General features: G+C 32.6%; 1 long non-coding RNA gene and 1 pseudogene across 1 annotated transcript; one reads left to right on the plus strand and one right to left on the minus strand.

Moving 5' to 3' along the window:
• Positions 1-3,221: 3,221 nt before the first annotated feature.
• LOC120143907 lies at positions 3,222-29,237 on the plus strand (annotated as a pseudogene).
• Positions 29,238-29,280: 43 nt separating this feature from the next.
• On the minus strand, positions 29,281-30,663 carry LOC120143832. The gene is made up of 2 exons (XR_005517979.1): positions 30,561-30,663; positions 29,281-29,603 (listed from the first exon to the last, which is right to left on the minus strand). It is a non-coding gene; the product is annotated as an uncharacterized LOC120143832 (long non-coding RNA).
• Positions 30,664-52,176: the final 21,513 nt, after the last annotated feature.

The following is a 52,176-nucleotide window of genomic DNA, read 5'->3' on the forward strand; positions in this document are numbered from 1 at the left end:
CAAAGAGGAAGGAATTGGCAAGGTTGGTTTTTAGAGAAACTAGAAAGGTATTTAGATAGTTAAGAGTTGAGTTAACACGACTTAACACAATATAACTCTTCCTTACTACTTGTAGTGCATAACATTTAGCTTATTTTACTTGTATGGGAATGTTGAAGCAGGTGGGAGTTGAGGCACTTGATTTGATATTATAGAGGTTTTTTTATGTTGAATGAGTGTAAAAATAATGTATAATGGCCCGTAGTAACCTTCATAAGCTTTAATAACAAACTTATACCTTAAGGCAAGTGTTTAGGGTGAGTTTGAGGGTGTTTCCTGAGTAAAATAGTGTGTTTCTGGGCAATAATATCGATACTGGATGAACTTGTATTGATATTGTTCATATTCTGGGAGAAAATGAGGTTTTTTGGGTTTCAATATTGATATTGGATAGACTAGTATCGATATTTGTTCCTTGGTATCGATATTGAGGGTTGTAGTATCGATACTGGAAGCTCAATATGGATACTGAATGCTTGGTATAGATACTGGTAGGCTGATATCCATACCAGATAAATTGGTATCCATATCGGATGAACTGGTATCCATATTGAAGGCTTGGTATCAATACCCAAAGTGGTCGAGTGACCTTTAAGATGTCAAATAGACTCGAGAGTAATAATTTTAATATTGATTCGAGATCGGGCATTTAGATTTAAGGTTATATTACTAAAATACCCTTAGGGAATGCAATTATCAAATTACCTTTATGGGCCTAAGTGAATGAAATAACCTATGATAGAGAGAGTTAAATTACTAAGTAACTAGGTAATGAATTAAGACTCAATGGAGGAGTCTGTATATATTGTAAAAAATAATGATGAGGTAGCGTCGTGATAATAATTATATGCGACGTTCAATTGTATAACGAGAGCTTATTTATGAAGACCCAATAAGAATAATATAAATAACTAATATTAAGGTTTTTGGATGGGTAGTATCGATACTCTATTCATAGAGTATAAATACTATTGTCAAGTATCGATAACATCGTTAAGTCATAAATTTTAGTAGCTAGATTTGGTACCAGTACCATGGGTGGGTACCGATACACAAAGATCGATACTGATACTAAAATGCTTAGTATCGATACCATCAGACTAAAATAGGCTAGAAGCCTCGATTTAGTTTAAGGACTTTGGAAGAGGACTAGGATTTTCGAAACTTCTCAATAAAGCTTACAAGTGAAAACATTGAATAAATTGCGTGATAATCATAAGAACCTTATGAGGTAAGATTTCATAAGACTTATTCCTTTGTTTGACACTTGAAAAATGATGAGGACGCTCAAGTTATTTGTGTGTGTGAGTGACGATCATCCAAGTGTTAGGGAAATATCCAAATATATCCACGTCAATGCAAAAGCAGTTTAAGCGCTAATTGGATGTCATTCTAATGCTATGTGACCTGGACTTAGCTCAAGGTATGTAAGAGGTGCCGAGATGTGTGACTTGAACCTCATCGATGATACATTAAGATGCTGATGCTATGTGACCCAGGTCTTACCCATGGTATCTCTCATAAGAAAATAGGGGTTGAGTTTTTTCACGCTATGTGATCCCGAGCTATACCACGATGCTTACTTATTATTGTATGATTGTACTTGGTATCTCTATGATATCGGGTACTATCATTGTGTGTTGTATGGTGATACATTGTACTATGATACTGAGGTTAGAGACACAATATAAAATACTCATAGTGTGGCCCTTTATAATAGACTAAGGGAAGCATGGGACTCAGACCCTCGTGATAGTGGATGTACCTTGAATAGACGATTTAGTAGCAATGATGGCATAGTGGTATTGCTTATCTAATTGCACTTGTTAGCGTGCTTATTTTATGAATCCATGTAGTATAATAGAGGTATTGTATGGCTCAGGCCTTGTGAGCTCAGCGTCTGGATTGTGTTTCCGTTCGCAGGTTACATGTTTCGTGAAGTGCAATAGAAAAATGATATCATCAGAGGAGTCTCAATGAAGAACTAGAGTACATTGATGACGACTTAGTGGGCATGTAGAGGTCATGATTTAAAAATGAGTTGACTTGTAATATTTTAATTATTTATTTTATTTATCGATCTTTTAAATTTGGGACCACTTTTGTAAATTGTTATGGTTTCATACATTGTGTAAATATTTAAAAAGTGATCATGGTTTAAAAAAAATGGTTAGTCACTTTTGTGATTCCGTGTGACACTCAAATCTATAGGATATGGGTGTTACATTTAGTAATATCAGAGCTAGAACTTATCCGATTCTAGGATAACCTGGTCAAGTACTACATGCCTCCAAAAGTTACAAAGTGTACTTGTAGACTGAGACTCCGACATCGTTCGTCCAACGTTGATGGGTAAGTTAAGGTGTTAGAACTGATTAATAAAGGTGTAACAAGGAATAATCCATAAGAAATTTTTTGAAATGACTAACTGAGAATGCAAAATCTAGTGAGTTTGACATGTCAGATGCTAAAATATGTTTGGAAAGGTTCAAGAAAGGAACCTAGTCTCTCCATGTGGATAATTCTAAAAAATTGTTTTCTAAATCTTTGAACAAAAATACTAAGATAAAATGTAGAAGACATTACTATAAGACTGAGAAGAGAAGATTTGTACCAAAGTGATAGATATATACATTAGGGTAGTAGAAATTTAGGATCAGACATTTCTAGCGGACTTAATAGAGTTACCTTTCTAAGAGTTCGATATGGTCTTATGTATGGATTGGTTAACCGAACATGACACTAGTTTAAAGTGTAAATCCAGACAGCTTAAGATCAAGACAAACGATGAAACTAAGTTGGTGATGACTAACGAGAAGTCAGGCTAGTCGAGGATAGTGTCAACTATAGAAGCTCAGTAGATGATTAACTAGGGTTGTGAAGCCTTCTTTGCACATGTGGTCGACACTTGAAACTTAGTTCCAACACTCAAGGATATCCAAACGGTGGGATATTTCTCTGATGTGTTTCCAGAGGAGTTTTCGGGTTTACCGCCCAAATATGAACTAGAGTTTGGGATCGAGGAAATGTCGGATTCAGCTCCGATGCCTATTGTTCTCTACTGTATGACATTGAAAGAGTTAAAGGCTTAGATTCAGGAGTTGTTGGAGAAGGGATTTATCCGATCAAGCATCTATTTGTAAGGATTGTCGGTCTTATTTGTCAAGAAGAATGATAGGTCGATGAGGCTATGCATCGACTACAGGCAGTTGAAAAAGTTAACCATCGAGAACCGTTACCCACTTCCTAGGATGGATGATCTTTTCGACCAGCTTAGGGGAACATGTGTGTTCTCCAAGATTGACTTAAGGCCAGGCTATTACCAACTGAAGGTAAATGATGTTGATTTGGCGAAGATACCTTTCAAGATGAGGTATTATCATTATGAGTTCTTAGTGATGTTATTTTGACTGACCAATGCCCTGTCGATATTTATAAACTTGATGAACCAAGTCTTTAACCCTTACCTAAATCAGTTCAAAGTGGTGTCCATAGGCGATATCTTGGTGTACTCTTGATCAGAGGAAGAGCATGATCAATACCTCCACATCGTCTTTTAAATTCTCCGAGACCATCAGTTGTGTACCAAGTTTGGGAAGTACGAGTTTTGGTTGCCAAAGGTTTTATTTAAATGTAACACCCCTAACCCGTACCCGACCCGGATACGAGTCCGAGGTGTCACATTGACTTTCAAACTTTGACTCTTCAAACTTTGACTCTTGACAAAATTCAAAGAAAATTTAAAACTTTAATTAAAGTAAAAGTAGTTTAGTTACATAATTTGACCACTATAACCAAAATCGATCAGAGCATATTTAACTCAATCAATTAGTACATGCCAACTATATTCAAAATAACAAAAATAATTTAACTAATCAATTTTCTGATCTGAAATCTTGTAAGGGAGATGATGACCTGTATTGCTCCTCACAGCTTCTATATTCACTTTCGGTAACCTACGGGTGAAACACTCACACGCTAAGTCGATGACTTAGTGAGGCATAAAGAAAACACATCTAATGGAATTCATACCCACTAATCATTCATGACTGTTTTATGCTATCAAATTATAAAACTCATTTACATTTACATCAACATATATTCATGTATATTATGTAACAGATACCAAAACCCCTATCACACATATATCATATCATGCAATTCATATCAAACATCATATACATATATCACATACATTGTTCTCATATCACCAACCTGTTTATCCTTACTAATTCCCTTGTCATTACTTCAATTCCGTCATATGAGCATATAATGAATATAAACATATTATATATATTTTAATATGCCATAATACATTACTAATTTCTATAATCATATAAAACATAAACGCATAGCATCTCATATCACCATGACATATATGCACTTCTACCATGTTACGAGAAATACACATATCATTATATCAAATTATGTTCTCTTTTCAAAGCCCATGTACACATGTGAGAACTATAGATATGCGAGTCTATAAAGGTTGTGCACTATGCTGTCACCACAGCTCGTATAATTGCACCGAAGTGCCACGTAGAATTGTACCGGAGTGCCGCATAGAATTACACCGTAGTGCCATATAATAATGTCCATAAGGACCACATATCATTCTTTAAGAATCATATACATATATTAGGGATCAAGTATGTGTCTCACCAGACTTCACAAATGTTTCAAAGAATACATATATGTCCCGAAGGACCACATATCATTCCTTACGAATCATATACATATACCAAGGATCAAGTATGTGTCTCACCAGACTTCACACATGTTCCAAAGAATACATATATGTTCCGAAGGACCATATAGACCCTCGACTCTTGGCATGCCAACTATACCCCTAGCTCTCATGACACATAACATAGGCATTAATATTTATGTTAACATACATTCACATATACATATAGTCATGTAGTTCTTTCACATAGCTCATCGTCATATAAATCACATATCCCATATACATATAAACACATGGTTCACTTACGCGTAGAACATTTTCATATAATCGCATAGTCATATAATATTTCATATAACATATATTTTCTCTTTAATATATCTCATATCATGTATCATATCTTGTGATCATATAATCATGTTACTTATAATCACATAACTTCTACTCATAGGGTTCAACATCATTAAACTTGGTTCACTTTTTCATATTATCATACATTTATATACTCTTATATGTCATATCAATAACCTATAAACTTACTCATATTCTCATATATACTATTTTAATATAATTTGTATAGTAATATTCTATAATTGTATCATATAATGATTTTACCCAAGTACTCCTTTATAAATTTTATATTACAGGTTCAATTAGTATCATTCTATCCTATAAATAATTTCCACTTATTTTATATCATTTTCCCTTTTCACTCACATAAACCATCTATTTATTTAGTTTAATTTCTCATGACTTCCACAATACTCTTTAATAAAACTTTGTAGCTCTTCACTTTAGTACATAAACCATAGTTTCCTTTAATTTATCAATCTTCTCTATATAACTTATGTATCCTTATTTATGCCCTCGAATTCATACTATTCTCTTAGAGTCTCCTAACATTTCTTGTATAATCACTTATACCATATCATATGACTTATACTTGATTATCTTATTCTCTCATGTTCATTTCATTTCTTATGACTCTATCATATAACTTATTCCATGTTCTTCCATTATTACATAATAAAGTCTTACATAAATCATATAGCATATACAAAGCATATCATTATCTTTAGTCATGCATACATACAATCAATGTAATACATATAATCACATATAGTTATAACCAACAGATAATCATGTCTATGACTTCATGCATATTACGCTAGGAAATAGACTCATCGCAAGTCTTATTTCCATTAAACACTACATGTCACTAGTATGCACTCACCTTGGCCTCACTAGTCAATTCCAATCTCTTATCTTTCCCTTGATCGATCTTACTTGCCAAATGTTCCGGAATTGCTTTACGCGCAGAATCTACATAAATGTACATTTTGAGGCAATCATTAGATACCTACACCTTGTAATTGGATACTAACAACTTGAACGAACATATTAAACCCATATTCACAATTTTCCTTTAGGGGGAATCGGTTCCCTCCTGTGGGGGAATCGGTTCCCCTATGAGATTCTGGAATTTCTAGTTTGTTTGAGGGGGTATCGATTCCCCTAGCCCAGAAATCATATTTTCAACACAAAATTTACTTCATTTCATCTTAAACACTTCATATTTCAACCTCTTTCATATACTAAACTCAAACACACATACTTAAGCCCATTTGTACTTATTTAACCCATCTTAATTCTCACAATCCTCTCCTCTTAATGAAATTCAATAATTATACTCAAATTTCAACATGTTCTAAATTCCTTTCTATCACTCCAAATCTCTTAATTCAACTATTGACAAGTCAAATTCAACTTAAAATTCAACTTATCAACTTTATTTCACGATTTCATTCAAAAACTCAAAATCTTTAATCTCTGCTAATTCCACCATCCTTTGTTTTTAAGATGATTTAAGTTTTCCTTAAGCTTAATTATCATCCAATAATCATAACCAAATCCTAAATTCAGCAAAATATCAACTAACAAGAGATCTTACCTTTGCTTATGGCTTCACGGTGGAAAAGAAGAGAATGAAGAAGAGAAGTCTGGAACTCTCTCATATTTCCCACGTTTATATAATACTCAAAAAGGGAAGATAAAAATCTTTCCCATGAAAAGACCATTTTGCCCCTTTAGTTCATTTATCTTTGCTATTTAATCCAATATTAAAATTCTTTACTTAAATCCCGAGACTTTTAATTTCATTTCTAAATTGAACACAAAACTTTCAAAGTTTGCAATTTAGTCACTGACCCTGATTTGGGATGTTACAAATCTTCCCTCCTTTAAAGAAAATCCGTCCTCGAATTTTCACTTCATGCCTTTATAATATCACATCTTCTAATATTTTCATATTTCTTCCCTTAATATTTCTGCCACCGCTACAACCTACCATTTTCCCATACTCAATTCTTCATATACGTCCACATCTTTATAAGTCCATATAATATTATTCATTATATAGATAGCAACCCCAAATTCTTAATCCTCACTATTATGGATCAATTGATCTTTTTCATCATTCTCTATGTGCTTTGCACATAAATCAAGCTTTTGCTCATTTCTTAATCCTTGTAAGTATTATTATACACCCAATCTTTTCATATAACCCTTACGTATTTGTTTAAAGAATAATCACCCATTCTCGTTCTTCTAATAATTGAAAATTGTATTATTTCAATATCAACTTATAACTTATATCTCAATATACCTCTTGTCTTACTTGATCGTTTAACCTCCATCTTTGTCTTTTCCTATCCCTTTATTCTTTCATTCCTTCCAAAATCAAAATTTCCTTATAACATAGATCACATCTTTTCTTCAGGCTCTCATACTCTTTTCATATCATTTATACTTATCCCTGATTACTGATCTTCATCGCATCTTCATAACTTTGATAATCAACTTTACTTATACAGAACCTCATTCTTTACCATCTCTTGTACTTGTATTTTCTTCCTCAAAGCTCCTTTTTAAACATACCAATACTTATTTCCTTGCCCACATCATATTTATATGATCAAAACCATATCCAAATCCACATCATACTTGATTAACTTAACTTTATATTTTCTTCAAATCTTAGAACTTTATTATCCATACTATTACAATTAATCAGTCACAACTTTTCCAATTTAGGGCATAAGCCCTAATCAGACTAATCATATTCATCTTCTCAGTTGAAATCCAATCAGTGCAATTTACTCACTTATCTAGCCCACACTCTTATCCGTATACAATATTATTCTCTTGTTTTCTCTATTACCTTACATTTTCGTGATCAAAATACATAATCGTGTCTCAATTCACACCTTAATTAATTTACACTGACATCATCTTCTAATCCTTTACCTTTGATACACTTACCATCATATAATTCTGTTAGTCACCACCAATTATTCCAATCTAAAGCATAAACCTTCATCGAAACATTCATATACATTCATTCCAGTCGGAATTATCTCAGCAATAGTTTACTTAACTTATCAAATCCACATTTATTATGATCCAAATATACAATTGTATCCAGATCCACCTCATCTTTGGTTTTTCTGTTCTGACAATATCTCAAAATCTTATAATTCACATACATTTTCCATCACATAATCTGGTTAGTCAACGCTAACTCTTTTCATCTAGAATGCAAACCCTTATTATAGCCACACTCTTGCTTATACACAATATTATCCCTTTGTCTTAAATTCATAAACTCTATCTCTATATCTCTTATACACTTGTCACTGATGCATCTATTCTTGAATTCTTATACAAATACCCACCACATCCTTTGATCTTTTTAACAATCTTATAGTGACACTTGTTCACCATATTCTATCTTATCCACATAATAACAAAACTACTCAATATCGTGTTTCCGATTCAAAACAATGAAAACTTTCTATCATTATTCAGATATGATTTTAGCTTTTTGAAATCAACTTTTGATCTTACTAGGCATTTCCTGAGGTGTCCGCTCTTCATCCTGCCTGGCCAGGGCAGGTGAATAGCTATCACAGTCAGGAATATCACCTTTCACTTACTTCGAAATTATCACGATTGGATTTCTACTGTATTAAACTATTCTTATTCTATTAGCAAGACAACATACTCCTTACATTATCAGATCAGAAATTTTTCACTCTATGTTGGCATGTACACATTTTATGACACTTTGGACTTCGGTTTATGCCGAGAATCTGCTAAACTTTAGCTCTGATACAATTAAATGTAATACCCCCAACCCGTACCCGACCTGAATACGAGTCTGAGGTGTCACATTGACTTTTCAAACTTTGACTCTTGACAAAATTCAAAGAAAATTTAAAACTTTCATTAAAGTAAAAGCAGTTTAGTTACATAATTTGACCACAATAACCAAAATCGATCAGAGCATATTTAACTCAATCAATTAGTACATGCCAACTATATTCAAAATAACAAAAATCATTTAACTCATCTATTTTCTGATCTGAAATCTTGTAAGGGAGATGCTGACCTGTATTGCTCCTCACAGCTTCTATATTCACTTTCGTTAACCTACGGGTGAAACACTCACACGCTAAGTCGATGACTTAGTGAGGCATAAAGAAAACACATATAATGGAATTCATACCCACTAATCATGCATGATTGTTTTATGCTATCAAATTATACAACTCATTTACATATACATCAACATATATTCATGTATATTATGTAACAGATACCAAAACCCCTATCACACATATATCACATCATGCAATTCATATCACACATCATATACATATATCACATACATTGTTCTCATATCACCAACCTGTTTATCCTTACTAATTCCCTTGTAATTACTTCAATTCCGTCATATGAGCATATAATGAATATAAACATATTATATATATATTTTAATATGCCACAATACATTACTAATTTCTATAATCATATAATACATAAATGCATAGCATCTCATATCACCATGACATATATGCACTTCTACCATGTCACGAGAAATACACATATCATTATATCAAATTATGTTCTCTTTTCAAAGCCCATGTACACATGTGAGAACTATAGATATGTGAGTCTATATAGGTTGTGCACTATGCTGTCACAACAGCTCGTATAATTGCATCGAAGTGCCACGTAGAATTGCACCAGAGTGCCGCGTAGAATTGCACCGTAGGGCCATATAATAATGTCCATAAGGACCACATATCATTCCTTAAGAATCATATACATATACTAGGGATCAAGTATGTATCTTACCAGACTTTACACATGTTCCAAAGAATACATATATGTCCCGAAGGACCACATATCATTCCTTAAGAATCATATACATATGCCAAGGATCAAGTATGTGTCTCACCAGACTTCACACATGTTCCAAAGAATACATATATGTCCCGAAGGACCACATAGACCCTCGATTCTTCACATGCCAACTATACCCTTAGCTCTCATGACACATAACATGGGCATTAATATTTATGTTAACATACATTCACATATATACATAGTCATATAGTTCTTTCACATAGCTCATCGTCATATAAATCACATATCCCATATACATATAAACACATGGTTCACTTACGCGTAGAATATTTTCATATAATCGCATAGTCATATAATATTTCATATAACATATATTTTCTCTTTCATATATCTCATATCATGTATCATATCTTGTGATCATATAATCATGTTACTTATAATCACATAACTTCTACTCATAGGGTTCAACATCATTAAACTTAGTTCACTTTTTCATATTATCATATATTTATATACTCTTATATGTCCTATCAATAACCTATAAACTTACTCATATTCTCATATATACTATTTTAATATAATTTGTATAGTAATATTCTATAATTGTATCATTTAATGATTTTACCCAAGTACTCATTTATAAAGTTTATATTACAGGTTCAATTAGTATCATTCTATCCTATAAATAATTTCCACTTATTTTATATCATTTTCCCTTTTCACTCACATAAACCATCTATTTATTTAGTTCAATTTCTCATGACTTCTACAATACTCTTTAATAAAACTTTGTAGCTCTTTACTTTAATACATAAACCATAGTTTCCTTTAATTTATCAATCTTCTCTATATAACTTATGTATCCTTATTTATGCCCTCGAATTCATACTATTCTCTTAGAGTCTCCTAACATTTCTCGTATAATCACTTATACCATATCATATGACTTATACTTGATTATCTTATTCTCTCATGTTCATTTATTTCTTATGACTCTATCATATAACTTATTCCATGTTCTACCATTATTACTTAATAAAGTCTTACATAAATCATATAGCATATACAAAGCATATCATTATCTTTAGTCATGCATCATACAATCAATGTAATACATATAATCACATATAGTTATAACCAATACATAATCATGTCTATGACTTCATGCATATTACTCTAGGAAATAGACTCATCGCAAGTCTTATTTCCATTAAACACTACATGTCACTAGTATGCACTCACCTTGGCCTCACTAGTCAATTACAATCTCTTATCTTTCCCTTGATCGATCTTACTTGCCAAATGTTATGGAATTGCTTTACGCGCAGAATCTACATAAATGTACATTTTGAGGCAATCATTAGATACATACACCTTGTAATTGGATACTAGCAACTTAAACGAACTTATTAAACCTATATTCATAATTTTACTTTAGGGGGAATCTGTTCCCTCCTGTGGGGGAATCGGTTCCCCTTTGTGATTCTGGAATTTCTGGTTCGTTTGAAGGGGTATCGATTCCCCTTGAATGGGTACCGATTCCCCTAGCCCATAAGTCATATTTTCAACACGAAATTTACTTCATTTCATCTTAAACACTTCATATTTCAACCTCTTTCATATACTAAACTCAAACACACATACTTAAGCCCATTTGTACTCATTTAACCCATCTTAATTTCAAAATCCTCTCCTCTGAATGAAATTCAATAATTATACTCAAATTTCAACATGTTCTAAATTCCTTTCTATCACTCCAAATCTCTTAATTCAACTATTGACAAGTCAAATTCAACTTAAAATTCAACTTATCAACTTTATTTCAAGATTTCATTCAAAAACTCAAAATCTTTAATCTCTCATAATTCCACCATCCTTTGTTTTTAAGATGATTTAAGCTTTCCTTAAGCTTAATTATCATCCAATAATCATAACCAAATCCTAAATTCAGCAAAATATCAACTAACAAGAGATCTTACCTTTGCTTATGGCTTCACGGTGGAAAAGAAGAGAATGAAGAAGAGAAGTCTGGAACTCTCTCATATTCCCCACGTTTATATAATACTCAAAAAGGGAAGATAAAAATCTTTCCCATTAAAAGACCATTTTGCCCCTTTAGTTCATCTATCTTTGCTATTTAATCCAATATTAAAATTCTTTACTTAAATCCCGAGACTTTTAATTTCATTTCTAAATTGAACACAAAACTTTCAAAGTTTACAATTTAGTCACTGACCCTGATTTGGGATATTACATTCTAGGTCATGTCATAACAACATACAGTATCCGAGTCGACCCTAAAAAGATTCAGGCTATAGTCAAGTGGGAGCCACCTAAGAATGTGTCAGAGGTGTTCAGTTTCCTAAGTTTAGTCGGGTACTATGGTCGATTCGTTTAAGGCTTCTGGATGATGGCTGCCCCATTGACCAAGTTACTTTAGAAAGAGGTTTGATTCGTGTGGGATGAGAAACGATAGAAGAGCTTCGAACAATTAAAAACTCTCCTAACTCAAGCCCCAATATTGACCCAACTAGAGTCAGAAAAATACTTTATAATTTTCAGTGACGCTTCATTGAATGGTCTTGGATGCAAGAAGGTAAGGTTGTAGCTTATGATTCCTATTAGCTTAAACCTCATTAGTGCAACTACCTCACCCATGACATTGAGCTAACAACAGTTTTCTTTTCTGTGAATATTTGATAGTACAATCTCTTTAGTGAGAAATGTCACAGTTTCACCGATCACAAGAGTCTTAAGAACCTACTCATACAGAAGGGTTGAACTTGAGACAGTGTAGGTAGTTCGAGTTACTTAGGACAACAACTGCGTGATAGACTACCATTTGGGTAAGGCAAATGCTATAGCAGAAGCCTTGAGCAGAAAGTTGATGTTATAGTTGCAAGCTCTCCTAGCACGATTGAGCTTGTCTAGTGAAGGTGAATTGTTAGCCGAGTTAAGAATTGAGCCAAAATTGGTAAATGAAACCAAAAGACTACAAATTTCAGTTTATCATCTAAAGGCTTGGGTTGAGCAGGTTTGCTGAGATGAGGCATCATGCTTTAAGTTGCGTGATGAAGGAGTATTGTAATTCAAAGGCCGGTTGTGCGTACCCGTAGACGCTTATTTACGTAGTTAAATCCTCCTAAGGTATATTTTAACCCACTCTCAGTTCATCCATGTAGTAATAAGATGTATCAAGAGCTTCGATAGTTGTATTGGTGGTTAGGCATGAAAAGGGAAGTGTTAGAGTTTGTCACTTGATGTCTAGTGTGTCAGCAGGTTAAAGAGGAACACCATGTTCCTTCAGGTTTACTTCAGTCTATTCATATTCCTTAGTGAAAATGGGACAGAGTAACCATGAACTTCATGACCGGGTTACCTATGACCAGATAGACACGTGACATAGTTTGGGTAATAGTTGACGATTTAACCAAATCCACTCATTTTCTCCAGTCAGGATGGACTATACCTTTGAGAGATTAACTTAGTTGTATATCCTTGAGATAGTGAGGTTGTACGAAGTACCGATTTCCATCATATCTGATAGAGATCCTCGATTCACTTCCCATTTTTGGAAAGCCCTTCATGAGTTCTTAGGCACCAAACTAAACTTCAATACTGCTTTTTACCCTGAGACAGACGACTAGTCAGAACATGTTATCCAGATCTTAGAGGACATGTTTAAGTGCACCATCATTGAATTGAATTGAATTATGTTTTGATATAACAATTTAAGGCAAAATGGTTTTTGGACTTGAATTTACAAAATGTTTTTGGACTTAATTGAATTTATTCAAAGTTTTAAAAGGTTTCAAAAATAATTCAATGTCCATTAAATTCATATTTAAGCCAAAATGCTAAAGGGTGTCAAAGTGCATCCATGCACCCCTGCAGTGCATCCATGTATCCCTGCAGTGCATCCATACACCTGCACTAGTGCATCGATGCACTATGCAGTGCATCCATGCACTCAAACACCGAATGCAATTAGTGCATCGATGCATTATTCTGTGCATCGATGCATCATTCTGTGCATCGATGCATCAAGGCTGTGCATCGATGCATCCTGCTGTGCATCCATGCACGAAGGCTTCAACGGCTAGTAACAGCTAGTATATTTGAATTTAATGAAGGGGTATCGATGCACCATGATAGTGCACCGATGCACCATGTTATGGGCAGCCTTTTTGAGTATAAAAATCATCCCCAAACGGCTCCAAAACATCCCCAACGGCTATATACAACATCAAACACATTCCAAGCTATAAATACAAGCTAAGGACACTTGAAGAAGAAAGAGAACAACTATCTAAGCAATCAAACACAAGAGAAGAGTTTTTCATTCTTATTTCATCTTTCTCTTGTAAATATTTTGTTCTTGTGAGCTCAATCTTATAAACACCTACCTTGGAGAGGTTTTCTTGTTTACATCTTTTATCCTTTTGTAAAGGTAAAAGATTCTAGCTTAGCCCGTGTAAAAGCTAGGGAAATGTTCTAGTTTAGCCCAGAAAAACTAGGGAGTTGTAAGGTTATCTCTTTGTCCTCAAAAGAAAGAACAAATTAGTGAATTTATTGGAAAATCCTTGGTAAGGAGCTAAGGTAGTGGACGTAGACTTTGGTTGAGAAAGTCGAACCACTATAAATTGCTGTGCAATTCTCTATCTTTCAATCTCCTTACTCCCTAAGCACAAAACCATTATGGCCCCTCTTTGCAAACCGTTCCGGTTATCAATTCGAGCTTCCGAAAATCCCAATAATTGGCATCAGAGCCTAACTCGTTAAGAAGGTTTAACCACCTTGAGATGATCCTCGAAGAAGCTCTACCAATTTCTGACGCAACCGACAAAGAAATGACTTTTTCCTCCGGTGCTTATTACCTTGAAGAATATCCTATTATGGATTCACAACTGGTCAATAAGCCACCCTTCTTCAATGGAGTAAATTATGCACATTGGAAGAATAGGATGATGTACTTTATTCAATCCTACAATCTAGGAGCTTGGAACTCAATCATGGACGATTACTCCTCTCCACTCGGCAAGTACAACGATTGGAGTAGAGAAGAGCAGAAAAATTTATAGCTTAACTCTAAGGCTATACATATGCTATTATGTGCTTTAGGCCCAAATGAATATGGAAGAATCTCATTTTATTCCAGTGCCAAAGAGATTTGGGATAAGCTCCAAGTCACTCATGAAGGAACCAACGAAGTGAGGGAATCAAAGAAAAGTCTTCTCAACCATAGCTACGAGAACTTCAAGATGAAACCCGATAAAGACATCAAAGCTATGACAGATAAATTTTCTGTGATTGTTAACAGTCTCAAGGGATATGGAGAAGTAATCCCTAATGAGAAGCTTGTGAGAAAGATGATCTAAAGGAGTGACAATTGAAAAAGACGACTATTATCGAAGCAAGAAACTTAAAGTCTCTCACTCTCGACGAGCTAATTGGTTCTCTTTTCACTCATGAGATGATGGTGAAGGAAGATGAAGAAAGGGAAGAGAATAAAAACAATAAGAAGGAGGAGGTAGGCATTACCTTCAAATCCACCAATGAAAGCTATCAAGATTCAAGTGATGAGGTGGACGAAGACGATAATGAACAAGAAGAATAGATGGTCAAGCTCCTGAAGGAACTCAAGAGATTCATGATTTCCAAGGAAGTGAAATATGAATCAACCTAGAAGATGAGTCCCACGATATGTTTCAATTGTCAAAGAAAGGGGCATGTCAAGTATGAATGTCCTCTTCTAAAGAAAAAGGGGAAGAAGGCATTTGTTGCATCTTGGAGTGATGAAGATGATTCCAATGATGAAGATGGAGTAGTTAACCTATGCCTCATGACCACTCAAGAAGAATTTGAGGTATCTTCTAACTCAAATGAATTTAATTCATTTACTTTTGATGAGTTACAAGATGCTTTAATAGGTTGTATTTGGGAATTGAGACCATGAATTCCAAATATACGAAATTAATTTCAAAACTCAAAATTAAAGATAATTTGATTTTGAAAATCAAAATAAAATTTTGAAAAATAATTTAGAGCTTTCAAAAATCAAAATAAATGATTTAGAAAAAGAAAATTTTGAGTTAGGAGTTAAGCTTGAAGGCTTAACAAAAGAAAAAGAATTAATTTCTAAAAATAACCTATTATGTTTAAAAATGGCAAAATGCTCACATTGTCATTTTTATGGTCATTTGGAACATACTTGTCCTTTAAAGAAAGGAAAACATTTTAAAATTAGACAAGTATGGGTTCCTAAGGGAATAAGAGGCATTGAAACTAACGTTGAAGGATCCAAAGCAATTTGGATACCAAAATCGAAATAAATGTCTCTTGTAGGTGTGTGAGAGCAATGGTGATGAAAGTGATGATATTCAAGATGCTCTAGCCACACATGAAAAAGGAATGGGTAACCTCTAAGCTTAATGTTTTTAATTTTGGTTATGTGGTTGCTCATTTGATTTTAAGCATGCATGAGTTTTGGTTTTAAATGATTATGCATCATCGTTTTAATCTCATGTATGTTGAAAAGATGATTATGATGAACATTTTAAAGTTATATTAGTTTTTAAGAATTTTTAGTTTATCATAATAAAATTTTGGTCAAAATTGGTTTTAATGCAAATGATATCTCTTTAACAATTGATATCAAATTTTCAAATACTTTGATTTTACAAATTTTAAATTTTTGACCTAAATTTGAATGTTTATGCATGTGGTTTAAATGAAAATGATATCTCTCTAACAATTGATATCAAAATTTTCAAAATGCATAACATTTTTGGAAAACTTTATGCATATTCACTTAATTTTAACAAATGGTATTGATATCAAATTTCAACAATTGGTATTTCATAAAGTATTTTAGTCTTGGATATATTGAATTTCATGTGCTACTAACACTTTTGTTATTCTTTGTAGAAATTCAATTTCTTTTTAAGTGTCAAGTTCTTAAAGCTAAATTTTGATTGGAATGCATTTATTGAGGGGGAGCTTTGATTTTTCAAATGATTTTTAAATGTCAAATTTACCACTTACTCTCCAAAGTTATTTTGAACTTTAAAGATTGAATTTTTTTTATATAACAAAAAGGGGGAGAAGTTTGGTTTGAAAAATTCAATTTCTTAATGAAAAAGGGGAGCTTAACATTTTCATATATTTTCCAAAAATTGTTAACAATTGATATCTTTTTCATTAAACAATTTATTAAGGGGGAGTTTTGCCAAAAATAATTTTTCAAATGTTTTGTTATATCAAAAAGGGGGAGATTGTTGAACTATGTTTTGATATAACAATTTAAGGCAAAATGGTTTTTGGACTTGAATTGAATTTACAAAATGTTTTTAGACTTAATTAAATTTATTCAAAGTTTTAAAAGGTTTCAAAAATAATTCAAAGTCCATTAAATTCGGATTTGAGCCAAAATGCTAAAGGGTGTCAAAGTGCATCCATGCACCCCTGCAATGCATCCATGCATCCCTGTAGTGTATCCATGCACCTGCACTAGTGCATCGATGCACCATGCAGTGCATCCATGCACTCAAACACCGAATGCAATTAGTGTATCGATCCATCCTTTTGTGCATCGATGCATCAAGGCTGTGCGTCGATGCATCATGTTGTGCATCCATGTACGAAGGCTACAACGACTAGTTTATTTGAATTTAATGAAGGGGTATCGATGCACCATGATAGTGCACCGATGCACCATGTTATGGGCAGCCTTTTTGAGTAGAAAAATCATCCCCTAATGGCTCTGAAACATCCCCAACAGCTATATACAACATCAAACACATTCCAAGCTATAAATACAAGCTAAGGACACTTGAAAAAGAAACAGAACAACTATCCAAGCAATCAAACACAAGAGAAGAGTTTTTCATTCTTATTTCATCTTTCTCTTGTAAATATTTTGTTCTTGTGAGCTCAATCTTGTAAACACCTACCTTAGAGAGGTTTTCTTGTTTACATCTTTTATCCTTTTGTAAAGGGGAAAGGTTCTAGCTTAGCCCGTGTAAAAGCTAGGGAAAGGTTCTAGTTTAGCCCGAAAAAACTAGGGAGTTGTAAGGTTATCTCTTTGTCCTCAAAAGAAAGAACAAATTAGTGAATTTGTTGGAAAATCCTTGGTGAGGAGCTAAGGTAGTGGACCTAGACTTTGGTTGAGAAAGTCAAACCACTATAAATCGTTGTGCAATTCTCTATCTTTCAATCTCCTTAATCCTTAAACACAAAACCATTCCGACCCCCCTTTGCAAACCGTTCCGGTTGTCAATTTGAGCTTCCAAAAATCCAACAACTTAGTTGTATATCCTTGAGATAGTGAGGTTGTACGAAGTACTGATTTCCATCATATCTGATAGAGATCCTCGATTCCCTTCCCATTTTTGGAAATCCCTTCATGAGTCCTTAGGCACCAAACTAAACTTCAATATTGCTTTTTACCCCGAGACAGACGACCAGTCAGAACATGTTATCTAGATCTTAGAGGACATGTTTAAGCGCACCATCATTGATCTTGAGGGTAGTTGGGAAAACACTTGTTGTAGTGGAGTTTACATATAATAATGGTTTTCAATAAAGCATCTAGATGGCTCTGTATGATGCTTTGTATGGGTGCAAGTGTAGAACCCCACTATGTTGGATAGAGCTCAGTGAGGGTCAAATACTGGGTCCAGACTTGACTAGAGAAATCGAAGAGAAAGTTTAGTTAATTCAGAGTCAATTGAGAGAAGACTCAAATAGGAAGAGATCCTATAAAGATCTAAAGTGTAAGGATATAGAGTTCTCAGTACGGGACAAGGTGTTCCTCAAGGTTTCCCCATGGAAAAAAGTGCTTCGTTTTGGTCTCAAGGGAAAATTGAACCCGCGCTTCATAGGACCTTACGAGGTACTAGAGAGAGTTGGACCAGTAGCTTGCCGGTTAGCCTTACCACCAGAGTTAAAGCGCATTCACAGTGTATTTGTTGAGATTTATGATGCTCTAACGATCAACCGAAAAAAGTGCCAAGAAAGGGTGAATTTGCTAAATAAATTTTTTTGGGAGTATAGAGAGAAATGATAGAAAATTTGCACAAGTATTTAGAGTGGTTCAACTTCGTCAATGAAGTTTACATCCATTACCTTAGCTCCACACTAAGGATTTCTAACAAATTCGCTAGTTTGTTTTTTCTTTTTCTAGGCTCAAGATTAACCTTTCACAACTCCCTAGTTTTCAATAGCTAAATTAGAAACCAACCCCTTTTTCAAAAGGATAAAGAAAATGTAAGCAAGAAACCTCTCAAAGGAAGGTGTTTACAAATTAAGCTCACTAAAACACACTATTTACAAGAGAAAATGAAAATAAAGAATGAAAGATTTTATCTTGATGATCAATGCTTGAATAGGTGTTGTGTAACCTTTTTTATCGGCACCAAAAAATGTCTACTGGAATATGAACATATTTAAAACAAATAGGCAGTATTGATACTTCATTTTATATGTTGGAATGTATTTGTGATCGTTTCTAGCCATTAAAGATGTTTTGGAGCCGTTAGAGACTTAATTGCTGCAAAATAAAGCTACCCACACTAGGGTGTATCGGTACTCAGGCTTGGAGTATCGATATTGCACTAATAAAAAATAGTCGTTTTTGAACCGTTAGACTGAGAGTATCGGTACTGCGGTCATGGTGTCGATATTACTATACAAAGTAGTATCGATACTCCTTTGAGTATCGGTACCAAAAATGACTACTGGAATCTGAACACATTTAAAACAAATAGGTAGTAGCGATACTACCAATAGAATATCGATACTTCCTTTACCTTGGGTATCGATACTACAAGAACAATATCGATATTGTTCATATGGTATCAATACTATAAGAACAATATCGATGCTTCTTTTCTAGAAAATCATTTTTGTGTTCAAATTCAAGTTTTATAGACTTTGAATTTTTTTTTTAAAAAAATTGAATAAATTCAATTTAATCCAAAAGCATTTTTTCCCTTAAAATTGTTATATCAAAATAGGTTCAACAGTATTGCATGTATCTATGCTTAAGAGATACCAATCTGATCCATCTTACGTCACACCTCTAGAGTAGATCGAGGTGAACCTAGATATGACCTATGAGGAGGAACCGATTAGAATCCTAGCAAGAGATGTAAAAGAGTTAAGGAACAGAAGGATTCCTTTAGTGAAAGTGTTGTGGAGAAACCATGGCATTGAGGAAGGGACTTGGGAAACCTAGGAGAATATGCAGCTTCAGTACCCTTACATCCTCTATTCAGGTAAATTTCGAGGATGAAATTTTAATCAAGATAGGAGAGTTGTAACACCTCAAATATTGGGTTTGTAGTTTCATGTTAACCCGAGTCAATTCAAGTAAGCCCATTAACCTTGTAGGATGTCATGGACCAAGTGAGTTTTGATTTGGCCTTGATTTAAGCCCACCATGAGTTAAAAATGGGTGTTTTTGATTAATGAGTAAAACTTGGAGGACCAAGAGAGAAATTCACTCATTTTCTTTATAAAAAATATGGTAGAGGTCACCTGTTGATTCCTCTTTTCTATCTCCATTTGTCATTTTCTTCTCCCAAAGAGACTTCATCTTTCTCTTCATATTCTTCCTCAAGCTCAAGATAGAAAAGGTAGAAACTTTGAGGTCTTCTAGTTGTACCAAGAGCATTATAAGGTAAAAATCATAATCCTTTCCTTCCAAGTTTCATTTCAAGCCCTCATTTGCAAGTTTTGGTTAAGGTGACCAAATATGGGTTTGGTGGGGGTTTTAAAAACCTAAGTGATTTCATCTCTCTTTTTTAGAGATTCAAACCTCTAGAATTGTTCTAAACTCTTTTCCAAACTTTCCAGCAATGTTAGTAATCCATGTACTTGATTCTTTTATAGTGAGAGAAGTTAGAGAAAGCTCCAAAGCTAGGGGAAAAGAGAAACTCACTCTTGGTTGAAACTTGGGTGCTTCCAACAAATTTGGGAATTAAGGTAACTTACTTCTAACTCAACTCTACCACATGTAGGTCATTAAATGTATTTTGGTAGGTTACATGAGTTATGAAGTATGTTCATGGTAGAATTCAGAAATCCATGTTTTTTCCAGCATGTTTATGAAGTCTTTATGACCCCTATATTCATACATAACTCTTTAATAATCTTTGGAGACCCTAATAAGATGTTTGAGAATATTGAAGAGGCATTTTCGTGCATAAAATAGGGTATTTCTGGGCACGAGTATCAGTACTAGAAGAATAGTACCAATATTGTTCTTCAGGTGTTAAAAACAAAGTGATTTTGGGCATAGAAGTATCGATACTCATGCAATGGGTATCGATACTTGCTAGGTGGTATTGATACCGAGTTCACTTAGTAGGCATCAGTAGTCAAATTCGTATTGATACTCATGGGAGTATCGGTACTTAGGCATTTTGTTAAAAATATCGAAGCCAAATTTGGTATTGGTACTTAGGAAAATATTGATACCACAGACGAGAAGTATCGATACTCAAGAAGGAGTATCGATACCAACCCTTTGTTATCAAACTTTAATAGATAACAATATCAATACCAAGATACCTAAAGGCCAATATAGATACTAAGGGCTTAGTATCGGTACCTACGAACATTTTGGGTAAAAAAACTCAAGGTTTTTAAGGGATAGAATTGAGGGACCCAATAACACCAGAATACCATGAAATAAAACTACAAATGAGAACAGTTATAAACAACAAAGCTAGGATGACATAAAACTAGCCGTGTTTGGCGCTAGAGACACATTCATGACACCCAAGTTACTTTAGTAGTTACAATTGTACAATTGGATATCCCTGTCAGTGCCAAGCCGTTTCTGTCGCCAGTTGGGCACAGATGCCCCATGACTCGACGAATTAAGTTGATCGGGTATACGTTTCTGATTCAGCTTCATATCTTACCCAAATACCCAATAGTATTTTAAAAAGTCTAGAGGGATGTATGAGCTCTAAGATGCAAAACCCCCAGCCGCACCATGATTCCTATATCAACATATCAAATCAGCATTACTATGTCTTCATACCTATGCCTATTGCATGCAAATTTAGTGAATGCATGTAGTATAGTATAATTATTAGTAAGGCACTACGCTCGTAAGCTCAGCGTTCGTAATGTAGTTTCGTGCGTAGGTTCTTAGGAGACCATTCGAGGATCATTATCGTTGACAGCAGTTCTAGCTCAACAGAGACTTCAAGGTATTTTTTGATTTTTATTAGAGGGCATGTTTTGTTGTAGACCCTATTATTATTCAGTCGAAACTCTATTTTATATTAAACTCGACATTTTGTTATTTTAAATATTATGAGCTCCCTTTGTTTGTAAATTGAATTATTACGTTTTATTTATCTTGAATGGTTTTTTTACATTGTGTTTTACAGTTGATTTAAAAAGAAATATTTTGGGTTAGCTACTTCGGTGGTACCATATGACATCATTATCTAGTAATTTTTGGGCTAGACTGGATTAGGGTGTTACAAAAAGAAATAATTACATGTAGGTTTTGCTAGATAGGTTCATAAGAATTTGTGTTATTCATATTTTTTTACTAATATGGGCAAATATAAGGTATTATATGTTCGAAAATAACTTTCAACCATTTGACATTGAACGTGTTAGAAAATTGTACTGCTGCAAAATAAAGATGCTGACATTCTAACATAAATAATAAATAAATAAATATGATATAATTATTGTGTCATGTAATCACTACCTTAGAAGCAATTTCGTCCGGATTGGTGTAATCCCGAAAGTGGAAGTTGTCCCCAAGGTTAACACAGTTTTCCAAATTTCATACACCTGCAATACGGAAATAGAACTCACTTGGTATTTCTCTTTTCGAAGATAAAGAAGATGATAATTAGAGAGAAAACAAGGAATTGGGTATAAAATAAGGAAATATAGTTTGATATTTGTAATAAAAAGATTTGGGGTAAATCAGTAATATGTGGTTATCATAAAATCTCAACCACTCTTCAATATCTCCCAAATATAGAAAAAATTTCTAAAAGCTATTTATTTTTATTTAATTATTCACATTATTTAACAATCCCCCATTAATGCAAATAAATAAAAGATTATTGAAAACGAGAAAAAAGCAACAACAAAATTAATCGCTTAAGTACTAGTATCTGTTTGATTTAAACTAGTACATAGTGAAATAAACAATTCTTCTCTTAACAAGTGAACGAATCTTGAACTTGTTAAAATAGTAGTAAACTTATAACATACAACTAATCTTAGATCCAATTGAGTTTCGCGCTAGATGAATCAATTTAGCCAATATACATTGGGATGCTACTAAGTGCTCTAGAAAGATAACCCGATATCTTTCATAGAAGTTGGTTGGTTCTCCATACTTACCTAGGTGATTTCATCAAGTTTATCTCAATATAGACCACCCAAATCAAGGATATGAAATCATTAAGGGCATTTAGAAAGTTCAACCTCTATTTTTTAAGATTTTGTGAATTCATCAAGTCTGTCTCATAAGGACCACCCAAATAATTGGATATGAATTCATTAAAAGCATAAACTCAACATCTCAAGTTAGTGAATTCATTAAGTCCATCTCACTAGTACCGCCGGTGGATTTATCAAGTCCTTCTCACTAGGGCCACCCAAAACTTGAGCTATAAATTCATTAAGAGCAAAAGCTCATCATTATGCATGTACATTGTTTATCATATGGATAGATAAAAATGTACAAGTCTTTCCATGGCTTCATTTGACCGCATTGAACTTAGAAGACTAAGTTGGGCGTCCACCATGAATTCCTCAACCAAATGGGTTCAAGTCCTATCCCCTAGACAAATCATGAATCACTTTTCATTAGTTAGAGATAAATATAAATTCTTTTTAATCCTCATGTACCTCATAGTACTATCATTTTATTTTATGGACTTATGTCTTATCTTTTCATTGTAGACATGGTTTCAAACCATTCACATGTTATCTCACGAGGTATGTAAAAACACAAAGAATAAATAGTTTTCTCTTTTTGAGAATTTTCAACAAGATAGATTCCTAAGGTATTCAATCTCTTACCTAATTAAGTCAAGACTTGTCATTAAAGGCTTTATAGTAGAGCTATTAAAAAAATTTCACAAGCTTTCACAAAAGTTGCTCTACTTAGATAAACATAATGCCTACTATGATTTCACATGTATCATTCAAGATTTCTAGTTTCATGCAATTTTAAATATCTATTGTCATACATATAAATTATAAATTTATAAGCTTCATAACACAATACATGAAATGATTGATTTGTTTTCGATATCCCACATACTATAACATTTATAGCATAGAGAATTTCCAATTACATACATTCTCTAACCTCAATGTGTCTAAATTAATATCATGTAAGACATGTAAACAATGTTCTCCTTCAACTGCACTCAAGTAAACTAGAGTAAATTCAATATAGATTTTAAACATAAAATCACATGCATAGACAATCACTTCTCATTTCTCAATTAGAAGAGTATAACAACATAAATTTAATAGCTACAAAATTTGTAATAGCATTGTCTATCACATTAATCAAATATTAACTTCGAATAGACCATCAATAGTTCAACTACTATGACCAAAAGTCTTACCTTAATTAGGGTATTGATTTTCACTTTTTAACTTTCTCCAAGTTACGAAGTGTATATAATAGTCATAGCATTTTACAAGTTGAAATAATGAGCATAGAAACGAATAGTGCACCAGGTAGATACTCGGAAAAAGAAAGGTGGCGCACTAGATACACTTAAATACCAAGTTTTTTCTAGAATCAATCTTAGACATACACTTTTATTTTATCACACTACTTTTCAATTAAGATCTCATAACAATTTATGCTTAATATTTTCTTACCCATAAACATACAATAATTAGGCTTTAACTATTCATTTCATCTAGTCTAAGTCTTTAAACTTATCAAAAAGAGTTGTCACTATATTTTGAAGATAACTCGAAGACTTGTAAATAATTACATGTAATGATATAACATGAAAATAAATAATTTGACCTCAAAAGTTGACTAACTAGCAACCAAGAGCAGACTTGTCCATTCTTCGCATGCCTAATTTTTCAATCCTTTTTCTCATTATTGTCAATCAAAGTATCCACAGACCGAGTCGACCTTTCTCTCACAATTTGTTTATTCTCGTTTTCTCGATCCTGTGTTATATTTTCCTAAATAAATTTCCTTGGGATCCACGCTTTGCCAATCAAGTTTCCAAGTCCCTTGCATGATCATTTTCATTTGATTCGTTATTCTCTAAAAAACATAAATAAAAATTCAAGTCACTAAATGAATTTAGGAACCAATCTAAATATATCATAATTTTCGGAACAAACATGCAAGTGTAATAACAGAACAAGGGACTTGATTCAAGAAATTTAAAGCTAATATGTCCAATTTATTAATTTAATTGTAAAACAACGGATCAAATTGAATAATTATTAAACACAGAATGACACGAAGAAAATTACCCCTTTAAACACAAAACACGCAAATCCCGTTAGTGATACTGGTCGATTTTTGGGTCAACGTTAAAACAGCGTCGTTTTGGAGCATGTATACATGGCTATTTTCTCAGCCTTTTCTGCAATATTAATGCTTCCCGGCTGTGGCATTGTCGTAGTGAAGGAGATAACACGTTAACTTGCTGTCAGACTTCTTTGATGGCGACAACTGTGGCAATGTCATTTAGAGTTTCATATCAAACCCCTAAAGATACTTGATGAAGCTAGCCCAGACTCGTGGCCCCCATATAAAACAAAATAATAATAATAATTGTAATAAATATTTGTGATAGTAATAATCAAAGAAAATGTCTAATGAGTTTTCATGATCTGTAAGCCCACGTCTCGCTATTTTCATGTCTATAAACTAATACGTGGAAGCAGAAGTAATTATAATAAATAAATGATAATTGCTTTCTTTTTAGTGGAAGTAGTTTCCACGTAGTCTTTATATCTATCATTAACATATATTTTTCAGATTCATTCACTTTAATAAAATGTTAATAAATGAGGACAAATAGTTTCTGTTAAATAAATAAGTAAAATAAATAAATCGTACCAATACATTTTATTTTAAATGAAATTAATCATTCGTACTTACTAATCAAAGATCAACTTTTAATGTTTGAAATAACATAACCATTCAACACTTCCTTTTTTTAGGTATTGTGTGTGAGTCCTACTCTTAGCTCATATAACCGCTTTTCTACATATCATATACATATGAGAGTAAGGGTTGTTTGTTTGGCTCTGAATGGAATCATTCAGCGCCGAATATTAAACCGTTCAGCGTTCAACATTCAGCGTGTTTGTTTGTAACCTCTGAATTATTCAGATCCATTATCAAACAACATGTCACATTCAGAACTAATTCATACAGAGCCTCTGAATCATTCAGGCAATTGAATCATTCAACGCTTAATCATTCTAAAGTAAACAAACAACCCCTAACACACGATTTAATTTGCATAGTCGACTTTGCTAAAAGATATAGCTTTTTTTTATTTGCTTCAAAAGAAATCAACATAAGATCAAATAAGAAAAGATTGCAGTCTCCACAAATTAAACTTAGAGAAGTTTTCGGTTATTTTAACAGTAGCATGAAAATTGTTTCTAAATCGTTAGAAAAATGTATTGCTGCAAAATGGAGATGTTAGCATTGACTAACATAAATAAGATATAATTATTGTGTCGTGTGATCACTATTTTAGAAGCAATTTTGTCTGGATTGGTGTAATCCCAAAAGTGAACGTTGTCCCCCAAGGTTAACAAAGTTTTTCAGATTTTGTACGCACGAAATAAGGAAATAGAACTCGCTTGACATTGTTTTTTTTACGAAGATAAAGAAGAAGATAATTGTAGAGAAAACACGGAATTGGTGTGTAAAATAGAGAAAAATAGTTTGATGTTGTAAGGAAAAGATAAGGGATAAATCACTAATAAATAAAGGCGGTAATCATAAAATCTTAACCACTTTTCAATATCTCTCAAATATAAAAAAATTAAAAATTATTTTTTATTTAATTTTTTGCATTGCCCAACACAACGTTCACACCCTTGACAAATTATGGTGCTTGAACTCAAGACCTTAAGGAATAACGACAATTCTTTTATCGTTAAGGTAGCTTGGTTCGTATTGTGTTATTCATATATGAAGGTAAGTGTTAGTATAGATAATTGTGATTGACGAAGTAGAGTTGATTAAAGTTGCCATGGACTCCCAAAAAGAAATTGAAGAGAGCAAGAATCTAATTTTAAATTCTTATATATTTTAAATATTTTTGAATTTTTTATTAAAATTTTATTTTTTTTCTCTTTAAAATCATATAAATTATCCTATAAATTTATCTCTTAATAGAGTAGAGCTTTGTTGGGTTTTTTTCTTCTTTGGTTAGAGTTGCCATCCACTGCTCTTTCCCTCGTTATCCATCTGCAACTGGTTATATCCCACCTACACGCTCTTACTAGTCTGTTAACCATGCGTTGACTCCTCTATTACATATTAGAGAATAGAGAATATTTAAGGATCAGATTCTAGTTTACCAAACCATAAAATAAAATAAGAATCCAAATATGGCATTTTATTTTGGCGTTATTATTTTAAACCCCTAAAAAATTTCATTTATTGGAACAATACTTCTCAAATATGATTTTTTTTTTAAATTCCTCCAAATTGCCCATATAGGATGACCTCGCGTATTACAAAAAGTGAGCTCAGACTTCGCGTTTTATGAAAAACGAGTTTCATGCATTTATTCTTGTCTTATCCAAAAATTAAATGAGTTTATCTAAAAAATTGATGGGTCTCTCATCCAATAAAACGTGAGGTTCAATAAATGCATTTTTGTAGGACGCAAGGTCGTCATACGTGTGCAGTTTAAGGGTATTTTTCCAAAAAATTCCTGTTAGGAAGATACTATTCTAATAAATGAATTTTTTTGGGGTTTTTAAACTAATAACACCTTTTATTTTACCAACTCGCAAACCTTCCTTATTTCTCAAAGGGTTTTTCCAGGGTTCTAGCAAGTAGCAACCACCCAGATCACAAATTCTCCTAAACACTTTGTTTTCAGTTTACCCAAATGGAAGATAGTGAAGACGAACACTAAAAAGTAGGGGACTTAGGCTTAGCGATGCATAGTTCCACAAGTAGTATATGGTGGGGAAATGACATAAGACCCATGTACTTGAAGCAACTTAGCTGTTGTATGATGATTTATGCAACGTTAATAAGATGAAAAAGTAGTGACGGAGATGATGGTCGATACCGGTATAATTTGTGCAAGAGAGGAAATGTTGGGCATGCGATGCAATTAGTTGAGAAGATGGAGGCTCATCGTTATCCAACTAATACTGGCTACTTATAACTTTTTGGTTAGAGGGCTTTGTATGCATGGAAACTTTAAGCAAAGCTGATTTTGGATGGATTAATACAAAAAAGGACTAGTTCCCAATGAATTCACTTATTTTTTCTTGCTTGAAGTTGCTTATAAGTGAAAATGTGCTAATGAGGCAATGAAGCTTTTGGATGAGACCATTGCCAAATGTAGGAAGCCTAATTTGGTTACAATGTTTTGTTGAAGGATTCAATCCCAATGTTGTGAGCTACAACATTGTGCTATGGAATTTGTGCTACGTGGGACAGTGGAAAGAAGCCAACAAGCTTTCGGCGGAGATGGATTGCTTAGAGGATAAGGTGGATCTTGTGGTTGTCTAGAGCAGATGATCCGTATGCATTGTAAGCCTAATGAACGTACAATGCTATTGATGTGCTCTGTGAGCAGAGAATGGTGCGAGAGGCATTCCCCATATTTCAATGCCTAGCAACCAAACAAAGTTCATCTCAGAATGATTTCTACAAGTGTGATTTCCAGTTCATGCAGAGAAGGGAACACATATCTCCAGCATTTAAACTTTTATATGAAATGACGGAATCCAGCTCCTCAGACTCTTAAACCTATTCCTCGTTAATCAGAGGATTATGCTTGGAGGGACTGCTGCTAGCTGCAATGGAAATTTTCATAGTAATGGAAGAAAGTAACTTTAAGCCTGATGTTTACAATTCCAATGCACTGTATTTTGGATTCTGCAAATCCCAGAGAACCGATCTAGTTTTGAAGGTTTTCGAGATGATGATGAAAGGCTATGCCTAATGAGACAACATATACCATTACTTGTGGTGGAAGGGATTGCTCATGAAGGACAATTGGAGCTTGCAGCAGAAGTATTGAAAGAGTTCCATAAGAGAGATCATTGATCTATGATTTTGATTCTATGTTTAATAGACGAATACAACAATATATGGCAACAATCTATCTCGTATATTAGACCACATATGGGAGAATAAAAGTTTCAACTTCAAACGTTTAGCATACTAAATATAACTGTTTACATGGATCAAACCACAAAATACCAACATAATACTATATAACATCTCAATCTTAAAACTTAAACCTAGATTTAGAAGAAAAACAGATAAGCTTGCCTGATAATACCCTTAAATCTTCATTCAACATATGCTGGACAATAATGAAGACAAGGGGTTTCCAGGGCAAAACTACTTGGATCTCTGCCTCATCTTTCGGCGCTTCCGCTTCAGTCTCCTCATGCGCTTTTTCTTCCACTGAAAAGAATAAAAGATAGTTAAAACATTTTATTTCAAATGACTCACAAAGCAGATTATTCTAAGGTGCTGTCATCTCCATTTAGTTCAAATAACTAAAAATTAATTTAAACCAAAGCACTCCATTTTTATGGAAATTAAAGCAATTGTATATCCTTCTTCAATCAGATCAACTCCTTTTGTTCAAGTGAAATAAACAAGGTTTTATCCAAGTCACCAGAAAAGTAAAAGAAATAATGCTTAGGACAAGAATTTTTAGCTTGAGTGGCATGTAATATAACATTCATTTCCCCACACAGACCAGCACCAAAGCTCGACAATGTAAACACATATATCAGCTAACAACAAATTAATTTCCTCATTGCAATTCATCTCAGTCACTTCCCAAACTAATATCCAAAGAACGGGAAAGACACTAAATGCCAATCAAAATATAAGAAATTTCCAAATTGATAACCCATTTAAAAATTTTATGTTCAAATATAATTCACTAAGATGAAGGCTTCTCTCACCAGCTTTCCCCATTTTTCTGTTTAAACTCAATAATTTCTCAACTTCACTAAGTTATACTTTATTTTTTTCATTTCTTTTACCGCGTTGGTTATAATAACTTAACCAGAAAAAACATGAGTAAAACAAAGAAAGCAATTAAAACTAAAGAATTCGATATAAACGAATTATAATAATTAAACATATTCCAGGCTCTCATCCTTCAATCCACCCAAAAGTACAGATATTCTATTCAGACGTAACTTTCTTTTGCATATAGATGTCAGATCAGGGATCAAATTATAAAACCCTAAAGTTTCACGAAATCTAAAAACGCAGAAACTCAAACGAGAAAAAACAAACTATTTTTCAAACGCAAAAGGGAAATTAGTTATTTGAAGAAGAATAAAAGAAAGAAATAAAAAAATCAGGAGATGCGAGATTTATTGAAGATGTAGAGGGAATTACCTTGGCTCTCATCTTGGTTTAGGGCTCTGTTTCGATTTGTCGATGATCTCTCTAGAAAGGTGACGCCTCAACTAAGAAGTGAGAGAGTAGAGGAGGGCTTCGATTGATATTTAAAGGCTTACGTTTTCCAAAACCCTAATTCGTTCGTGTGGAATTTGTATTCACGTACGAGGGTCGTTTTGTAATTAGGGTAAATTACGCATTTAGTATTTAAAATATCAGTTTTGGTCTGTTTTAGTGCCTATACTTTTATTTTTTCTAAAACTATATCTAAAGTTTAGTTTTTATTTTATTTTAGTATTCTTGTTCAAATTTTAACATTATATTTTGACAAAAATTGAAAGTTTAGGTACTAAAATGGACTAAAATTTATAGTTTAGGTACTAAACACATTAAAATTTTAATGGTTGGGTACTAAAATAAAATAAAAATTAAATGTTAAGTATATTTTTAAAAAATAAAAATTTAGATACTATAATAGATTAAAATAATAAATTAAGTACTAAATGTATAATTTACCCTAATTATCTTCGTCAAGCAGATTTGCCTTCTCTCACTCTCAACTTAAAGTTGAGTTTTTGACATCGATTTTAAGTTTGGGATCTTATAATTATATTTACTTTCAGTTATTTTTATTTATAAATTTTTGGGTAAAGTATAAAAATAGTCCCCAAACTTTTAGGGTACTTGCATTTTGGTCAACTAACTTTTGAAACTTACAATAAAGTCATCAAACTTTTAGTTCATTTTCATTTTGGTCCCTATCATTACCTCCTGTTAATTTTTGCTGACGTGGTACTTAACCCTGTTAACTCCTCCTCCTCCTCCTCCTCCTCCCTCTTATTATTCTTCTTCTCTATCTTCATTATCAGCTCCAAATTCGCTTAGAGTAAAAATAAAAAAGAAAATCGAATTGCAAATGAATATCTTCAGATTTGCAGGTGACATGACCCATTTGATTAGCATCTTAGTTTGTTAGTTTGTAAATAATATCTTAGATTTGCAGGTGGCATGACCCATTTGATTAGCTCCAAATCTTGATCACTTGATCTTATGCTTTATTACTTTGAAAATATGAATTTCTATTGTCTTATCAAGAAGAACCTACTGTCCATAAGATGTAAATGGAGTGCGGACGTTTAGGAAATTTTCTTTATTCGATAAGTTTAGGCTTTAATGTGAATATCAAAACTTTAGATTTCTTCAAATCACTTTGTATCATTCTTATATGGTTACTACATATTGTTGTCTTCATGTGATCTACCTGGTGTTATTCCATCAATATTTTTTAACATAATCTAATTATCTAAATGAGAACTCATAATCAGTTGTGCCTTTGATATTTGCAGGATTGTACATTGAATTGAGACTGTAATTTTTCTTGTTGCCATCTTTAATACACCTATTACTCCTACTGAGAACGGTGAGCTGCTTAGTTCTTCTTCACAAGACAATAGAGATTCATATTTACAAACTAATAAACCATAAAGTGCCACATCAACAAACACTAATCGGAGGTAACGACAGGGACCAAAATGAAAATGAACTAAAAGTTTGATGATTGTATTGCAAGTTTATAAAGTTAGGCGACCAAAATGCAAGTACCCTAAAAGTTTGGGGACTATTTATATACTTTACCCTAGATTTTATTAGCTATTATTTTTCATTATTTTCATTTAAAAATAAGCTTTGATCTCATTGTCGAGGTTGTTATATCGTGAATTAGAAGGGATTATTAGCCGTTTTTGGTGGAGAAATGAAAAAAAAACTAAAAAATAATACATTGGTGCTCTTGGATTTGTTGTGTCGTTAGGAATAAAATGAATACATTGGTACAATTTTGTATGTTAACAAGCGTTGAATATCTTTATTTTAATAATATTGTCATCTCAATATTTCTGTCATAAGATGTCTCAACTCAAACTATAGAGTTTTGTACGCATGAAAATGTCTCTACTCCACCTACAAAGTCATCAGGGACTAGATTGATTCATCTAAACCGCTAGAGGGCGTCGAATGCCTATGCTCTTTTGGAATTGAAAGAACTCTTTTGAACATCAATAGAAAGAAATTGAGATGTCTTCAACCTAACAATAAAAACTTCTTGTTTGTCGATTTATAGAGCATCAAGATGTCTCCCCCTAAAAACTTTTAGATTCCTCTACATAGTTTATGGTATTATACCAAGGAGAAGTTATTGTACACTCTAGTTGTTATAACCTAATGGATCCTCTCAAGAGTGTTGATATGTCTCCGTTCAACAATAAAAATCTCCTTGTTGCTATCATTTCTATGAAGAGGAGAAAAAAATTGCCAATCAAACTCCTTCAAATATGTCAAGTTGCCTCTTCCATGACCAAAGACGCATAGATATATATGTTGTTGAAAACATTTTGATGTTTCGATATAACAAATTAAGTATAAATGAATTTTAAGATTTTACAAAGATTTTATAAGTATATTCGATTCAATTAATCGAATATCAAATTATTACTCCATGTCTTTCAAGATCAATTTCAAACCTTACTAAATGTGTAAAATTGTGTTTTATACTTAAACTATTTTTAAAACAATTTTCACAAAGTATTTTGAACCAAAATCAAGCCTAAAATCAATTTTTCAAAGTGATGCACCGATGCACCAATCCCTGCATCGATGCACCATGGAATAAATTGAACATTGAATGCATTTTATGCATCGATGCACATACCATGCATCGATGCACTGAGGGTTTTATGAAAACATCGAAGGCATTTGATGCATCGATGCACTCAGGTTATTTTGAAACATCGAATGCACTTCATGCATCGATGCTCTCTTAGTGCACCGATGCACTAAGGGTCCAACGGTCAAAATATTTGAATTTTACACTTGATGCACCGATGCGCCATGGGTATGCATCGATGCACTGACGCTCCCAACTGATTTTATTAATTGTTTTCACACTTAAACGGCTTTATTGACTCCACTAATCATCCCCAACGTTCAGAATCATTTGAAGGAGTATTTAAACAAGCTTAGAATCCATTGATCAACAAGATAAAACAAGAAGAAACAACAAGAATCAAGAATTAAGAGAGAATCAAAGAGAAAGCATCAAACCTCAAGTTTGAGCATTTCAAGCCTATTTTTCATTCAATATTAATTTTGCTTTCAAGAACACTACTTGTACTCAATTGTATTCATTTTTGAGTGTTCTCTTCTTTGTTCTAGAATATCTACCTTGTGAGGATTTCCTTGTAAGTTTGCAAATTTGTAATCTTCTCTTTGAGAAAGAGTGTTCTCAAGAATTAGGGTATATTCTTGAGGGAGTTGTAAGGTTATCTCTTTGGCCTCAAAAGAAAGAACAAATTAGTGAATTTGTTGGAAAATCCTTATTGTGGATAGCTAAGGTAGTGGGCGTAGACTTTGGTTGAGAAAGTCGAACCACTCTAAATCGTTGTGCAAATCTTTTTAATTTTCTGTAAAAGCTTCCACCAAAATTTTAATTACCAATTCACCCCCTCTTGGCCGATTCCATCAATCGATTAACTCAACAATTGGTATCAGAGCCTCACTCATTTGAAGGTTTAATCACCTCTTGAGTCGATTCGGGAAGAGTTACATTGATAATCAAGTCATCAATGGCCTCCACTTCAAACGTTGACTCTGGTCTTGATTCGATGCCCGTCAAAAAGCCTCATTTCTTCAATGGAGCTAACTATGGCTATTGGAAGACTAGGATGATGTATTTCATTCAAGCAAGTGACATGGGAGCATGGAATGTTGTAGAAGAGGGATATATCAAACCTCTCACTCATCCAAGATTGTGGAGTAAATAAGAGACAAGAATGTTCCAGCTCAACTCCAAAGCCATACATATCATATTTTGTGCTCTTGGACCAGATGAATATGGGAGAGTTTCATCTTGTAAAACCGCCAAAGAAATATGGGATAAACTACAAGTCACTCATGAAGGAACCGACGAGGTAAAAGAATCTAAAATTAGTCTTCTAACACATAGCTATGAAAATTTCAGGATGAAACCAAATGAAGATATCAAAGCTATTACGGATAGATTCTCAACAATTTTCAATGATCTCAAATCATATTGAGAGATCATTCTAAATGAAAAGCTTGTGAGTAAGTTAGTTTACTCACTTCCAAAATCGTGGCAATCCAAGAAGATGACAATTATCGAGGCTAAGAACCTAAAGTCCTTAACTCTTGAAGAGCTAATCGGTTCCCTCCTCACTCATGAAATGATGCTTGAAGATGAGGTGGACCTCGATAAGATTGACGAGACACCAAAGGAGAAGGAGAAGAAGAAAAACATTGGAGTTGCTCTCAAATCCACAAAAGATGAGAGTGATTCGGATGAAGATGTCGATGACGAGGAAATGGCATTGTTTACCAAAACGGTTCAGAAAAATTATGAGACCTTACCGAGGAAGAAAATTCAAACGAAATGAAGGCCTCAAAAATGAACCAAAAGAGAAAGACCCAATCATTTTCTATGAATGCAAAAAGTCGGGGCATGTCAAATATGATTCCCCACAATTAAAGAGAAAAGGTCAATCAAATAATAAGCACAAGGCTCATGTGGCTACATGGAGCGATGAAGAAGGTTCCGATGAAGATGAACAAGAAGTAGCAAACTTGTGCTTGATGGCATTCGGGGAAGATTCTAAGGTAACCACTAACTCATTTGATTTAGATGATTTATCTTATGATGAGTTATTAGAGGAATATAATGGGTTGGCTTCGGATTATGAGAAATTGTTTTTAAAATATAAAAATGATATTTCAAAATTGAAAAATGAAAATAAACTCATATCCAAAACCAAAAACGATCTTGAAAGTAAAATCAAAGATTTGCAAATCAAATTAGAAGAGTTTGAAAAGAAAAATTCGGATTTGCAAAATTTACTTTCAAAAGTCAATGATGATCATCAAAAGAAAATTGACGATCTTAAAGCTTCTTTTGATAAAGTTTGAACAAAACGTTTTGAAATTGGAGAAAATTCAAAATTCAACTTTGTTAGAAAAAGTTTTAAAAACTACAATCATAGAGGTCCCCGAATAACCTCTAATGGAAAAATCGTTAGAAGTATATTGGTTCCTAAAGGACTCGTTACTACTAAAGATAAGGATATCCTATACAAATGGATACCTAAGGGGACTAGGATTTTGGAAACTAATGAATATGGACCCAAAAGAATTTGGGTACCAAAAATTAGAAATTAATCCATGTTTGTAGGAAAAGGAGCATTGCTACAAGGCATGAGAAACAAATTCAAACTCGTGGTACCTTGATAGTGGATGCTCAAGACAAATGACCGGGGACAAAAGCTGGTTCATAGAGCTTAACGCCAAAAATAAAGGAGAAGTGACTTTTGGTGATAATTCAAAAGGTCACATCGAAGGTATAGGTACCATAGGTAATACCTCTTCCATACAAATTAAAAATGTTTTATATGTGAATGGATTAAAGCATAATCTCTTGAGTAGTAGTCAATTATGTGATAAGGGATTCAATGTCATGTTTGAAACTAATGGTTGTAAAGTTATTGACATTGCATCTAATCGGATTATGCTTGTTGGTCATAGAATAGGAAACATTTACATGGTGCATTTAGACTCTATTGATATAACTAATTTATGCCTAGTTGCTAAGGATGAGCATGATAGTTGATTATGGCATAGGAAACTAGGACATGCTAGTTTGAGTGTTTTGCAACGGCTAATTCAAGGAAATTTAGTTTGAGGGTTGCCTAAGCTTAAATTTGATAATGATAAAATATGTGATACTTGTGCTAAAGCAAAACAAAAGTGAATTTCTTTTAAATCCATTAATGATGCATCCACTAGTAGAGTGTTACAATTGATCCATTTAGATCTTTTTGGGCCAACTAGGACTACTAGCTTGGGTGGAAAACAATATGCATTTGTCTTGGTAGATGACTATTCTAGATATACTTTGGTTCTATTTTTAAGTACTAAAGATGAAGCATTAGAACTTTTTATCACTTTTTCAAAAATAATCCAAAACAAAAAAGGTTACTCTATCACTAGTGTTAGAAGTGATCATGGCACTGAATTTGAAAATCTTGGATTTACTGAGTTTTGTAATTCTAATGGTATTAGCCATAATTTTTCAGCACCTAGAACCCCTCAACAAAATGGAGTTGTTGAGAGGAAAAATCGAACTTTAGAAGAAATGGCTAGAACCATGCTTTGTGAAAACAATTTGCAAAAATATTTTTGGGCGAAAGCCACAAATATCGCTTGTTATATTGTAAATCGAGTAATGATTAGGCCAATTTTAAATAAAACTCCATATGAAATTTTCAAAAATAAAAAGCCTAACATTAGCTATTTTCATCCTTTTGGATGTAAATGTTTTGTTTTAAACAAAGGTAAAGAAAACCTTGGCAAATTTGATGCTAAAAGTGATGAAAGAATTTTTCTAGGTTATTCCTTAAATTCTAAAGCTTATCGAGTATTTAATAAAAGAACTTTAGTTGTAGAAGAGTCTATACATATTTTCGATGATAATCCCCTTCCGAGGAAGGATTCTTGTTTGAATGATGATGTAGGTATTATAAATATAAATGACGTTGAACATGACGTTGGAGAACCATCATCAAAGGAAGAAACAAAAGATGAGGAAACTCAAGATCCTCTCGAGAATCCAACCATTGAAGAAAGGGAAGTATCTTACCCAAGAGAGTACAACTATGTCAAGGATGGTGAGATTATAGGTGATCCATCCAAAGGGGTAACAAATCGATCTTCTCTTAGAAATATTTGTAATTATGTTACATTTATCTCATGCATAGAGCCTAAGAATATCAAAGAAGCATTAAATGATGAACATTGGATTATGGCTATGCAAGAAGAGTTAAATCAATTTGAGAGAAGTAAAGTATGAACATTAGTTGAAAGGCCTAGTAATAAATCTACTGTAGGTACTAGATGGGTATTTAGGAATAAGCTTGATGAGAGTGGTAATATAGTGAGAAACAAAGCTAGACTTGTTGCTCAAGGGTATACTCAAGAAGAAGGCATAGACTATGATGAAACATACGCTCCCATAGCTAGGATGGAAGCAATAAGAATGTTATTAGCATTTGCATGTTTTCATGAATTTAAATTATATCAAATGGATGTTAAAAGTGCTTTTTTAAATGGTTTTATAAAGGAAGAAGTGTATGTGAAACAACCTCCTGGTTTTGAAGATTTTAAATTTCCAAATCATGTTCTTAAATTGACAAAAGCGCTTTATGGCTTAAAACAAGCTCCTAGAGCTTGGTATGAAAGATTGTCAAACTTTTTAATTGAAAAAGGTTTTTTCCAAAAGGAAGGTTGACACTACATTGTTTTTAAAGCATAAAGGTAAAGATTTATTAGTAGTTCAAATTTATGTTGATGATGTAATATTTGGTTCTACTAATGAGGTTCTTTGCCAAGAATTTTCTAAGCTAATGCAAAGTGAATTCGAGATGAGCATGATGGGGGAGCTCTCATTTTTCTTGGGACTCCAAATCAAGCAAAGAAAAGATGGAATCTTCATCAATCAAGCTAATTACGTCAAAGATATGCTCAAGAAGTTTAGACTGAAAAATGGGAAACCTCATGACACTCCAATGAGCTCATCAACAAATCTTGACATAGATGAAGGAGGTAAATGTGTTGATGTTAAATTATGTAGGTCAATGATTGGCTCTTTGCTTTATTTAACCGCAAGTAGATCGGACATTATGTTTAGTGTTTTCTTATGTGCTAGATTTCAATCATGCCCTAAGGAATCACATTTACTAGCTGTTAAGAGGATCTTTAGATACCTTAAGGACACTCCTAGTTTAGGACATTGGTATCCTAGAGACTCTAGCTTTAGCTTGCATGCCTTATCTGATGTGGATTATGGTGGATGCAAATTAGATAGGAAAAGCACCTTCGGTACTTGCCAATTCCTTGGAAATATGTTGTTTCTTGGTTTTCAAAGAAACAAAATTGTGTTGCATTATCTACCACTGAAGCGGAATACATTTCAGCCGGTAGTTGTTGTGCACACGTTTTATGGATGAAACAACAACTTTATTACTATGGAATTGAAGTAGGTACCATTCCTATCAAGTGTGACAATAATAGTGCTATTTGTCTCACTAAAAATCTCATCCAACACTCTAGAACTAAGCATATTGAAATTAGACATCACTTCATTAGAGACCATGTCGCTAATGAAGATGTAGTTCTAGAATTTGTTGATACTTTGCACTTTTGGACACTTAGGAGAGAATTAGGTTTAACTTACCTATCTTCACTTAGTGTTTAAAATGATTTTAGCACTTTTTAGAATAAATGAAAAATGCTTATAATAATAATTTTTATTGTATTCTTTGCTATTAGTTAAGGGGAGTTTATGTTCTTTGGTGAAAATTAATTTTATGTTCAAATATAGTTTAAGGATTAATTTGATTGATTGAACATGATTAATTTTCATTATATCAGTTGCCAATACCACTAGATCCAATTAATTTAGCATTTTGAGTGTTTAAAATGGATTTTTGACATTTTTGTTCTTAATGCATCAATACACCTAACAATGCATCGATGTATCCTTGAATGTGCATCGCTACACCATGAAGGTGCACCGATGCATGCCTTGAATGTGCATCGATGCACAAGGTCATGCATCGATGCATCGGTCGGGTTTTTGGGTGTAAAAGGCTTATTTTCTTATTTGTTTCAAACCCTAAAACTACACCCTCTTCAGCCGCACGCCTCTCTCACTCTCTAAATTCTCCTCTTACTCCAAAATAAACATTTTTTATCGGAATTCATCCTCATTTCATCTCAAAGCCCTGTTACTATCATTAAATCGTGCAAAACAACTTCTCATTCTCATCAATCCGAAATTTTCAAGGTATTTTTCTGAAAACCTCTATTTTATCATATTTTGATTTTAGAAATAGTTTAGATTAGTTCTAGGATGAACATTATATCGGGCATTGATTGTTTGATGATTAGAAACTAGATTTCACAACTAATTTCATCAAAAAAAACTCACAAATTTTCAATAATTTTTTGAATTTTCGAAATTAAAAAAATCGAAAATCTAAATTTAATTTTTAAATTTGATGTTTTTTTATTTAATTATGTTGTTTTCATGAAAAACTATACATATTATAATTTTCAAACATTATTTTCTAAATAGTTTTTCAAAACTATGCCCATTAGGATTCGATTTAGAGAACATTGAATTATTGCAGACTCAATTGAGTTTTGGGATTGATTTTTGTGCATACATGTGTTTCAAATTGCAGGTTTCATTCCTAATTCTGATTCTTTAACCATATCCAACCCCAAACATCTTAGGACTTCATCGAGTCATTCAACCCGACCTCCTAATCCCCGTTCCTCCTCTACCTAATAGTCTTATAGTATCATGTTTTAATATGCCTTAACGTCGTAGAGAAGAATTATACTCTAGGTACATAAATTCTTTCCAATCCTATAGAATTCAGGAAGAGCGTTTTCCTTCTCTTCAAGCCATGATAGATTTTGACTTCGAATACCTTCTGATTCTTAAAACTTGGAAGTTTGATAAAATGTTTCACCTCAAACCTATCGTCTATCAACAGTTAGTCTGCATTTTCTACTCCAATGCAGTATGCATTCAAAACCAAACTCAATGTGGGACTATAGCAATTAGATCCTATCTTTTAGGCCAATATATTAATATTAACCCCGAGACTATAGTTTTCCGTTTTAGGCTAGATGATGATGGGTTATATAATGAGAATGAAACTGCGGAATATCCCTATATTCCAAACTCTAGTGTTAGTACTCTACGATCTCATCACGATCATTTTCTTCATTTGATGATCTCTTGGTGGTTTAGACCATCCAAAGGAAGGTACTCCACTCTTCGTACTTGGGATTTATGGTGGATACACTGTATCCAGAATAAGAACAAAATAAATCTGCCCCACATTATATTTAGTTAACTAGTGGATATCATAAACATTGTTCCTTCAAAACATGTCGAAATATTAATTTATGGATGTCTTCTTAGTAACCTTTTTATCAAACTCGGTCTAAACTTCTCTCTCGACAATCCCATCCCTCTCTAAAATCAAATCAATCTCACCTCGTTGAAGAAAGCGGATTGGAAATAAGATGAGGAAACCGGTCTTTGGGTCTTTCGACCTGGTAAGAAAACTCCGGGAGCGAGTTCTTCACGAGCTGCTCCTAGCTCCTCTCGTGCTCCTCCTCCTCCTCCAGCATCGACTGCTGACGATGATCCCGAGTTTCAACAACTTATGCAAGATATCGATGATCACGTACCAGAATATGAGCCTGTACCAGAACCAGCACGGCAAGAAGATCAAATGCCACCATATTTTCGATCTTTCTTAGAGACGTTTGATCTGAGGTTTACCTCAATGGAGTCTTAGATTACTTAGTTTCAGCGGGAGATGCATGAACGTATGGACGCTCTCACTCTTGAAGTTCGAGCTCATTATCCTCCTCCTCTCGATCCTCCGATGGAGTAAATTTGTTTCCTTGTTATGTTTTCTTGATTTTTAAAACTTGGATTGATTTTGATGTTTCTAGATTGTTTGTTTTGGATTGTTAAATGTTTGAATTTGTTATGGTTTGGATGATTGGATTTTGAACTTAATATATATATATATATATATATATATTTGGTTTGGTTGAATTTTCTTATTTTTGCATCATTAGACATATATGACCAATAATGCCATTTCACATTTGATTATGAATATTTATTATGAAACTAATGGGTAATCTCTCTTTTGATTGTGATCTTAGCAGCTTAAGCTATATTTACTTATAATCAATTGGCTATGCTTTTCAAAACCTTGTTTAAAACATTTTAAAGTATTTTTGATTTAACAAAAAGGGGGAGAAATATTAAGCGTTAAAGGGGAGAAGTGTTAGAGTAAGGGGAGGTAATTTTTCAAAATTGATTTCAAATTTTTAGAAAATTTTAAAATTACACAAATGTTTTGTTATATCAAAAAGAGGGAGATTGTTGAAAACATTTTGATGTTTTAATATAACAAATTAAGTATAAATGAATTTTAAGATTTTACAAAGATTTTTATAAGTATATTCGATTTAATTAATCGAATATCAAATTATTACTCGAAGTCTTTCAAGATCAATTTCAAACCTTACTAAATCTGTAAAATTGTGTTTTATAAAACTATTTTGAACCAAAATCAAGCCTAAAATCAATTTTTCAAAGTGATGCACCGATGCACCAATCCATGCATCGATGCACCATGGAATAAATTGAACATCGAATGCATTTTATGCATAGATGCACATACCATGCATCGATGCACTAAGGGTTTTATGAAAACATCGAATGCATTTGATGCATCGATGCACAAGCTATGCATAGATGCACTCATGCTATTTTGAAACATCGAATGCACTTCATGCATCGATGCACTCTTAGTGCACCGATGCACTAAGGGTCCAACGGTCAAAATATTTGAATTTTACACTTGATGCACCGATGCACCATGGGTATGCATCGATGCATTGATGCTCCCAACTGATTTTATTAATTGTTTTCACACTTAAATGGCTCTATTGACTCCACTAATCATCCCCAACGTTCAGAATCATTTGAAGGAGTATTTAAACAAGCTTAGAAGCCATTGATCAACAAGAGAAAACAAGAAGAAACAACAAGAAACAAGAATTAAGAGAGAATCAAAGAGAAAGCATCAAACCTCAAGTTTGAGCATTTCAAGCCTATTTTTCATTCAATATTCATTTTGCTTTCAAGAAAACTACTTGTACTCAATTGTATTCATTTTTGAGTGTTCTCTTCTTTGTTCTAGAATAGTGCAAACAATTTACCTTGTGAGGATTTCCTCGTAAGTTTGCAAATTTGTAATCTTCTCTTTGAGAAAGAGTGTTCTCAAGAATTGGGGTATATTCTTGAGGGAGTTGTAAGGTTATCTCTTTGGCCTCAAAAGAGAGAACAAATTAGTGAATTTGTAGGAAAATCCTTAGTGTGGATAGCTAAGGTAGTGGACGTAGACTTTGGTTGAGAAAGTCGAACCACTCTAAATCGCTGTGCAAATCTTTTCAATTTTCTACAAAAGCTTCCACCAAAATTTTGATTGCCAATTCACTCCCTCTTGACCGATTCCATCAATCGATTAACTCAACATATGCTCCCACATTAACTACAAGAATTAAATTACAATCTTCTAGAGCAAGTAAAGTAGAAACACCTCCACTAATAACAGGAGAAGACAAACAAAAAAAAACCATTAATTTAGTTTATCCTAAATATATATATATATATATATAATATATAAAGTTAAAAGTAAGGAAAATGTCTAAGGAAAAGCAATTTAATTTAAGTCTAAAAACAGCGGATAGGAGATAGGCTGGAAATTTAATAAGGAACATAACAAAATAGGTTATGTGCAATCGAAAATATTAATGTACTTGTAATATTTTAGGTTGTGACGATGAAAAGAAAATAAATAATAGTGTAATCAAGAAACTTATTTTGTTGGTAAATATGAAAACTTAAAAAAATATTGATATTTTCGTATTTAAAAAATGAAAAAAATAAAAAGGCTTGGAAGTGTCAAATTTTTGGACAAATATCGATATTTAGGAAAAGTACCGATTATTTTTTGATAACATTAGTGGTTTAGGAAAGTAGTATGTACTATCTTTGAATGTAAAAAGAAAAACGTGTTTCTTCTCTGAAATCAGTAATTTCTCTTAGTGCTAGAAACGAAATTGTAGTCAACTGATTTGAATGAAAGTCAATCGTATTTAAAAAAAAAAAAAACAGATGTGTGTACGTGAAATCTAGTTTATAGTATTTGAAATTTAGGATTTAAGGTTTAAGGTTTAGGGAATATGAAAGTTGCATTACACTATAATTGATTTTGATCAGAATTGAATAAGTTTTTTGTTTGAACATTTATTAATCGAAAACACTAGTTTGTTAAAGTGATTTGTTGTAATTCATAAAAGAATTGTAATTTAACATTATAGGTTGAACCGAAAATATTAGATTGTATATAACATTATAAGTTGTAATTTATATAACAACTGTAATGTAACATTATGGGTTGAAACCAAAATGTTAGGTTGTATATAAGCGATTATAACTGAAATTGTAGTAAAATGAAGAACTTATTCATTTGTACATAATCGATTATCATAAGTTGTCTATCAAAATAGAAAAATATGTTGAAAACTAGTTACGGTTTTTAAATTTAGTAGTTAATAAGATATAATTATTGCAATGTATTTAGTGATATATTAAACGGATGAAGAAATAAAGACATGATGTTATTAGGATAAATTATGTGAAGTGCAAATTGTTTAATGAAAAAAAAAATGTATGATTTGATGATATATTTGTTATGGTGTTATTGTTTGTTTTTCATTCAATTAATTTAGTTGTCTTATATTGAACGAGTATAAAATTGTGTTGGTAGAAATGAAAAAAATAAAGTCAAATGATATGAAACAGTTCAAGAAGATGTCGAAAATGAGGAAGAAAAGATAAATATAGATGAACAACCGAAGAAACCACTTAATGCATTTATGCACTTCTAGTAAGTACCAAGGTAGATGTGTAATAGTTGTTTGAATGCTTATTGATTAAAAGTATTTAAGAAGAAAAATTAGTTACAAATTTGAAATGTCTATAGTTCTAGTCTATGTGAATGGATGAAGGAAAAAGAAAATAAAAATAGGGCGGTGTATATAAACTGATTTGAGTAGGTTAACATAAAAGTAAAATTCATAGAAAATGAATACTATGTAGCGTTAAATTATTGATAAAGATTTGTTTATGGTTAATTGCATATGAGAATAAAAGCGTAGGAGAAATTAGAGGAGATGAGTGAAGAGGAGAAAGAACCTTTTAATCAATTGTCGAACAAAAAGGAAAAACATCAATAGTGAAAGAGTGTACAATCAAAGAAGGTAATGAATAAATTAGTAGAACTTGTAAAAAAGTTTATAAAGGTTATATAAAAAAACTAACATTATTATATTTTTAAAAAATATAGGAAGTCTTGACAAGGTGTAGCCTAAATAGAGTATCTAAATTGATGGATGAGTTGAAGAGAAAAAAATGTTGTAAGAGAATTAGGGTTTGGGTATTTGCTTGGAATAATTGCACGATCAATTCGTAGGGAGTTGTTTCGTGAGTTGGTAAAGAATTTAGATTTTGAAAATAGTTTTGTTATGTTCAATGAATTTAGATTTTCTCTTTGAGTTGATGGTGTTGTAGTCGTGTTGGGGCTGAAAAATGAAGGGATTGATGTTGAAGAAATAATGGAAAGGGAGAAGAGAAGGAGCTTATCTCGAATTATAACATAAGGATTAAGGTTTGTACTAAAAAATTGAGATATATATAAAAAATGATGAGTATGATGGGAATGAACTAAAGGCTATGGTATTGTTTTACATTGTTATAATATTTCTATATCCAATGGGTGATACATGTCCAAGAATGAAAAATATAAAGTTGTTATGCACGAAATGGTTGAATGAACAACTAAATTAGGTGATATTGCCTATGGAAAATTGTTAGATGGAATAGTTAGTTACAATAAGCTCAAATGCCACATATACCTAATGGTGTATGGGTATATTAGAGGTAAATGAGTATGGTTTAAGTTTTTGGTTATAATAAAATTTTAAATAGTGTACCTTTAAATTGATTTAGTTGGCAAATAAATGTAGGTTCTATTATTTATTTTTTGTTAGAAAGTTCATGTAGACAGACTACAAAATCAATTAGGTTGCCATGTATTTGTAAAACTCTAATCCAGTCTGAACCGAAGATCGATGGATTGTGATGTAACACGGGACCACCGAAGTGGCTAACCCAAAAAGTTTCTTTTTAAAACCATTGTAAACCATTATATAAAATGCCATTCATAGCAATGTAAATAAAACATAATAAATTTGTTTTACAAATACGGGGAACTCCCAAATCATCCAAAATAAATATACTGAGTTTAAATCAAAATAGAATTACGGCTGAATACAAAAAGGGTCTACAATAGTACATGTCCTCTAACACAAGTTAAGACATAATCTAAAGTCTCTGCTGAATTGGAATATCTGGTGACAATAACTCCCCACGGACGGCCTCCTAAGAACATACGCATGAAAACACATTCCAAACGTTGAACTTACGAGCTTAGTGCCACACTAATAACTGTGTTCACTAAATGAGCATGTAAGTGGCATAGGTATGAAGACACAGAATACTGATATGACATACTAAGATAAGCATCATGGTGTGGCTGAGGGTTTTGTATCTCGAAGCTCACACACCCATTCCTATATACCCTTGGATATTTGGGGTAAGATTTGGAACTGCATCAGAAACGTACACCAGACCAATTTACTCTGTTAAGTCCTGGGGCATTTACACCCAACTGGAAAATGAAGTTCCTTGGCACTGATCGGGATATCCAAATTGTATGATCGTTATCTGCTAAAATAACTCGGGGGTCCTAACTATGTGTCGTGCATCAAACAAGGCTAGTTTTATGTTGTTATGTCTATTATTATTTTTAATTGTTCTGAGTTTATTATTGTTCTCACTTATAGTTTTATTTCATGGTGTTTAGGTATTATTGAGTCCCTCAATTCTATCCCTTAAAACTCTTGGGTTTCTTACCCAAAACTATTCATGGGTACCGATACTAAACCCCTTAGTATCGGTAATAACCTTTGGGTATCGATACTACTATCTTATTAAAGGTTAATAAAAAAGATTGGTATCAATACGTTAGTTTGAGTATCGATGCTCATAGTCTGAGGTATTGATACTTTCCTGAGTATCGGTACAAATTTTGGCTTCGATGTTTTGAAAAATACCTAAGTATTGATACCCCTGTTGAGTATTATCGATACTCTACCCTTAGTATCGATATTCCCATGAGTACCAATACCAAAAATAGCTTCTGGAATCTGCTGAGTAACCTTGTTAGATACTACCCTGAGAGTATCGATACATTACCTAAAATATCGATACTTCTAACTCAAAAACCCATTTGTTTTAGCATCTGAAGAACAATATTGATATTGTTCTTTTAGTACTGATATTCATGCCGGCACAAAAATGCCTCTCTAACACTCTTATGATCCCTATTGAGGTCTCCAAACATTATTAAAGTGTTCTGTCTAATAATAAGGGTCATAATAAGTCCATAAACATGTTGAGAAATACCAAACATTGAAATATACCATGAACATGCTTCATGACTCGTGCAAGCTAATAAACTCACCTAGTGATCTACATTATAGTAGAGTTGAGTTAGAAGTGAGTTACCTTTAATTTCTAAGTTGTTGGAAACACCTAAAGTTCAACCAAACACTATTTTATCATTTCTCTTAGTTTTGGATCTTTATCTAACTTCTCTCAATAGACAAGAATCAATCACAAGTGTTACTAACGTTGTTGGGGAATTTAGAAAAGAATTTAGGACGTTTCTTGAGGCTTGAATCTCTCAAAAAATAAGTTGATATCTCTAGGTTTATAAAACCCCCAGTAAACCCATATTTTCATACCTTGACGAAAGAAAGAGATAGAGGGCTTGAATGATATCTTGAAAGGATGAGATTAAGATTCTTACCTTATAATTTCATTGTCGTACCTAGAAATCCAAAAAGTTACTACCTTGGCAACTTAAGCTTAAGGAAGAAGATGAAGAGAAAAGATGAAGCTTTTAGGAGAGAAAATGACAAAGGATGAGAGAAAAGAGATGGTTTAGGCATGATATCATCAAATTTTAATGGAATCAGCCTTTTAAACTAAAGAGGGTATAATTTCTCTTTTGGTCCTTCTAGCTTTGATCACAACATAAAAAATACCCCTTTTATCATCCATTGGACCCAAGTCAAGCCCAAAGTGTAATTTTTAAAAGTTACAAATGGGTCATGAAAATAATAAAATAAAAAATATTATTTTCACATTTTTTAAATGTTGGAAAATAATATTTAATGGTTTTATTTCATGTTTAATTTGAACCTTTGCATTAAGGTGACTAAATTGTAATTTTTGGAAATTACAAGGGCAAAATGGTAAACTGGGAAAATATTTTGTTCATCTTTGACTATTGGAAGATGATAAGGTTATTGTAGCTTGGTATTAATGTAAATATCAAGTTCATTAAGGGTAAATTAGTATAGATATTTTAATTTCAAGGGTAAATTAGTAATTTAGTATTTAATGAATTTTTAATTAATTAAATATTAAAAAAAGATGATGAATTATCAAAGCTTCATCATCTTCTCCAGCATCAATACGTGAGTTCTCTTCCAAGGTAAGAAAATATTTCTTTTCCATTTTTGAGCCAATTTCCTTGGAATTTGTGTTATGTCGTGAACTGGGAAAATGATCTACGCGAAAAACGCTATTATTTGGTACCAATATTTCTTTCTAATCTTGCTAAATTTCAAAGATCACAAATCTAAAGGTTTGTGTTCATATAAGGGATCATGAAATTGATGATGAATCTTGATGTTTTTGAGGTTGTAGATTCATATTCAAGCTCGATTGATGGTTATAGCATGTTCAATCTTCCTAGAATTAATTCTTCAAAATTCAGTCAAATCATAAGTTGAATAAATTTGTGTTTTGATGAGAATTGATAAGGGATTTGATTATAGATATGTTATAAGGTTGATTGAAAGTTGATTTTATGCTTGAATCGAATCAAAATCGAGCAAAATCATGGAAAACCTAGTTTTTGATCTTTAAATCATTAGGCTTTGATCTTAAAGGATGAGAAAAATTATGGAAAAAATTATATATGGGTTGGAGATGATGAAAAGAGTATTCTACAAACCTTAGAAAAATTTGGGGATCATTTCGTAATTTTTGAAAAGTTGGAGATCAATTTGTAAATTTTGGAAAATTGATAAAGAACCTAGGGATGAAGTTAAAAGAAACAGTTAGATTCTGAATTTTGCAGTAGGTTTGAAAATTCACCAGAAATTATATAAAAATAATTTGGAGATTATTTTTATATATTTGTGTTCATATATCGATCTATTTTTGTTTAAAATAAACAGGGATCAATTTCAAGGTGAATACAAAAAGATATGAAATTTTAACCGAGGAAAGGTCAAAACATTCAGACAGCAGATTCAGTTTATCAACTTTGAAAATTCACCATAAATTGTACAGAATGAATTAGAAGGAGTTCTTTATATGGATAAATTCGTATTCGAGTCTATTTTTCAACGGAATAAACGTAATTAAATTCCAATGTGTATATCAATACATAATACGGATTATTTAAAGCTAGTGCAAGTTGTCTAAATATGGAAAATTGATGGGTTGTTGTGTAAGTGTTGTATAATTGATATACTATGCTAGAAAATGTTGTTTTGGAATTGAAATGAGTGTTAGATGTGAAAATGACTATTTTGGAAGTTTAAAAGGATTGTTGATTTAAATGCAACAATTACATAGTTGGGGTGCTTAAAGGTAATTGTACCTTTGTAAAAGTAATTGGTTGGTAATAATTCCATTACTGGAATTTCTTGAATTTATGGAATTTTTGGTATTTAAAATTTAAGTGATAAAATGGTGAATGACCATTTTATATAAATTGGAAAAGTTAGTGCCAATATTAAAAGGAATTATTATGTGTTAAGTATTTTGATAGAAAATGAGTTTCAAGTATATTATGGATTTTGTTTTGGGGATGTATTTATGTTAGTACAATACTAACATATGTATCGTTATAAAATTGTGATTTGTACAGATTGTGATTGATTTGTGACTCAGACAAGTCAAGTATAAAAGGATTGTTGTGGATTATATTGAGGAACATCGTTTGGATATATAAAGTGTCAAGGTGAGTGCAAATTTAATTTGTACTTATGTTATAGAATAAACATTGGCTTGCGATGAGCCAGTGACAGAGTTACTATGGTAAGAAGTGACTCCTAAAATGTTATTTGATTTGTGGTGCATGCAAAACATTATATATGAATGTTTTAACATCATTGGGAAGTATTTTTTATAAGTATATTTCCATGTTTGAATGCATAATTCCATAAGCACAAACATGTGATTGATATGGATATTATGTGTGCATGAGTACATGAAAGTGGGCATATGTGTCTTATGTTATAATATGTGTTATTGTATTACATGAATATATGAGAATATGATATCAGTTGTGTGATATGTTTGACATGTTATTTTATGTGACATGATTGATGTGAACATATGAGAATAAAATATGAGATACGTGAATTTAATATATGTGAATACATTCATATGTGAGCAAGATATAACATATGTGTTTACATGAACACATGAGAAATGATATACGCTATAGGATATGATCTACATGATTACATGCACATATAATACATGTGATATGATATGAACCTATGTGAAATGGGTTATATGAAAAGGGATCTATGAGATCATACGATAATGTTATACAATGATCTATGAGATCATACAAGAATGATACAAGTGATGTGAACAATAATAAATGATAATGCCCATGTTATGTGATATGAGAGCTAGTGGTATAGTTGGCATGCCAAGAGTCGAGGGTTACATATGTCCTATGAGACATATGATAGGTCCTACGGGATACAGATTACATCCTTCGGGATGATAGGTCCTTCGGGACACAGATGACATCCTTCGGGATGATAGGTCCTTCAGGACATTTATACGAGCTGTGGTGACAGAATCTGTGTGCACAATCTCAGTGTACTCGCATACCTTGAGTTCTCAGTAATATACATGGGCTAATACATTGGCTAATACATGGATTAATACATTAGATTATAAAATACATCAGTATTATGCATGGGCTATAAAAGATATCAAAAGTGCTTGCATTATTATATGATATTATGTTATTATTGTTTACACTGAATCAAAAATATACATGGGCTAGTACATGGACTATTAAAAGAGATAGCATAAATACATTGTATGTGATGTATATGCTTTGTCATGTGAAAAATACATTACCAGATTTATATGTGATACTGTGTATATTACTTGGTAAAATGTATTATATGATATATTACAAAGGTTAAGTACAAGATGACATGTTTTAAATGGGTTCATGATAATGATATTGATGTTGATAATGACGATATTTATGAATGTATGTATTATGTTATATGAAATGTTCTATGTTTTCTATTATATGCTTTATATATCTCACTAAGTCAACGACTTAGCGTGTGATTGTTTCACACGTAGGTTCCGAAAAGAGGAAGATTGATAAAAGTTAAACAAGACAGGTTAGTTTCTCCTTTCTAAAGATCAGATCAGAAAAGAATTGAATAGTAAGTATTTTGTAATACTGATTGTAGTTGGCATGTAAATAAAGATTTAAATCTGCTATGCGCTAAATTATTTTATGTAAATTATTCAGTCTTAATTGGTGAAAGTTTTAACATTATTCACTATTTTGTACAAGTAAATGTTTTAGAAAGTCAATGTGACACCTCAGACTCATATCCGGGTCGGGTACGAGATGGGGGTGCTACATTTAATGGTATCAGAGCTATGGTTTAGCCGATTCTATACATAAACCGAAGTCAAAAGTATTTTAAAAAAAATACATATCAACACAAAGTGAAAAATTTTCTGATCTGAAAGTGTAAGGAGTGTGTTGTCTTGCTAATAGAGAATATTTTTCTTGATGTTAAATGATATGAAGATAATGTTAGAAGGTATTCATTTCTCCAAAGTAAAGAAGTTAGATTGAGTAGTTTTGTTATTACATGGACAAGTTAGAGTATGGTGGGAAAATGTCGCAATGATAATGTTAAAAGATTCAGTGACGTGGTTATTGTTTGTATAAGAGTTCAAGAATAAGTACATTAATGACCAGTTTATAAGACAAATGAAGTTAGAATATATGAGCTTGAAGCAAGGGAATTACACGTGCATGTGTATGAAAGTAAGCTTAATAAGTTAAGCATATTTGTGGCTGAATTATTAACGAATAAAATGATTATAAGTTTGATTGAGAAAAGATATCAAGTTCATAAAACTTGATAGAGTTACCTTTTGAAGGTAAATTTACGAAGATGGATTGTATATCATTCCATGTTGCAATGAATTATTGTGTAGATTAAGATGGAATCTCAAGAACTTGAAAAGTGTAAAGTTCGTAATGATAAGAAAAAGAGTAAATTTGTTTACTAGTGTGATTTTAGCATTAACTACTATGAAGTTATTGCTACAAATTGTCAATTCTTATTTTTGAACAAAGTGGATATTTAGAGTTTCATTTTATATGGATAATGTTTCAACTGTTCGAGAATAATTTCTATGGATCTGGAAAAGTTATACAGATTACCATAGGAATGAAATAAGGAATTATAAAGTAGAAATATTCAATTCAACTTGATAAAAAGTATTATTATTGCGGAAGACCCATGAGTCATGATACAAGTGTTAGTCGAACAAATAGTAAATGTTCGATAAAGATTCAGGAGCTTACGTTACCAATAAATCTTATGAGATTATCATTAACGAGTTATAGATCATTTTGATCATAAGTTGGTTGTCTCTGCATTAAGGTTCGGT

The sequence above is a fragment of the Hibiscus syriacus genome, unplaced genomic scaffold (assembly GCF_006381635.1).
Source record: "Hibiscus syriacus cultivar Baekdansim isolate YM2019G1 unplaced genomic scaffold, ASM638163v2 tig00110864_pilon, whole genome shotgun sequence".
NCBI lineage: Eukaryota > Viridiplantae > Streptophyta > Magnoliopsida > Malvales > Malvaceae > Hibiscus > Hibiscus syriacus.